Source organism: Rhinoderma darwinii, unplaced genomic scaffold (assembly GCF_050947455.1).
Source record: "Rhinoderma darwinii isolate aRhiDar2 unplaced genomic scaffold, aRhiDar2.hap1 Scaffold_596, whole genome shotgun sequence".
In the NCBI taxonomy this organism is placed as follows: Eukaryota; Metazoa; Chordata; class Amphibia; order Anura; family Rhinodermatidae; genus Rhinoderma; species Rhinoderma darwinii.
Genome location: NW_027464150.1, coordinates 10,005 through 82,093, shown reverse-complemented (window position 1 = coordinate 82,093; position 72,089 = coordinate 10,005). Strand labels below are relative to the sequence as shown.

General features: G+C 45.6%; 1 long non-coding RNA gene across 2 annotated transcripts; it reads right to left on the bottom strand.

Moving 5' to 3' along the window:
* Positions 1–60,688: 60,688 nt before the first annotated feature.
* On the bottom strand, positions 60,689–68,499 carry LOC142725430 (uncharacterized). 2 transcript variants are annotated; one of them, XR_012876522.1, is made up of 4 exons: positions 68,113–68,499; positions 64,771–65,232; positions 63,610–63,704; positions 60,689–61,217 (listed from the first exon to the last, which is right to left on the bottom strand). It is a non-coding gene; the product is annotated as an uncharacterized LOC142725430 (long non-coding RNA). The 2 variants fall into 2 exon arrangements; XR_012876523.1 differs by having other exon boundaries at positions 64,771–65,229.
* Between the last annotated feature and the right edge of the window lie 3,590 nt (positions 68,500–72,089).

Genomic DNA, 72,089 nt, shown 5'->3' with positions numbered 1-72,089 from the left:
GGTTTTAGGCGGAAATACAGTCTGCAACTCTCCCGGAAGGAGATAAACGTCTTACGGTCCCCTGAGAACCGGTCAGGTAACTTGAGGTCAGGTTCTAGAGGTGAGGTGAGGGGTACTACTAAAGCAGCGTCACCCTGGTTGACCCTCTGGGCCAGGGCCTGGACCTGTAGGGAGAGGCCCTGCATCTTCTGGGTCAGGGTCTCAAGGGGGTCCATGATAGCGTCAGCATAGGAGAAATGGTAGACTAGGTAAGGGCTTGTAATTATGTAATGACAGGAAGGAGGTGATGGGAAGGTGAGCCCTAATCTACCCACCGCCCTGTCCCTACCTACTTGCAACGACCCGCCCTAGGCGACGGGGTACAACTGGGCGGCGGTCCCTACGCTGTCTAAGTGCACGGGAGAACAAACAGGGAACACGCAAGGGAAGGGGCAGTAGCCACGGAACGCCACGAGGAAACGGAGCGGTGAATGGCAGTCAGGACCAGGAGGAAGTGAGTATACCAACGTGGGCACGGAGACAGAAGCAAGCCAGGGGCAAAGCAGAGCAGGTTAAGCGGAACTGCAGCAAGGCAGAAGCACGGCAGAAGCAGGCTGGAGCGAGCAGCAGTGAGGCCAGGAATCCAGAAGAATTACAAGCAAAGAGGAAGAGAACAGGGCAGGTAATAAAGGACAGGGGGCGGAGCTAACTCCGACTGACCAGGCCACGATAGGCTCTCCCACTCCTGAGCCTGCCACCCTGGTTGGTGGGAGACGATGTCAGTCGAACAGGTGTGGCCTCAGGTGTGGATTGATTAATCCCAGGAGTATACCTGGACGTAGTACCTGGCAGATCCCTAACAGGACGTGCATTAAAAAAATTATTAGAAACAGGTAATGCATGAAAAAATATAAGTTCCAATACAAGTAATATATAATATAGTGAAATCACTTTTAAGGAACAAACTCATATAAATGAACGTCGGTAAGAAAAAACAACAGAAGGAAAGTGACAGTAAGATGTAAGTAATAACACTTCCTATCAAAAGGACGTAGAGAGTGTCCTAGTTTCTAGTTACAACTTGAAACAGTAATCGTTCAAAGCTTACCCATTATCAGTGGTGTAGTGGTATGACCCAGTAAGTAAGGAGGTGCCCCAACGCGCGTTTCGCGTATCGCTTCTTCAGGGGAAGAGGTAATGTATACCACTACACCACTGATAATGGGTAAGTTTTGAACGATTACTGTTTCAAGTTGTAACTAGAAACTAGGACACTCTCTACGTCCTTTTGATAGGAAGTGTTATTACTTACATCTTACTGTCACTTTCCTTCTGTTGTTTTTTCTTACCGACGTTCATTTATATGAGTTTGTTCCTTAAAAGTGATTTCGCTATATTATATATTACTTGTATTGGAACTTATATTTTTTCATGCATTACCTGTTTCTAATAATTTTTTTAATGTACGTCCATTTATGATCCAGTTAAAACATTGTATTTTAGATTCTCATGTGTTGTTCAAATAAAGATTTTGTACTTTTCTAAATACTTGGATACTTTGGATTCTTTGTTTCTTTAGTTTATATACTCCTCTTTACAATGCCCACTTGGCCATATAGTAAAACACGCCCAGTTGTCCATTGAGAAACTCATTAGCATAAAGCTAATATAGGTCATAACTCCGTCAAAAATGATCATTTTTCTAATTAAAAAACACTGATGTAATCTACAATACAGCGCCGATCTCATTATGTAGAAGATAGGGCACTTATAATGTGGTGACAGAGCCTCTTTAAATACACAGTGGCAGTGTTTTTTCAATGACTTTTTAATGACTTTTGTTGTGTGATATCACGCTTCAGCAAGTTATCCGAGTCAAGATAAAGATGGCTACATCCGTACATACACGCGATCACATTGTTTGCATTTAATGGCATACATTACATGATGCTTAGTAAAATTTTTATAAACGCATCAATATCGTAAGTACTTTTTCAAAAATATTTTTTGGGGGGGAAAGTCAAGTTTTGTTGTTAGCGACACTGTAGAAAAGACTTGTGACAACATGTAACTAATCTCATCCTCTAGGTGACCCAAGGGCTGCCTTTACCCACAATTTGTGTCAGGACTGGATCCGGATTTAACATGGGTTCGTTTTTTCTGAATAATGTTTTCATATTTCTCCAAACTTTTGGCTCTATGCCGTTGAAGAAACTGGTAATTGATCTCTCGTGCTTCAGTATTTATTATTAAACAAGATGGATTCTTGTGTCCTTTGTTTTGATGCCCTTCTTAACATCCATTGTTAATATCCTGTAAGATGTAATCCACGGTCAATATTTATACATTGGTTGTGAAATGTCTTATCATTTGAGCAGGCTACCCTAGTTCTTATAAGGTCCCCTGTAGGTATTGCCTAGATTGTGTGAGCTGGGGGACAGCTCCTAGCATTAAGGATGGTAGTGCCCGAAGAGGGTTCACAAAATGATTCCTTTTCTGTATTACAATTCCATCCATGGATGCCGAGCCTGTAACATTGTAAATTAAATGTATTGGTTTTATTGTATTCCATAAATGGTGGTACAGACGCCACATCACGACCCCTAAACAAAAAAAGATCGTCGATGTAGCGTCCATCCCACACAATCCACTCGTAAAAGGGATTATTGGCTGAACAAATGTTGTTCTCCCACCATGTCATAAACAAATTGTCCATGGAGAGGGAGAATTTTGACCCCATCAGGGCGTCTTCTATCTGCAATAAAATAAAACTATCAAGGCAGAAGTAATTATGTGAGTGCAGATACTCCACTGACATTAAAATAAATTCTTGTAGACATTTGGAATACCTGGTATATTTCCTCAAATGGAATTCCATTGCCTTGATCGCCGGAATATGTGGTATGCAGGCAGGCCCGCCATCAGAAATGTCTGGGTCTCATACAGTCAGTGGAATTCCATTTCAGGAAATACATCTGGGTCCCCCATTATTAGGGGATTTGGAGAGGTGGCAACGGAAAGTCGTGGGATGGGAGCAGGACGCAAAGTGCAATTGACTCTGTGAGCGGGCGGAGGAGTAGGCTAAGAGAACGGAAGGTGGCCGAAGCGGGAGTTGGGCCAGAGTGGATATGACGCTTGACCGGGGTCTGGGGAGGGGAGAGAGGCCGGTGGGGAGGGGAGAGAGGCCGGTGGGAAGGGGAGAGAGACCGGTGGGAAGGTGGGAGAGAAGGGGCAACATAAAAAATAATTCAACTGAATCTACTGCTTTAAAACAGAGTCACTCACCAAGTTGCAGAGCTGGCTGCTGCTTCTGGCCCCTGCATGGGTCCCATTCCTTTCTACAAACCAATTACCGCTGATCATAACCTTGATGAGCGGCGGCTGCCCACTTTATTTTACTTTTGTGGCCAGGCCCCTGACAGTAGTACCAGCGGTACTACCCTGATGGCAGGCCTGTTTGCTGGTGTACTAGCCAACTACGTCACAGATAACCCAAGTTTCAAGACCATGAAACGTTATGGATTTTTGGCATCCCATGGAATATGGGAACAATAGGGAATTCTATCAGTAAGTATTCTGTCTGTTTCTTGGCTAATACTCCTAAGTCAATTCCTTCTTCTAGCAGATTTTTTAAAGATTCTTTACATGCGGTGCTTGGTTTCGCCACAAGTTTGCGATATGTCGATTCATTGTCTAAAATGGTATGAACGTGTCTGGGATATAAACAGGAATCTAGAACAACTCCTGCTCCGTGCACTCCTAAGATTTGGAGGACACAGTTATACGCTGGATATATGGCGAGCACCTCTGTGTTTTCACCTTTAGCCCTTATGTGTATATAGTGAACCTTTTAGATGGTTAATCTTTACCCGCTAAGGTGGAAGGGTTAGTTCCAATGCCTAGTTATGGTGGTGTCTGAGGAAATAAAGGTACTTTTAGACGTCCCGATACTGACCATTAAAACCAGCGCCAATCGACGATACAGCGTGTCACAAGGAGCAATCATCAGTAATGTATGGGGGAAAACAATCGTTACTACACCAGACCCCGCACTGATCTGCCAGTCCAGCTGCCTCCGGGCACTGGACAACACTGCCGGAAGCAGATGGCTCTGACCACTGCATAGCGGCCGTTCGGCAGAACTGCAGCTCTGCCTCTATTCTTTGACCGGAGCCATCTGCTTCCGGCAGTGTTGTCCGGTGCCCGGAGGCAGCTGGAGTGGTGGATTGTTTCGGGGTCCAGGTGTCGGACACGCACCGATCATATACTGATGACCTATCCAGTGGATAGGTCATCAGTTTTCAGAACGTGGAAAACCCCTTTAAAGGGAAGGTGTCACGAAAAAATTTTTGTTTCTAAAGCACTTCTTAAAGGGGATGTGTCGCTAGAATTTTTTTTTATTTTTTTTTAGTTAAACAGTTCGTGTATAAATGATTAAACATTGTTCTAATTTTTTTTATTTTTTCACGAGTCAGGAAATATTATAAATTAGATTCTAATTTATAACATTTCCCAGTGCTGGTCACTAGATGGAGCAATTCCCAAAATTGCAGCATTGGTATGTGGTAAAGCAACCACATTGCTTTATGCTGCAAAATTTGAGAATACACACTCACTCTAGTGAGCTCACAGAATCCCCCCTCCCTTATCCTGGCTAGTAGAGATGAGTGAATCGGGACAACCGAACCCGGTTTTGGTCCGAACATTGTGAAAAGTTCGGTTCGCAGCGAATCCAAACTTCACCGGGTTCGGCTGAACCTGTTTTGACCGAACCCGGCTACATTTTGGCACCTGCCATATGTTAGATGTAAAATGGGGGATTTCAAAATATCACCTGACATCAGGCTACCCCATAATGCCTTGCAAACGGCTCTCCCAGCCAATCGGGAGGCAGCATAGGGGCGGGCTCAAGCCTGCAATAAAAGTCTATGCACGGAGCTCAGCGGCCATTTTAGAGACAGGAGCTGTAGGGATAGCATCTCTGTGCAGTAAGGGAAAGCTTTAGGAATCCAGCAATCGAAGGGGCTCATCCACTACAGCGGGAGTCTACTCTACTCAACAATCAACATCCAAATTGCAATACAAATTCTCCATTTGCCAAGCCAGTGTGTGAATAACCTTTTATAAGGGGCTCATCCCCGTAGCATGGGTTAACATCCAACTTGCAATCCAGGCAGGCAGCTGTAGTACTACAACGCCCAGCATTCCCTGAGTGCACAGTGGCTGATAGAAATTCTCATTCATTGCCATTTGCCAAGCCAGTGTGTGAATAAGCTTTTAGAAGGGGCTCATCCCCGTTGCATGGGTTAACATAACAATCCAACTTGCAATTACAGGCAGCCTTTGTAGTACTACAACGCCCAGCATTCCCTGAGTGCACCGTGGCTGATAGAAATTCTCATTCATTGCCATTTGCCAAGCCAGTGTGTGAATAAGCTTTTAGAAGGGGCTCATCCCCGTTGCATGGGTTAACATAACAATCCAACTTGCAATACAGGTAGCCTATGTAGTACTACAATGCCCAGCATTCCCTGAGTGCACCGTGGCTGATAGAAATTCTCATTCATTGCCATTTGCCAAGCCAGTGTGTGAATAAGCTTTTAGAAGGGGCTCATCCCCATTGCATGGGTTAACATAACAATCCAACTTGCAATACAGGCAGCCTTTGTAGTACTACAACGCCCAGCATTCCCTCCTAGCATTAAGGATGGTAGTGCCCGAAGAGGGTTCACAAAATGATTCCTTTTCTGTATTACAATTCCATCCATGGATGCCGAGCCTGTAACATTGTAAATTAAATGTATTGGTTTTATTGTATTCCATAAATGGTGGTACAGACGCCACATCACGACCCCTAAACAAAAAAAGATCGTCGATGTAGCGTCCATCCCACACAATCCACTCGTAAAAGGGATTATTGGCTGAAAAAATGTTGTTCTCCCACCATGTCATAAACAAATTGTCCATGGAGAGGGAGAATTTTGACCCCATCAGGGCGTCTTCTATCTGCAATAAAATAAAACTATCAAGGCAGAAGTAATTATGTGAGTGCAGATACTCCACTGATATTAAAATAAATTCTTGTAGACATTTGGAATACCTAGTATATTTCCTCAAATGGAATTACATTGCCTTGATCGCCGGAATATGTGGTATGCAGGCAGGCCCGCCATCAGAAATGTCTGGGTCTCATACAGTCAGTGGAATTCCATTTCGGGAAATACATCTGGGTCCCCCATTATTAGGGGATTTGGAGAGGTGGCAACGGAAAATCGTGGGATGGGAGCAGGACGCAAAGTGCAATTGACTCTGTGAGCGGGCGGAGGAGTAGGCTAAGAGAACGGAAGGTGGCCGAAGCGGGAGTTGGGCCAGAGTGGATATGACGCTTGACCGGGGTCTGGGGAGGGGAGAGAGGCCGGTGGGGAGGGGAGAGAGGCCGGTGGGAAGGGGAGAGAGACCGGTGGGAAGGTGGGAGAGAAGGGGCAACATAAAAAATAATTCAACTGAATCTACTGCTTTAAAACAGAGTCACTCACCAAGTTGCAGAGCTGGCTGCTGCTTCTGGCCCCTGCATGGGTCCCATTCCTTTCTACAAACCAATTACCGCTGATCATAACCTTGATGAGCGGCGGCTGCCCACTTTATTTTACTTTTGTGGCCAGGCCCCTGACAGTAGTACCAGCGGTACTACCCTGATGGCAGGCCTGTTTGCTGGGGTACTAGCCAACTACGTCACAGATAACCCAAGTTTCAAGACCATGAAACGTTATGGATTTTTGGCATCCCATGGAATATGGGAACAATAGGGAATTCTATCAGTAAGTATTCTGTCTGTTTCTTGGCTAATACTCCTAAGTCAATTCCTTCTTCTAGCAGATTTTTTAAAGATTCTTTACATGCGGTGCTTGGTTTCGCCACAAGTTTGCGATATGTCGATTCATTGTCTAAAATGGTATGAACGTGTCTGGGATATAAACAGGAATCTAGAACAACTCCTGCTCCGTGCACTCCTAAGATTTGGAGGACACAGTTATACGCTGGATATATGGCGAGCACCTCTGTGTTTTCACCTTTAGCCCTTATGTGTATATAGTGAACCTTTTAGATGGTTAATCTTTACCCGCTAAGGTGGAAGGGTTGGTTCCAATGCCTAGTTATGGTGGTGTCTGAGGAAATAAAGGTACTTTTAGACGTCCCGATACTGACCATTAAAACCAGCGCCAATCGACGATACAGCGTGTCACAAGGAGCAATCATCAGTAATGTATGGGGGAAAACAATCGTTACTACACCAGACCCCGCACTGATCTGCCAGTCCAGCTGCCTCCGGGCACTGGACAACACTGCCGGAAGCAGATGGCTCTGACCACTGCATAGCGGCCGTTCGGCAGAACTGCAGCTCGGCCTTTATTCTTTGACCGGAGCCATCTGCTTCCGGCAGTGTTGTCCGGTGCCCGGAGGCAGCTGGAGTGGTGGATTGTTTCGGGGTCCAGGTGTCGGACACGCACCGATCATATACTGATGACCTGTCCAGTGGATAGGTCATCAGTTTTCAGAACGTGGAAAACCCCTTTAAAGGGAAGGTGTCACGAAAATTTTTTTGTTTCTAAAGCACTTCTTAAAGGGGATGTGTCGCTAGAATTTTTTTTTATTTTTTTTTAGTTAAACAGTTCGTGTATAAATGATTAAACATTGTTCTAATTTTTTTTATTTTTTCACGAGTCAGGAAATATTATAAATTAGATTCTAATTTATAACATTTCCCAGTGCTGGTCACTAGATGGAGCAATTCCCAAAATTGCAGCATTGGTATGTGGTAAAGCAACCACATTGCTTTATGCTGCAAAATTTGAGAATACACACTCACTCTAGTGAGCTCAAAGAATCCCCCCTCCCTTATCCTGGCTAGTAGAGATGAGTGAACCGGGACAACCGAACCCGGTTTTGGTCCGAACATTGTGAAAAGTTCGGTTCGCAGCGAATCCAAACTTCACCGGGTTCGGCTGAACCTGTTTTGACCGAACCCGGCTACATTTTGGCACCTGCCACATGTTAGATGTAAAATGGGGGATTTCAAAATATCACCTGACATCAGGCTACCCCATAATGCCTTGCAAACGGCTCTCCCAGCCAATCGGGAGGCAGCATAGGGGCGGGCTCAAGCCTGCAATAAAAGTCTATGCACGGAGCTCAGCGGCCATTTTAGAGACAGGAGCTGTAGGGATAGCATCTCTGTGCAGTAAGGGAAAGCTTTAGGAATCCAGCAATCGAAGGGGCTCATCCACTACAGCGGGAGTCTACTCTACTCAACAATCAACATCGAAATTGCAATACAAATTCTCCATTTGCCAAGCCAGTGTGTGAATAACCTTTTATAAGGGGCTCATCCCCGTAGCATGGGTTAACATCCAACTTGCAATCCAGGCAGGCAGCTGTAGTACTACAACGCCCAGCATTCCCTGAGTGCACAGTGGCTGATAGAAATTCTCATTCATTGCCATTTGCCAAGCCAGTGTGTGAATAAGCTTTTAGAAGGGGCTCATCCCCGTTGCATGGGTTAACATAACAATCCAACTTGCAATTACAGGCAGCCTTTGTAGTACTACAACGCCCAGCATTCCCTGAGTGCACAGTGGCTGATAGAAATTCTCATTCATTGCCATTTGCCAAGCCAGTGTGTGAATAAGCTTTTAGAAGGGGCTCATCCCCGTTGCATGGGTTAACATAACAATCCAACTTGCAATACAGGTAGCCTATGTAGTACTACAACGCCCAGCATTCCCTGAGTGCACTGTGGCTGATAGAAATTCTCATTCATTGCCATTTGCCAAGCCAGTGTGTGAATAAGCTTTTAGAAGGGGCTCATCCCCGTTGCATGGGTTAACATAACAATCCAACTTGCAATACAGGCAGCCTTTGTAGTACTACAACGCCCAGCATTCCCTCCTAGCATTAAGGATGGTAGTGCCCGAAGAGGGTTCACAAAATGATTCCTTTTCTGTATTACAATTCCATCCATGGATGCCGAGCCTGTAACATTGTAAATTAAATGTATTGGTTTTATTGTATTCCATAAATGGTGGTACAGACGCCACATCACGACCCCTAAACAAAAAAAGATCGTCGATGTAGCGTCCATCCCACACAATCCACTCGTAAAAGGGATTATTGGCTGAAAAAATGTTGTTCTCCCACCATGTCATAAACAAATTGTCCATGGAGAGGGAGAATTTTGACCCCATCAGGGCGTCTTCTATCTGCAATAAAATAAAACTATCAAGGCAGAAGTAATTATGTGAGTGCAGATACTCCACTGACATTAAAATAAATTCTTGTAGACATTTGGAATACCTGGTATATTTCCTCAAATGGAATTCCATTGCCTTGATCGCCGGAATATGTGGTATGCAGGCAGGCCCGCCATCAGAAATGTCTGGGTCTCATACAGTCAGTGGAATTCCATTTCAGGAAATACATCTGGGTCCCCCATTATTAGGGGATTTGGAGAGGTGGCAACGGAAAGTCGTGGGATGGGAGCAGGACGCAAAGTGCAATTGACTCTGTGAGCGGGCGGAGGAGTAGGCTAAGAGAACGGAAGGTGGCCGAAGCGGGAGTTGGGCCAGAGTGGATATGACGCTTGACCGGGGTCTGGGGAGGGGAGAGAGGCCGGTGGGGAGGGGAGAGAGGCCGGTGGGAAGGGGAGAGAGACCGGTGGGAAGGTGGGAGAGAAGGGGCAACATAAAAAATAATTAAACTGAATCTACTGCTTTAAAACAGAGTCACTCACCAAGTTGCAGAGCTGGCTGCTGCTTCTGGCCCCTGCATGGGTCCCATTCCTTTCTACAAACCAATTACCGCTGATCATAACCTTGATGAGCGGCGGCTGCCCACTTTATTTTACTTTTGTGGCCAGGCCCCTGACAGTAGTACCAGCGGTACTACCCTGATGGCAGGCCTGTTTGCTGGGGTACTAGCCAACTACGTCACAGATAACCCAAGTTTCAAGACCATGAAACGTTATGGATTTTTGGCATCCCATGGAATATGGGAACAATAGGGAATTCTATCAGTAAGTATTCTGTCTGTTTCTTGGCTAATACTCCTAATCCAATTCCTTCTTCTAGCAGATTTTTTAAAGATTCTTTACATGCGGTGCTTGGTTTCGCCACAAGTTTGCGATATGTCGATTCATTGTCTAAAATGGTATGAACGTGTCTGGGATATAAACAGGAATCTAGAACAACTCCTGCTCCGTGCACTCCTAAGATTTGGAGGACACAGTTATACGCTGGATATATGGCGAGCACCTCTGTGTTTTCACCTTTAGCCCTTATGTGTATATAGTGAACCTTTTAGATGGTTAATCTTTACCCGCTAAGGTGGAAGGGTTGGTTCCAATGCCTAGTTATGGTGGTGTCTGAGGAAATAAAGGTCCTTTTAGATGTCCCGATACTGACCATTAAAACCAGCGCCAATCGACGATACAGCGTGTCACAAGGAGCAATCATCAGTAATGTATGGGGGAAAACAATCGTTACTACACCAGACCCCGCACTGATCTGCCAGTCCAGCTGCCTCCGGGCACTGGACAACACTGCCGGAAGCAGATGGCTCTGACCACTGCATAGCGGCCGTTCGGCAGAACTGCAGCTCGGCCTCTATTCTTTGACCGGAGCCATCTGCTTCCGGCAGTGTTGTCCGGTGCCCGGAGGCAGCTGGAGTGGTGGATTGGTTCGGGGTCCAGGTGTCGGACACGCACCGATCATATACTGATGACCTATCCAGTGGATAGGTCATCAGTTGTCAGAACGTGGAAAACCCCTTTAAAGGGAAGGTGTCACGAAAATTTTTTTGTTTCTAAAGCACTTCTTAAAGGGGATGTGTCGCTAGAATTTTTTTTTCTTTTTTTTTAGTTAAACAGTTAGTGTATAAATGATTAAACATTGTTCTAATTTTTTTTATTTTTTCACGAGTCAGGAAATATTATAAATTAGATTCTAATTTATAACATTTCCCAGTGCTGGTCACTAGATGGAGCAATTCCCAAAATTGCAGCATTGGTATGTGGTAAAGCAACCACATTGTTTTATGCTGCAAAATTTGAGAATACACACTCACTCTAGTGAGCTCACAGAATCCCCCCTCCCTTATCCTGGCTAGTAGAGATGAGCGAACCGGGACAACCGAACCCGGTTTTGGTCCGAACATTGTGAAAAGTTCGGTTCGCAGCGAATCCGAACTTCACCGGGTTCGGCTGAACCTGTTTTGACCGAACCCGGCTACATTTTGGCACCTGCCACATGTTAGATGTAAAATGGGGGATTTCAAAATATCACCTGACATCAGGCTACCCCATAATGCCTTGCAAACGGCTCTCCCAGCCAATCGGGAGGCAGCATAGGGGCGGGCTCAAGCCTGCAATAAAAGTCTATGCACGGAGCTCAGCGGCCATTTTAGAGACAGGAGCTGTAGGGATAGCATCTCTGTGCAGTAAGGGAAAGCTTTAGGAATCCAGCAATCGAAGGGGCTCATCCACTACAGCGGGAGTCTACTCTACTCAACAATCAACATCCAAATTGCAATACAAATTCTCCATTTGCCAAGCCAGTGTGTGAATAACCTTTTATAAGGGCTCATCCCCGTAGCATGGGTTAACATCCAACTTGCAATCCAGGCAGGCAGCTGTAGTACTACAACGCCCAGCATTCCCTGAGTGCACAGTGGCTGATAGAAATTCTCATTCATTGCCATTTGCCAAGCCAGTGTGTTAATAAGCTTTTAGAAGGGGCTCATCCCCGTTGCATGGGTTAACATAACAATCCAACTTGCAATACAGGCAGCCTTTGTAGTACTACAACGCCCAGCATTCCCTGAGTGCACCGTGGCTGATAGAAATTCTCATTCATTGCCATTTGCCAAGCCAGTGTGTGAATAAGCTTTTAGAAGGGGCTCATCCCCGTTGCATGGGTTAACATAACAATCCAACTTGCAATACAGGTAGCCTATGTAGTACTACAACGCCCAGCATTCCCTGAGTGCACCGTGGCTGATAGAAATTCTCATTCATTGCCATTTGCCAAGCCAGTGTGTGAATAAGCTTTTAGAAGGGGCTCATCCCCGTTGCATGGGTTAACATAACAATCCAACTTGCAATACAGGCAGCCTTTGTAGTACTACAACGCCCAGCATTCCCTGAGTGCACAGTTGCTGAGAGAAATTCTCATTCATTGCCATTTACCAAGCCAATGTGTGAATAAGCTTTTAGAAGGGGCTCATCCCCGTTGCATGGGTTAACATAACAATCCAACTTGCAATACAGGCAGCCTTTGAAGTACTACAACGCCCAGCATTCCCTGAGTGCACCGTGGCTGATAGAAATTCTCATTCATTGCCATTTGCCAAGCCAGTGTGTGAATAAGCTTTTAGAAGGGGCTCATCCCCGTTGCATGGGTTAACATAACAATACAACTTGCAATACAGGCAGCCTTTGTAGTACTACAACGCCCAGCATTCCCTGAGTGCACCGTCCGTGGCTGATAGAAATTCTTATTCATTGCCATTTGCCAAGCCAGTGTGTGAATAAGCTTTTAGAAGGGGCTCTTCCCCATTGCATTGGTTAACATAACAATCCAACTTGCAATACAGGCAGCCTTTGTAGTACTACAACTGCCAGCATTCCCTGAGTGCACAGTGGCTGATAGAAATTCTCATTCATTGCCATTTGCCAAGCCAGTGTGTGAATAAGCTTTTAGAAGGGGCTCATCCCCGTTGCATGGGTTAACATAACAATCCAACTTGCAATACAGGCAGCCTTTGTAGTACTACAACGCCCAGCATTCCCTGAGTGCACCGTCCATGGCTGATAGATATTCTCATTCATTGCCATTTGCCAAGCCAGTGTGTGAATAAGCTTTTAGAAGGGGCTCATCCCCGTTACATGGGTTAACATCCAACTTGCAATACAGGCAGCCTTTGTAGTACTACAATGACCAGCATTCCCTGAGTGCACCGTGGCTGATAGAAATTCTCATTCATTGCCGTTTGCCAAGCCAGTGTGTGAATAAGCTTTTAGAAGGGGCTCATCCCCGTTACATGGGTTAACATCCAACTTGCAATACAGGCAGCCTTTGTAGTACTACAACGCCCAGCATTCCCTGACTGACCGGTACCTTATGAGTAACTGATTTTCCGCCAGTCCGAATAACAATTTAAAAGGGCCTCATTTCTGTCTAAGGGTTTAATTCAACGTGCTAATTAAGTACAGCCGGTGCCTTTGGTGCTATTATACAAGTCACAGCATACACTGACTGCCACCTATTCACAGTCACTCATTTTCAGCCATATTTTATAAGTGCCTCATTCCTCTAGTAGGGGTAGGGGTTTTGATTAAACTTGCTGCACTCCAGCACAGCAGTGAAATGTCTGGTAAAAAAAAAGTTGTGAAAAGACGGAGTCGAGGAAAAAACACCCATGCCATGTCATCTTCCAGTTCAAATGTTGGATCTGTTGGTGCCAGACCCAGTACCAGCATTTGTGGCACAAGGCATGTGCCCAGTTCTACTAGTAGCAGCAGCCATGTGCCTGCTGGTAGTAGTAGCAGTATCAGCAAGCCAGACTTGTCCATCTCCTCCGGTGGGTGGGTTACTTTAGACAATACGGCCATTGTGGACTGGTTGGCTGGCTCACGGTCATCTCAGCAGGAAGACTCTGATGATCTGGCTTCAAGTCAGGTTTAGTTGGATTACAGATGCTCTACAGTTCCTTGGCACAGTGACAGTAGTAATATGGCTATTTCTAGCGTTTCCATTCCATCATCTATGTCTTCATTCCCCCTTCCTAGCGGGAAACCATCTTTCCTGAGAGTCCTAAGAGACATCTCCTCGGGTGCGAAGGAAGATACTGAACAACATAGTGATGATGATTTGTTTTTCGCGAGTCAGCCAACGGAGTGTGTTGCGGCGGTGGTGGAGGTGGAAGCAGTGTCCGAGACGCATAGCTGTGGTAGTGGGGGCGTTGGTGGTAGCCGTGGTGGCAGACGCAGTAATGAGGGGGGGGGGCATGGAGCCCGCCATGATGTCACATCACATTCACAACACAGTGACAGAAGTGGCGGGGATGATGAGGAGGGCTATGATGATGTTGTTTTAGACAGGACGTGGGAACCAGGTGACGAGGTGATGACGGCGTCAGAGGAGGAGGGTAGTAGTGGCGGCACTGGCAGTGATAAACAGCCAAGCCGAGGTAGGGGCAGAAGTCAATCTGCAAAACGTTGCAGCGGTAGGATCAGATCAGGAGCCGGTGACGGCAACACTGATGCTACTGGTGTAGGCTCCCGAAAAAAGCCTGCCAGACAAGGGGCAAGCTCGGGTGGTGGTGGACGTGGTACTACCTCTTTACGGTACTCTGCCGTGTGGCAATTTTTCTGTACCTTCCCGGAGGACGAAAACAGTGCCGTATCTGCAAGCAGAAAATAAGGCGTGGGCAGGGCAGCAATGTAGGAACTACCGCTCTACGTAAACACATGGAGCGGCATCACAAGGCCATGTGGGACAATCGACATGCCCCACCATCATGTACATCTAATGAAGACACCTCTGCCGCTGCTGCTGCTGCTCCGAGTCCCTGTCATCTAAGTAGTAGCCAGGCCTTATCCACCATGTCGTTGTCATCATCATCATCATTGTCATCTAGTGCTCCTCCTACGTCCCGTCAGTTATCCATTACAGAATCGTTGTCCAATAAGCAACAATATATACCCAGTCATCCACTTGTCGTGCGGCTTAATTCACACCTGGCTAAGTTGTTGGTGGTGCAGTCGCTGCCGTACCACCTGGTCGACTCCGCCGGCTTCAAGCAATTGATGGCGTGCGCTCAGCCTAGGTGGCGAATACCTAGCCGCCATTACTTCTCCAAAACAGCTGTCCCTGCCTTGCACAAGCACGTGGAGGAAAAGGTGGGCCAGTCCTTGCAATTATCCGTGTGCAGCAGGGTACATGCCACCGTCGACACGTGGAGCAGCAACTATGGGCAGGGACAGTACATGTCTTTCATGGCCCACTGGGTCAATATTTTGCAGTCCGATGCACCACCGCAGCAATGCCAGGCATTACCACCTCCACGCTTGTATCTTTCTGGTTCAACTCCGGACACCAGGCGCCTACGATCCTCCTCCTCCTACTCCTCCTCCTCCTCCTTGCCTTCCTCAATGGAGGTCTTCCTGTCCCCGTCAGGACACAGCGTATCTTCCACTCCTCCTCCCTCCTCTTTTCATAGGTGCAAGGTGAAGCTCCACAACGCTATCTTACACCTGCTGAGCCTGGGCGAGAAAAGCCACACAGGGCAGGAGCTGCTGCTGTGCATGAAGGAGGAAATCGCATGCTGGCTGTCTCCTCTGAAACTCACACTGGGCAATGTTGTCTCTGATAACGGGAAGAACGTTGTGGCTGCACTGCGTCTAGGTCACCTGACACACGTTCCTTGCATGGCACATGTGATCAATCTGGTCATAACACGCTTCTTAAAGTCATATGTTGGTTTGAAGGGTGTGCTGGCCACGTCCAGGAGGGTTTGCGTTCGCTTTAGACGTTCGTATACATTTAAGCACACCCTCCTGGACTTGCAGCGTCAAAACAATCTCCCAGAACATAGCCTGATTTGCGACGTTCCAACACGCTGGAATTCCACCCTGCACATGTTGGACCGTCTGTACGAACAACGGAAAGCCGTGAATGATTTCCTGATGCAGCAGACGGGCAGCGTTTGGAGCCAGTGTAATTTCGAGCTCAGGCACTGGCAGCTGGTTAGAGACGCATGTCCCGTTTTGAGGCCCTTTGAAGAGGCCACACGATTTGTGAGCCGTGACGCTAGCGGAATGAACGATGTTATGCCGCTGATATTCATTATGGAGCAAACGCTCACAGCGATGATTCAGCAAAGGATGGAGGAAGGATCACATCTGGCTATGGATGTTGAGGAGGAGGAGGATGAGGATGAGGAAACAGGACCTGAAGAGGAGCTGGATTTGGAGATGGAATCACAGGAAGGGATAGGGGACGAGGCAGCCGCACAACATGACAGTGAGGGGAGATTCACACGAACGTTGCGTTTTTGCGCGCGCAAACAACGCAGCGTTTTGCGAGCGCAAAAACCATTTGACAGCTGCGTGTGTCATGCGTGTCTGATGCGCGGCTGCGTGATTTTCGCGCAGCCGGCATCATAGAGATGAGGCTTGTCAACGCCCGTCACTGTCCAAGGTGCTGAAAGAGCTAAATCTTTCAGCACCCTCGACAGTGAATGCCGAACACAACAGCGAAAAACCTGTAAAAAAAAAAGATAAAGTTCCTACTTACCGAGAACTTCCCGGCCGTTGCCTTGGTGACGCGTCCTTGGTGACGCGTCCTTGGTGACGCGCCTCTCTTGACATCGGGCCCCACCTCCCTGGATGACGCAGCAGTCCAAGTGACCGCTGCAGCCTGTGATTGGCTGCAGCCTGTGCTTGGCCTGTGATTGGCTGGAGCTGTCACTTGAACTGAAGTGTCATCCCGGGAGGTCGGACTGCAGGAAGGAGACAGGAGTAATCGGTAAGTTAGAACCTCGTTTTTTTTTTACAGGTTAATGTATTTTGGGATCGCAAGTCACTGTCCATGGTGCTGAAACAGTTTAACTCTTTCAGCACCATGGACAGTGACTATCTCCTGACGTCGCGTACCGATAATTTTTTTGCCGGGATCGGCCAAAACGAGTTTGGCCGAACCCGGTGAAGTTCGGTACGCTTGTCCCGCTTCGCTCATCGCAAAGACACTCCGTTTGGATGTTCGGAAACAGAAAAGCACGTGGTGCTTTTCGGTTTTCATTCATCCTTTTCACTGCTGTTGCGCGAATCACGCTCGTCCCACGGAAGTGCTTCCGTGTGGTGCGCGTGATTTTCACGCACCCATTGACTTCAATGGGTGCGTGATGCGCGAAATACGCAGAGTTTTTGAACCTGTCGCGCTTTTTGCGCAGCAGACAAACGCTGCGCAAAAAGCACGGACTGTCTGTACTGCCCCATAGACTTGTATTGTCCATGCGTGCCGCGTGAAAACCACGCGGCCCGCACGGACCGAATACACGCTCGTGTGAATCCCCCCTGATGGTGATGACGAGTCTGACGACGACCTTGATGATGGACAACAATGGCAGTATGGGGCGGAGATGGAACCAACCGGGCCCTCTGAAATGCTGGCCAGGATGGCAAGCTGTATGCTTCGTTACTTGAGCGCTGACTGTCGTATTGTTAGCATGAAGCAAAAAAAAAGATTAGTACTGGATAGCCACACTTTTAGATCCTCGGTATAAAGCCAGAATGGGGGAGTTTTTTGCGCCTTCTGATAGGGAGGAAAAATTGGCTTATTATCGAAAGAAGCTGTGCAGCCAGCTTGTCACGGCTTTCAAATGGCAAACACCTGCTGCAAGCATGTCTGACCGGGGGGCCACTCTCCGCTCCCCACTTGACCTGCCTAAGTAGAGTCATGTGTTATTGAACCTTCACTTATCCCTTTCTTTCCCCCCACCCCCACCTTTTAGAAAAGACACGTGACACCGAGGTTGGATGTGAAATGGCCACAGCAGCCGTTTATTAACTTCACAGTTTTTGAAAATGCAATTTAAATCCGAAACATTCGGATACTAATTAGGAATCCAACCAGAGAATTCCTCCTAATAATTCACATGACCCAACATGGGTCAGAATCATAAATAACAATTTAACGTTAACATTAATCCGAGCAGGGGAAGTCCTTGAAGACATTTTAGATATTCCTTTTAAACACTCGAGTTAGCCATCTGCAACACCACCAAGACCTTACCTCCAGCCGTAAACCAGCTCGGAGGCACCGCTCACCTCTGCAGATGGCTCCAACCACCAGAAGACCACTTCAAAGGGATAACACCCGATGAAGTCTTCAACCATGTACCTTTTTTGGGGGACGCATACCCCCGATGCGACCCCCCCACCATTTTGTACTGACCAACCTCAAGGACTCCCCCCGCCACAGCGAAACAGGCCTTGACCACCTTAAGCCTGTGAGTTCCGCCACACCACCACCGCCCTTTCAATTCCCTCTGCTATTGCCAGGCTCCACAGATCAATCCCAACCTCGGTCAGATGAACCCCATCACTCCTCCAGTAGTTCCCCACTCCTGACTCCAAATCCCTGTGCCACACACAAATGCCCCCATTCTTGGCTACAAAACGGGACACAGCACGGTTAACCTTTATGCGAGCCTTATTGACTCTTTCCACTGACCTAGCCAGCCGCCAATGCTTCCTCGGAACAATGTCCGACCACACTATAACCAACCCGGGATAAGAAACCCACAAGCACAGCATATCGTGCTTGATATCCCGAACTAACTCACGAAAGGGGTGGACCCCCAAATCATTCCCACCCACGTGCAACACCAAGACTTCAGGAACCCTATCCAGCCGGGCGTATGTCTGGAATTCCGCTAACACCCTGCTCCACAACATACCTCTAAATCCCAGCCAATGCAAAACCGCGTCCTGCCGCGGAGTGCGCAACTGGCGACCGTCCGGGCGGACGTCCGCCCTCAAAGCCCCCCAATGAACGTAAGAGTGGCCCAACAACCACACAAGACACGGAGGCTGATCTGAAACGGAAAAGAAAGTTAGATACCAGCACGCAAACGTTTTTTAACCGCTAACATGACTCATAACAAATGGGGGCGCACATAGGACCTAAATCTGTTGGACTCCCAACGACCGATGCGCCGCACCCCCTCATCATCCAACCCCCAGCGCCCCGCTTCCGTTGCTGCGCCAATCCTGAAGGAATGAGATGAATACGGACCCTCTGCGACACCGACCGCCGCCAAGCATTTCTTAAATACAGCTCCAAATTGAAATCTAAACAAAAATGACCCATCCTCGTGACATAGCAATGGCAACTCGGGAGACCCCCCCCCCCCCCCCCGTGGCTTAAAAACCCGCATGCAAGCGACCGGGCACATCGCCGACCCCGGGAGGGCGAACAAAACAATCAGCTCTCCTTTTCCCAATTGGTCAGTTTTTGACCGGCGCAACCATACCTCGAGCCGATCCGCATACAGGCTCACCTCCCCAGTCTCAACCCCCCTACCCGCTTGGTACTAGGTGACATCAGCTCACCAATTCTAAATGCCCCAAAGAACGCTAAAGAAAATGCTAACCGAAACAACTCCACCTCGGACGAAGAACGACAGACCGATACTAATGATACACCCAAAGAGCTAAGCAGAGAAAACGACACAGGCCTTCTACAATCCGCTTCGACCCTACCTCGGCGCAAACCCTTTAAAGCCTGTCCCACTAAAAATTATTTTGATACATCACGAAAGCCACGTAACTTAAAACCAAAAGCCACCGCAGACATGAAACGATTAACCTTTGCCAACGAAAACCCCACCTCCCAGGCGTCCCCCAACCAGTACAAAAGTGCCACCAACCTGTCTCTATCCATGGTGACGTCACCCAACTCTCTTACCCACTCCTCCCGCTGCCTCCAACAAGCAGAATAAGCACTCCACGTTGTGCGCGCCAAAGACCTTTCCACCAACTGAGACGAGATCCCAGAGATGTTCCGGACAAGCCAAACCGAGGCGGTCCGCTCCCGGTGCCAATTGCCGAAACCGGTCCCACTGTGAGCGAGAAAGAGCATCAGCGATACAATTCCGTACCCCCGGCACATGCACCGCCACCACCCACGCGTTCAACGACAAGCACACCAACACTAAATGTCGCAACAACTGAACCACCGGAGGAGAGGATGCAGTGATGTTATTAATGGCCAGTACCACCCCCATGTTGTCGCAGTAAAAACGAACCTTCTTATCCCTGAGCCTGTCCCCCCAAATGGTCGCCGCAACCACGATAGGGAACAGCTCGAGCAGGGCCAGATTCCGCGTGAGTCCACTGGACACCCAGCTAGGCGGCCATTGACCTGCGCACCACGGCCCTCGACCGTACGCTCCAAAACCGCCCGCCCCAGCCGCATCCGTAAAAAAATTTAAATCACTCGTATCCTGCGCTGGAGCCATCCATAGCGAGCGCCCGTTATACTGCCCCAAGAAGTCATCCCAGACCTGCAGATCAGCTCGATGCTCCTCCTTGAGCCGCACAAAATGATGTGGCGCACGAACCCCCGCCGTTGCAGCCGCCAAACGTCTACTAAACACCCTCCCCATTGGCATAATCCGGCAAGCGAAATTCAACTTCCCCAGCAAAGACTGAAGCTCGCGCAGCGTAATTTTCTTTAACCTACAAGCCCGACGAACCTCCTGACTCAATGCCCCCAACTTATCCGCGGGAAGACGACACTCCATCGCCACCGAATCAATTTCAATTCCCAAAAAGCAAATCGTCGGTACCGGGCCCTCAGTCTTATCTGGCGCCAAGGGGATCCCAAAATCCCTCGCGACTCTCTGCAGTGCATGAAGCAAATTACCGCAAACCGGCGAACCCCCCGGGCCGACGCACAAGAAATCGTCCAAGTAATGTATCAAAGAGTCGACCCCAGCTACTCCCTTCGTCACCCACTCGACGAAGCTACTAAATGCCGCGAAGTATGCGCAAGAAAGGGAACACCCCATCGGAAGACACCTATCCACGTAAAAAGCCCCATTCCAAAAACAACCCAACAGCCGTTGGCTCTCTGGATGAACTGGCAACAACCGGAAAGCCGCCTCGATGTCGGTTTTCGCTAACAGTGCGCCGGGACCCGCAGCACGGACTAACCCCACCGCCTTATCGAATGAGGTATAAACTACAGAGCACAACTCGTGATCAATCCCGTCATTTACCGACGAACCCTTGGGAAACGATAAATGCTGAATCAAGCGAAATTTTTGGGGCTCGCGCTTTGGCACAATACCCAACGGGGACACCACTAAATCTTTTATTGGCGGATCAACAAAAGGCCCCGCCATACGACCCAACGAAACCTCTTTAAACAATTTTTCCGATACGACCTCGGCATGCAAGTAGGCCGACTTAAGATTCCTCCGCGTAAACGGGACCTCATAAGGAGGCGGAGGAATAATAAAACCAACACAAAACCCTTCGAAAATTAACTTGGCCGCCGCCCTATCCGGATACTCATTTAGATAAGGGGCCATCCTTTCCACCCTCACCGGTGACAACCCCTTGACTAGCCGAGGAGGGCTGGTTCCCTGACCTCTTCTTCCACATACATTTCGCAGCCCCGTGGGATGCACCGTTACACTCTGAACACACGTGCTTGAAATTGCACGTGGCCCCGAACTTACACTGGCCATCGTTGAATTGCCAGCAGAATCCCAACTTTGCCCCTGCACCTGGCCCGGCCTGACTGGACTGGCCTCCCTGGCAAGGACTGCCTAACCGGAGCCGTAACCCTTAACCAAAGAGCAATATCCTTCTGGTCCCACCGAATCGCCGGCCGAACCGCTTTTCGCTGATGGAATTGCTCGTCGTATCTTAGCCACGCCTGCCCCCTGTACGCCCTATGGGCCTCCCCAATGGCATCAAAATAGCAAAACAACGCCGAACAATTTTCCGCCGCCTTTTCCCCTATCACACTGGCTAATATGGCAAACGCCTGCGACCAATTGACGAACGTCTGCGGGATAAGCCTATACCGCCGACGTTCCTCCTCATCCTTCTTACTCTCGTCCCGCTTGCTCTTATCCAAATTGAATTTAGCAAGCGGCAGGAGAGAAAAAATCTCAACATATTCGTCCTTCCAGATACGCTCACGCACCTCCTGCTTTAAATGCGTCCCCAACGGACCTTCGAAGCAAACGTACACCTCCCCACGAGCGCGATCATCAATACGCACCCTATTGCCATCTTTTTGGGCCTCAGTCTGTACTGACACCGCGACCGCCTCCTTAGCCGCCATCCCAGAACGCGCCTGTAACGATCCAACTTCCCGGGGACCCTCCCAAACTACCGCCGGGGACACCTCCGTAACTACTGGAGCCGCCGCCCTATCTAGACGTCCGACCAGCTCCCACAAGCAACCCACTAAATCTGCTAGACCCGCACCGTCGCGCCCGACCGCGCCGCTACCGGCAGCCAATGCTACGCTTACCGCCCCACCACCGACACCCGACATAAAAATCACTGGATATGGCAAAGACGGAGTTATACACTCACCGGGCTGCCCAGGCGCTGTGTTCCCGTCAGCCGGACCATCCTGACCTCGCCTATAAACGTCCAGTTCGCCTTCTTCCAGATCCTCTCTCGCAGACGACTGGCCATCCCACCGACATCTCCTACACGGGGACGACGACGCGCTGGCAGATGGGCCGGCAACCTGCCGCCCGACCGCTGGGACCCAGACTTCCGACCGGACCTGTTGTCTCGTCGTCGCTGCAGCTCTAGGCGTCCGTCTTGACGATCTCGATGAAGCCTGCCCCCTGGCCGGAACATCACCAGGTGGGGCGGCCGTAGATAGTCCTCCAACTCTTGCATCCGATGGGGGAGGGGTGACAGGGAGCCCGGCCTGCGACTCCCTGTTTATCGCCGGACCTCGTCGCGGCTGGGGATTCCTGCCAGGACGCAGGGCCTGGGAAGAGGCGGCCCTCCCAGCTGCCTGGCCTGCAGCGTCCTTTGTAGGGCTCCCCCTGCGACGCCGTGTCCGCGGGACCACCTCAGGGCTGAGGCGTTCTGGAGGGCGGGACCGCCAGGAGCGACGGGGAGACCCGGCCTGAGCCACCGTCGCCCCTGGAGACGCTCTCTGCCTCCTCTGAGCAGGAGCGGGTGTTGCCGACTCCCCCCCGCCGCCATATTACTAATAGGGAGGGGGCCGGGGGAGGGGAGCCTGTCCCCATGTGCAACAGACCTCGGGTGCCGGGCCTGACGTGGCGATGCTTCGGCCTCCGGGATCCTGGTAAGTGCCGCCACGGTCTCCTCCAACCAGCCGGGACCGTGGTGAACAGCTGCAGCATGCAGCCGCTCGAGTATGTCGGCATCCGACATTACAGGGCACAGAGCGGAACAACGCAGGGAGCTTAAGAATTTTTGTGTTACTCCTCCCGCTGCTTCCGGCTCAATGCCGAAAGCAGCGGGAAGACCAGTAACGGCCCCTAACTCCTCCCTGCCTCCCATCCACCTCCCCCTACCTCTCCCTCACAGTTAACTCTTTCCCTACTAGGTCCCGTCATGGAGGCTTCCCTCTGAAGCCCTGCAGGCTGCGTACAGCCTCTTCTGTCTCATCGTTCCACCGCCTCTGGCAGAGCTACCTCTGCAATAGGCAGCGGCAGCAGCAGCAGCAGCCAATTCAGTTTGGAAAATATGATGACAACATTTTTACATCCAATACCCCGACCTGACACACATCGTAGTCACCAAAGGGATGTTCACCATCACCAGCACCTAAACAACCAGGTTCACTCATACCTAGACTGTGCCCTTTCTCCGTCAGAAATCCTGATCCCAGACCCCATGGACTTCTGTGTCAGCAGATTGGATCATTGGCAAGAACTGGCCCAGTTTGCCATGGGTGTACTGTCTTGCCCACCCTCCAGTGTAGTGTCAGAGAGGGTATTCAGCGCGGCAGGGGGCTTCGTCACCCCTAAGCGAACAAGATTGTCTGCCAACAGCTTGGAAAATCTCACGTTTCTGAAAATGAATCAAGCGTGGATCGGTGAGGATTTTAAAACTCCTGTGCCTGATGCCACTGATTAGATCTGACACTGCCGCCTGCTACTACGGGATTCTGTCCTGTCCACTCTTTTTTTAATGTGCCGCTGTTGGTGCTGCTACTACTTCTACCACCAATCCACCTCAAGTGCCGTCTGCTACAAGCAGGCCTGCCCCACCACAGGGCTTTGTCCTGTGACTGTCCAGTGTCTTTTAATGTGCTGCTACTACTACCACCACCCTTGCTGTCCGTTGGCTACCTCTACTACCACCAATACACCTCCACTGCCGTTTGCTACAAGCAGGCCTGCCCCACCACAGAAGAAATACAGGAGGAAAAAACGGGATACACGGCGCTGCTTAAGGTAAATGATTTAATAACGATAATTGCTACGCGTTTCGATACCGGACCGCATCTTCATCAGGCATATCAAGGGGATAGTACAAAAAGACACATATATATACACAAATATACAAAATTGAAAGCAAGTTCATTGGGCCAGTTCAGACCAGCCTCCTGGCCAGAAAAACCGCCAAAAACAGCAGGTCAAAGTTCAGCAATGTCAAAAAATAAAAAACATAGTAAACTGTAAAAATGGGGTGAATAAAGTCACAAATGGGTTGCTAACAGATAATAATTGATATTAAAGGCCACATTTAATACAGTTAATAAATAAACATAATGATCCGTTCAGTCAAAGAACCACAGGGAATTGCGGCACTCAATACAATCGTTATGTTGTTCATACAAGTGTTTTATATGTAGTATGTGGAAGGGATAGATGATGTGGAGTTGTCAAGGGGATGGTGAGAAAGTATGTTGTCAAAATAATGTACGAGATCTTAATACAGCGCATAGAAGCGCGTTGTCATGGTAACCTGTAAACACAGACATACCGGAAGAGAAGGGAAACTATGTTGGAACGCATAGTGAAGCGCAAAGCGCGCAGGGGGGAAGTTTTACAAAAAGGCTAATGAGCCAGTCTTCGTTTTTAATCAGTCATAAATGGCAAAATAGAAGCAGCAGGGTATGTGTTTATTATAAGTGTAACAAAACTACTATAAAGACTATGTCAAATAGTAAGGTATTGTAAATAAAGTGGTCATGACGAACACTAACAGCTACAGTGGCCGAACAGGTTCAATGCAGGGAAATATACCATGAGTCAAATGGGAAGCTTGCAGGAGCATATCGCATAATTATATCATAATTAAAGCTATTAGACAAAAATGCAATTGTATATGCAGTATAAATGTATAAAAAATAAAAATTATATAATAAAAATAACACTTAGTTGTGAGGATATATGTATACCCTCAGCATCGGACAGATCTGGAAATATTAGTAAATATAAATAACTAGATGTAGACATTAAAATATAATATATCAATGAAATTGAAATTAGTGCATAAACATTAATACAATTAGATTAGTATAGACATTAAAATGCAACGTATCAATAAAATTAATAAATAAAATTAATACATTATAATAAATGAAATGAAATTAAATGGTTGAAACTGTAATGAGGAGTATTGACATTAGTCCAACGCGGACTCTGCAATGTCATTAAGGCCATTGGGGTATAAGGTCACCAGTTTATATATCCAAAAATTTTCTCTTTGCTTTAATCTAATAAATCTATTAGATATATCAAGGGGTATTTTTTCAATGGGAGTCACAGTGATAGAGTCAAAATTGCACTTATGTTCAGTAGCACAGTGACGGGACACGCTATGTTTTTCAAACACTGTCCTAACATTGAATCTATGTTTGTTAACCCTACATCTAAGGGTTTGGGTGGTACGACCCACATATTGTCGATCGCACGTGCATTGTAACAGGTAGATGACGTAGTCACTACCACAGTTGAGAAAACTTTTTATCGGAAAACTTTCATTCGTAATCATGGAAGTGAAGTGCGTTTTTTTATTTGCAATATTTAGACAACAAAGACATCTAGATTTGCCACAACGATACGACCCATTAATAATTAATGATGTTTTTGGAGGGTCTTGAGTAATTTTATGCAGTTTGCTCGGCGCTATCATATTTCTTAGCGTTTTTGCCCTTCTATATGTGATCTTAGGCCTGATGGGAAGGATACTTTTCATGAATTGGTCATTTTTTAGAATGTGCCAATGCTTCAGAAGTATAGCATTAATTAGTTTACTCCCTTTATTAAAAGTAGTGATAAAATTACAGTTAAAATCGGTCGGTTTCACAGCAGCTCGCGCTTTGGGGTTGATACACTCAGATTGCGTTAACGCCATTGCTCTAGACTCTGCTCCCTTAATCAAACTAGTTGGAAAGTTTTTTTGTTTAAATCTTTTTTTCTAAATATTACATTCAATGGAGAAATCTTTATCGCTTGTACAATTTTTTCTTATTCGTTTGAATTGGCCAAAAGGTACATTCTTAAGCCATGGACGATAATGTGCACTTTTAAAATTTAGATAGCTGTTAACGTCAACTCCTTTAAAATGTGTCTTGGTACTTAAAAAGCGGCCATTTTTTTCAATTGTTAAGTCTAAAAAGTCTATTCGTTCAACGGATGATGTATGCGTGAATGAAATACCAAAATTGTTGTTATTAAGGTGGCTAACCCAATCAAAAATTACAGTTGCATCTCCTTTAATGATGAAAAAAAGGTCATCTATATAGCGTTTGTAAAAAATAATATTATCCTTAAAATTATGGTCACCGTATATATAAAAGTCTTCAAAGGCCCCCATGTACAGGTTAGCGTACGACGGGGCAAATCTTGACACCATCGCACAGCCCTTTACCTGTCTATAAAATTTGCCCTCAAAAGTAAACACATTGCGTTTAAGTATAAAATCAATACAGTCCATCAGAAAATTGATCTGATTATTCGGGAAAAGAGGGTTAGAGGTTAAATAGGTTAAAGACGCTTGCATGCCAAGATCATGTGGGATATTCGTATAAAGCGATGTCACATCTACAGTTAAAAACCATAGATCCGTAAAATCGTGGGCAGTTTGTAATTTGTACAGTTCTCTAATTAGATGGGTAGAATCTACCACCACAGGGCTTTGTCCTGTGACTGTCCAGTCTCTTTTAATGTGCTGCTACTACTACTACCACCACCCTTGCTGTTAGTTGGCTACCTCTACTACCACCAATACACCTCCACTGCCGTCTGCTACAAGCAGGCCTGAGGCCTGCCCCACCACAGGGCTTTGTCCTGTGACTGTCCAGTGTCTTTTAATGTGCTGCTACTACTACCACCACCCTTGCTGTCCGTTGGCTACCTCTACTACCACCAATACACCTCCACTGCCGTCTGCTACAAGCAGGCCTGCCCCACCACAGGGCTTTGTCCTGTGACTGTCCAGTGTCTTTTAATGAGCTGCTACTACTACTACCACCACCCGTGCTGTCCGTTGGCTACCTCTACTACCACCAATACACCTCCACTGCCGTCTGCTACAAGCAGGCCTGAGGCCTGCCCCACCACAGGGCTTTGTCCTGTGACTGTCCAGTGTCTTTTAATGTGCTGCTACTACTACTACTAGCACCACCCGTGCTGTCCGTTGGCTACCTCTACTACCACCAATACACCTCCACTGCCATCTGCTACAAGCAGGCCTGAGGCCTGCCCCACCACAGGGCTTTGTCCTGTGACTGTCCAGTCTCTTTTAATTTGCTGCTGCTACTACTACTACTACTACCACCACCCGTGCTGTCCGTTGGCTACCTCTACTACCACCAATACACCTCCACTGCCGTCTGCTACAAGCAGGCCTGGAGGGCTTGTGAAAAGCCATTGCTTGTTGCTTTTACATCCATGTATGGATGAACCCCGGCAGGCATCTGCCAATAAAAAGGGTAAGTTTTTGGAGGGCTTGTGAAAAGCCATTGCTTGTTGCTTTTACATCCATGTATGGATGAACCCCAGCAGGCATCTGCCACCATAAAGGGTACATTTTTTGAGGGCTTGTCAAAAGCCATTGCTTCTTCTTTTACCACCTTATTTGTATGAACCCTGGCAGGCATCTGCCGCCAAAAATGGTTAATTTTTGTATCTTTTTTAACAATGCATTAAGCATACAACATGCACAAGTGCAGTGGTTTCTGTTAGTTATCACCGTGTCCCATCCGTTTTCCTATAGCCATACATGTTGGCGTAATTTTGACACTAAATTTGCCTTAAAGGCAGCTCAAAAGTACTTGGATACACTCATGGGTGACCTAAGAGTGTTATACAGGGCTTCTAGGGCTTTTAAACAGTGTTATACGCGGTTTTTAGGGGCTTTCTTGAATTACAGGTTCGGTCAGAACTGGTTCGGTCCGAATCGAACTTTTTCATGAAATTCGGCAAACCAGCCGAACCGAACTTTTCATAAGTTCGCTCATCTCTACTGGCTAGTGCCAGGAGAAAGGAAGGGATTGAATGGTCAAACCTCCTACACTGTGTGTCGCCATTTTTTGAGCTAACACACAGTGTAGTAGGTTTACATACGGTAGTAATCACACACTAAAACATGTACATACACAGACCTAACTTACCTGTTCCTGCCGCCGCCGCTCCCTCCGGTCCGTCCGCTCCGTCTGCTCCCTCCGCTCCAAGTGCTTGCTTGAGAACACAAGTCCGGAAGCCGCAACCGGAAGTAGTAATCTTACTGTCCGACCGCGGCTTCCGGTCCACAAGAAAATGGCGCCGGATGTCGCTCGGCCGAAGACCTTCAATTTGGACTGTGTGGGAGTGGCGCATGCGCCGTTCCCACACAGACGGCGTACAGCATAGTGGATGGAACGGGTCCCGTTTGCATTCACTATGGGGCTGTATGTGCCGTATTACATGTCTGTATGTGTCGTTAATCGACACATACAAAGATGGAAAAAAAAATCGCAGCCCCCATAGACAAGAAAAAGTTAAAAAATAAAAAAAAGTAAAACACAAACACACAAATAAATAAAACATTTTTTAATAAAACACTAAAAGCAAATTGATATAAAAACATTTTTTTTTGCGACACTCGTCCTTTAAGGACCAATGATGGGCAGATAAAATAAAGCAGCTGCAGCCTAGCATCACCAGGGTGAGAAGGGCCACGTTTTTTGACCCTTCCCAGCCTCATAATACCAGCCTGCGGCCTAACCGTCGTTTCAGATGGTCAGGCACTGAATTGAACTCGACTCTTTCTGGTATCCCTGGCGGCAGTGGGAATTGGGGTAATAATAGGGGTTAGTGATAGCCTTGTTACTGGCTAATGCGAAGCCCCAGCCTTAGTAATTGAATGCTGTCAATCAGACAGCAGCCATTACTAAAGCCATAATAAAGTATTAAAAAAAACAGCCATAAGAATTTTTTTTTATTGAAATGAAAACTCCCCCATGCAACCCTCTTTCACAATTTTTTTTATTTTTTTTAAAAGTAGATCATTGAAGTAGTCCAATGAATCTACGACGTAGTCCAAACGGTCCAGCGGAACCTACCAAAAAAAAGTTAGCAGTATAACATTTAAAAGAACTTCAATTTGCCACAATTTGCCCTGATCCTCCTTTTGCTGCGTTGTTGATCTATGATACTAAAGTAACACAGTAAGTAGAATTCTTAAAATCTTTTCTATACCTCAAACAGCACTTTAGCAAATAAACAACAAATGTTTTCCTATTTAACCCCTTAATGACCGGGCCATTTTGCACGTTAATGACCAAGGATTATTTTTTGCTTTTTCATGGTTGCATTCCAAGAGTCGTAACTGTTTTTGTATTCCGTCTATATAGCCGTATAAGGGCTTGTTTTTTGCGGGACGAGTTGTATTTTGTAATTGTACCATTTTTAGATGCTTATAATATATCGATTAACTTTTATTAACTTTATTTTAGGAGAGAATTGAAAATAAGCAGCTATTCCAGCATTGATTTTCACGTTACAAATTTACGCCGTTTACTATGCAGCGTAAATAACATGTTCACTTTATTCTATGGGTCGGCACGATTACGGGGATACCAAATATGTAAGGGTTTTATATGTTTTCCTACGTTTACACAATAAAAAGCCTTTTAGAAAAAAATTACTTGTTTTTGCATCGCCGCATTCCAAGAGCCGTAACGTTTTTATTTTTCCGTCAATGTGGCCGTATGATTTTTGCGGGCCAATGTGTAGTTTTCATTAGTACTATTTTGGGGTACATAGGACTTATAGATTAATTTTTATTTATTTTTTTATGGGGGAATGGGAGAAAAGAGAGAATTTTGCCGTTGTTATTTGCGTTTTTTTGGACGCCGTTCATCCGGCGGTTTAATTAATGTGTTCATTTTATTTTTCAAGTCGTTTTGATTGCGGGGATACCATATATGTGTATGTGTGATTTGTTTTGACACTTTTACTAAATAAAACCACTTTTTGTTTTTTTTTTGATTTTCACTGTAATTATTATTATTTTTTTTCACCAACTTTATACTGATTTACATTTTTTTTTTTAGTCCCACCAGGGGACTTCCCTATGCGATCTGCTGATCGCATATATAATGCTTTGGTATACTTAGTACACCAAAGCATTATTGCCTGTCAGTGTAAAACTGACAGGCAATCTGTTAGGTCATGCCTCCGGCATCGCCTAACAGGCAGATGCTGAAGGCAGATCTGGGGGTCTTTGTTAGACCCCCCGCTGCCATGGAAACCCGACGGCGACCCGCGATTTGTTTGCGGGGGCGCCGATGGGATGACAGAGGGAGCTCCCTCCCTCTGTCAAACACATTAGATGCCGCTGTCACTATTGACAGCGGCATTTAATGTGTTAAGCTGCCGGAATCTGAGCGCGCTTCGATTCCGGCAGTTGCAGCAGGAGCCAGGCTGTGTATAACAGCCGTGCTCTTGCCGCTGATCGCGTGTGTACAGTCTCAGTACCCGCGCCATCACAGGACGGATATATCCGTCCTCCTGCGCGAACTAGCAGCTGCAGAGGACGGATATATCCGTCCTTCGGTGTTAAGAGGTTAAAAAAAATTAAATGCTGCGTGTTTGTTGTGTAAACCTAGTAATGAGAAAACTCTGATAAATGGGGGGGGGGGCGTCTTTTTATAGTTCGCCTCAGGCAGCAGAGGGGCTTGGTTCACCCCTGCTCATAGTTCTGGGTGGTCATGCACCAGGCTGATCAATTTCTCCACATCCATCTTGCTGGGAACTTTGGCACGCCCTGCCGTTGCTTGGCAACGGATCCGTCAAAAACTTACCCATAGGCTTCAATGGCCGTCTAAAGAGTTATTCCCAACTGGTGAGGCGCCCATTGGCCACAGATTCCAAATGGAAACTAGCAGACAGGGGGCAACGGCCTCCTGTTCACTAGTTCCAGCCTGGAATCTGCAGCCAGTGGCAGCCCCACTTCAGTGTGTGAACTGCGGCATTAGGAATTTTCTCATTAGAAAGGAAATAAATTTCTTGTTTTCAATAATTTTTATTCAAGCATTGAATTCTCACTTCTGTTCAGAAACAGAACCATTATCAAGTCATTTAAGTTGTATTATAGTCAGTTCCGTCATTAATTCTGGCCTATTAGGCATCACCCGGCAGTAACAGGATCCCAGCATCATTATTCTTCCTTGTTGTTCATACTTAGATGGCCAGTGGAATTATTAGACCTGACATTCCCCAATATAAAGATAAATGATATTAAGGTGTACCTTTTGTACCATTTGTGACCCGCTTAAAAATCTTTTAGGATATGAATCTCAGTGTAAAAAATTCAAGTATCTAGCCTACAATAAAAAACAATGAGTGCTCTATACTTTTTATTAGCTTCAGTCACTTGCAGGCTGCACACCCATTCATTTCAATATAAAACAGAGTAGACTTTTATTTTTTGATGTGTCATTACATCTGTATATTATATGTGGAGTTGTCATTATACACCGTCTCTATGATCTGATGACGGGCATATTCCCCAAACTGCACCACCATGCTGCCCATACACTGACTGTATAGTCTGTCTCGCCAGCTAAGTCCTTGGTCTCCGTCATCTAATGTTGACGGATAACTGGCATCGCTGGACTCCACCGGCCGGTGAGTCCGCGCCTTGTTCACACTCCTCGATGTAGGCCTGAGGCTCGTTCGCAAGTCAGACTGCTAGCTCTGCCCCCTAGATGTTAATATTGATGTTCAGGTCTTGACAGCTGATATTGATGTCCACAACCATTGGATAGTACATGGGGAAGTGATCTACAACCTTGATGTCTCTGTCCTCAGCGGTTCATCCCTGATAAATGCATTTTATTTGTTGGCACTGCCGATGTAAAACCACTTGGTGGCCAGGATGGAGATGGCTCTTTCAGTGGCTTTTCTGATATTACATGAGAAGCCTTCGCAGTGCAGTGTGGCCAGAGCTAGGCTGAAACTATATAAGTCCAGGTCTTACATGACATCATGGTTGATGGCATCTTTAAGAAATTCAACATGTCTGACTACAGCCTCCTTGTCCTCTGAGTTGACCAGATAGCTTGGGATCTGGAGGTGCACGGTCTTCATCAATTTTGGGTGGTTATGAGCCAGACAGCTGTAGATGGATTTCAGGTCATTGATGTTTGGAGAGATTTCCGTCCGGAAAAATCCCTGAATGTTGGCTCCTTTGATGTAGGAGAGGCAGCTCTGCAGAGATGAAGTACTGGCTGCTACTATCTCCTGGTTGTCACTATGTAATTTCAGGAGTAAAGTTGGTATACAGCTCCTGACTTTGTCTGTAAAATATCCAAATAGCAGAAGGCGGCAGCTCTCTGTCAGATCCCTTAACAGGTTTATGGCCGCAATCTGGACTTCTCCATCCGGATAGTCCATATGCTCCCGGGATATTTTAATGAATTGTCTACTGAGGACAGAAAGCTTCAGGCGTCTGATAATGGAGGACAGCGCCCTCAGTGCCGCCATGATGATCTTGATGCTGCTGGTTTTTGATAGTCTAAACTCCATGTGGGCAATGATCTTATTCTTGTAGCTCTCCACCAGTCTTGTAGCTCCGGTGGTGGCATTCCCCAGTGCCTCCATGGCGATGCTGCACAAGATGTTATCGTCCTCTTCTATGATCTTCAGCAGATGTTGGATTGCGCACTCTTGGTATTTCTGCTTTATAAGTCTTTGATGCTTCAAAGCCTCATTGAAGAACATAGCTGCTGTCATTTTGGCCTTTGGGTCCGCATTCTTCAGGGCATTGAGCAGAAACTGAAGGAAATCTTTTGTTATTTTCCTGCCAGATACCAGAGATGTCACAAGCATGTTCATCCCAATACGCTGCTTCTCTGTATCTTCCAGTTCCTTATTCTCCGCAGCAAATTGCTCCCTGTACTTTTCTAGGAGCTCGGCGTGAGGAAGGGTCTGTAACTCGTCATTGACTGGCTCGGTCGGCTGGTTCTCCGATGATTCGGGTACAGTAAAGAATTCCAGGGCAACTTTGGTGGAGTCTTGAAGCTCAGCATGGACATCAGGCAACCAGGTGGAAATGTTGGCCTTCATGTTGCTTATGGCCTTCATAAGTTTCACTTTGCAGCTGCCACCCTTCACAATATATTCTTGGATGCTGCCGCATAAACGTCTTATAGCATAGCACAACGTCTCCTTAGATAGTTGGTCAGGAGCATTTTTGACCACTTGGCCCAGCACTGGCAGCATGTCCAAGATGTGTGGCATGATGACTGTAGCACACAGAGATGTCACTTCTGTCAAAGTGTCGACAATGGCAGCATTGAAATCCTCATAAACGATGTTGTATCTCAGTTCCCCGACCACCGCTTCAAGATGGAGGATGCTCAGCCAGACAATAACCTTCTTAGTCATGGCGTAGGAATAGTATTGTCCCTTCATGTACTCCACCTTCAAGTGCTCACATAGCACATTGATTATATATTCCTTCAGGTAGTGTGCCGCGTCTCTTCTGTACTGAATGACTCTGATGAAGAAGCGGCACATGGCGGCGTTGTATTGAGATGGTAACAGGCTACTCAGAATGGCTTTCTGAAACACATCCGTATAAGTGAGGAGATCTTCAGCCACCTTCTCCTGGATGAAATAAGGGACACAGGCTCCTAAGACGTCTTCTTCCACCAAATCCCAGGTGTCCAAAGCATTTCTGAGCTCTTGATTTGTGTCCACACAGAATGTCTGATGTTTTCTATTCATGATCTTCATATCCACAAATCTGCTGAGGCGAGAAATCATCGTGTGGTTACTTGTTTCTAAATTATCTTCCAAAAAGAAAATAGATTCTAGACTTCTCTGTCCTCAATTATCAGCCCCCTCCCCAATAAACATGTGATAACTGCATGAAGAGCGCCCTCCCAAGGCAGAGACAGGACAGTGCAGCCAGAGGAGACAGCGGCACTCCTCTACACTGCGCCCTCTGGTGGTGTAAGAATTTAAAGGTTTCAGAAAATGAAAGCCACATATAAGGTTATATGTAATATTATATAGGGTATTTTATTTGCGTAAATCAAAGATGGAGGATCATGGGTATAGTTGCGTTTCTTAATGAAATGCGTCTCATCAGTTTGCAAGATTTATATTGTTTACCCTGATTCTCACAATAAATGACCCCGACGTTCACAGGTATCTCTTACAGGTGCTAACCAGTAGTGTGAACCCAGTCTTACCCATGCACAAACTCAGGATGTCATAACTGCTAAAGGTGGTTGATAAGTGGCACCAGTATTCTATATCCGCATGTTACATGAGGGGGGAAGTTCTTTTTATCAGGAAGGTCACACTATTTGTCTCTAAGAGGGGCAGACAAGGGGGCATAAAAGACCCAAGCATGACATGAGGGCAGCCACTTGGGAGGCCACTTGAGGAGGGACATACTGGAAAGGAGACTTCCTGGAGTGTGGGGAGACCATGGATGGTAACTATAACCTGCCATGTAATTATTGATGATAAGGAAAAAGTGTCTCTGTAAAGTTCCTTGTTTATGGCTGTCGCTATGTACAAATCTCCATAGAAGTCTCAGAATAACTAACAGTCATTTCACTCTTTATACAATATACATTTTCATACACTCAATCTTGTATTTCATTTATTGCGCCTGACCTTAGAATCTAACCCAGTAAGAGGGTGAAAGAGAAACATTCTTACAGTGGCAGCACATGGAACTCGCTGCAATACTTCACAAGAAACATTCTACATGTTCTCCTCTTACCTCTGAATCGTGGATCTGAAGCTTCTGGATAAAGCAAGATTTCTAGAAGTCACAGGACTCAAGAAAAAGTCAAGTGAGAGCGACGTACCAAAAAGCAAGAAACTATTGGTCTATAGCGGCTCAACGGAATGTGACTGATCTGCAGCTTTTATAGAGAAGGTGAATTATGACATCACTGATGACCTCACACTTACCTTACATTCTAACACACATCAAATCAACATCACATCAAATCACACATTTCAATATCCAGTGATTATAAATATCATAATGCTCAACAATTTATCTGCACAATTTACATCAGACAACATATATCTCCCCAATCCCATCCCCCTCCCACCCCAAAGATCATTAAATACCATAAAATTATTACCTTTTTATGATAAAATAATAATTATACCTTCCTATAAAACACCAATCAATTCCATATCCCCAATATTTCCTCCCACTTTTTTATACAATTTTTCTTGTCTGCTCTTATTTTCTCATATTCTTTAATTGTCTTAACCAACTTCAACCAATCCATAACAATTGGGGATTTACCAGCCATCCAATTTCTTGCAATTATTACTTTTGTGTAAAAGAGAACATTAACCCCTTTGTGCACTGTGACGTGCTATTACATCCGGGTGCGAGTGGTGATGTTTGGAGTGCGCTCCATATGCTGCGTGTGTCGGCTGTGTTTTACAGTGGACACCCGGGACTAACAGTCGGGAGCAGTGATCGTGCTGTTCCTAGCTGTTTAACCCCTCAAATGCTGGAGTCAATCGCGAGCATCTGAGGCATTGAAAAAAGGGGGGCGGCCCCCTCTGACAGTTCATCACCCCCCCAGTTAGATCAGGGGGTGACAATGATTGTAATGGCAGCTCATGGGCCTAATGATGGCACCCAGAGCTGCCTTCACTTAACTTAAGCCTGTAAAAATTACAATATACTGCAATACGTTAGTATGATCGCTGGTTCAAATCCCCTAGGGAGGCTAATAAAGTGTGTAAAAACAGTGAAAAAAAGTTTTTAGTAGTGAAAAAAATTAAAAACAAATAGTTAAAAAAAACTTTTCCCATTTTCCCCCTAAAGTAATGTAAAAAATAAAAAAGTTAACAAAATTGGTATTGCTGCATGCGTAAAAGTCTGAACTATTACATTATAGCGTTATTTAATGTGCAAGGTGAATACTGTAAAAAATAGAAAATGTAAAACGCCAAAATCGCTGTTTCTTGGTCAACCTAGCTCCAAAAATTTTTTCATGAAAAGTGAGCAAAAATTTCTACGTACCGAAAACTGCTACCAATAAAAACTACAGCTCAACCCGCAAAAATGAATCCCTCACACTGCTCAATCAGTCAAAAAATAAAAAGTTATGGCTCTTAGAATGTGGCGACACAAAACATTTTTATTTTAACTAAACGTTTATTATCAATAAAAGTAGTAAAATATAAAAAAAAAAGTATATAAATTTGGTATCACCGTAATCGTATTGAGTCACAGAATAGAGATAAGTTGTCATTTGTACCGCACGGTGATCTGACATTGCTGCTGCTGCTGCCGCCTGCTACTACGGGATTCTGTCCTGTCCACTCTTTTTTTAATGTGCCGCTGTTGGTGCTGCTACTACTTCTACCACCAATCCACCCCCTGTGCCGTCTGCTACAAGCAGGCCTGCCCCACCACAGGGCTTTGTCCTGTGACTGTCCAGTCTCTTTTAATGTGCTGCTACTACTACTACCACCACCCATGCTGTTAGTTGGCTACCTCTACTACCACCAATACACCTCCACTGCCGTCTGCTACAAGCAGGCCTGAGGCTTGCCCCACCACAGGGCTTTGTCCTGTGACTGTCCAGTCTGTTTTAATGTGCTGCTACTACTACTACTACCACCACCCTTGCTGTCCGTTAGCTACCTCTAGTACCACCAATACACCTCCACTGCCGTCTGCTACAAGCAGGCCTGAGGCCTGCCCCACCACAGGGCTTTGTCCTGTGACTGTCCAGTGTATTTTAATGTGCTGCTACTACTACTACTACTAGCACCACCCGTGCTGTCCGTTGGCTACCTCTACTACCACCAATACACCTCCAATTTTTGGAGGGCTTGTGAAAAGCCATTGCTTGTTGCTTTTACATCCATGTATGGATGAACCCCGGCAGGCATCTGCCAATAAAAAGAGTAAATTTTTGGAGGGCTTGTGAAAAGCCATTGCTTGTTGCTTTTACATCCATGTATGGATGAACCCCGGCAGGCATCTGCCAATAAAAAGGGTACATTTTTGGAGGGCTTGTGAAAAGCCATTGCTTGTTGCTTTTACATCCATGTATGGATGAACCCCGGCAGGCATCTGCCAATAAAAAGGGTAAATTTTTGGAGGGCTTGTCAAAAGCCATTGCTTGTTTCTTTTACATCCATGTATGGATGAACCCCGGCAGGCATCTGCCAATAAAAAGGGTAAATTTTTGGACGGCTTGTGAAAAGCCATTGCTTGTTGCTTTTACATCCATGTATGGATGAACCCCGGCAGGCATCTGCCAATAAAAAGGGTACATTTTTGGAGGGCTTGTCAAAAGCCATTGCTTGTTGCTTTTACATCCATGTATGGATGAACCCCGGCAGGCATCTGCCAATAAAAAGAGTAAATTTTTGGAGGGCTTGTGAAAAGCCATTGCTTGTTGCTTTTACATCCATGTATGGATGAACCCCGGCAGGCATCTGCCAATAAAAAGGGTACATTTTTGGAGGGCTTGTCAAAAGCCATTGCTTGTTGCTTTTACATCCATGTATGGATGAACCCCGGCAGGCATCTGCCAATAAAAAGAGTAAATTTTTGGAGGGCTTGTGAAAAGCCATTGTTTGTTGCTTTTACATCCATGTATGGATGAACCCCGGCAGGCATCTGCCAATAAAAAGGGTAAATTTTTGGAGGGCTTGTCAAAAGCCATTGCTTGTTGCTTTTACATCCATGTATGGATGAACCCCGGCAGGCATCTGCCAATAAAAAGAGTAAATTTTTGGAGGGCTTGTGAAAAGCCATTGCTTGTTGCTTTTACATCCATGTATGGATGAACCCCGGCAGGCATCTGCCAATAAAAAGAGTAAATTTTTGGAGGGCTTGTGAAAAGCCATTGCTTGTTGCTTTTACATCCATGTATGGATGAACCCCGGCAGGCATCTGCCAATAAAAAGAGTAAAATGTTTGGAGGGCTTGTGAAAAGCCATTGCTTGTTGCTTTTACATCCATGTATGGATGAACCCCGGCAGGCATCTGCCAATAAAAAGAGTAAATTTTTGGAGGGCTTGTGAAAAGCCATTGCTTGTTGCTTTTACATCCATGTATGGATGAACCCCGGCAGGCATCTGCCAATAAAAAGAGTACATTTTTGGAGGGCTTGTGAAAAGCCATTGCTTGTTGCTTTTACATCCATGTATGGATGAACCCCGGCAGGCATCTGCCAATAAAAAGAGTACATTTTTGGAGGGCTTGTGAAAAGCCATTGCTTGTTGCTTTTACGTCCATGTATGCATGAACCCCGGCAGGCATCTGCCAATAAAAAGAGTACATTTTTGGAGGGCTTGTGAAAAGCCATTGCTTGTTGCTTTTACATCCATGTATGGATGAACCCCGGCAGGCATCTGCCAATAAAAAGAGTACATTTTTGGAGGGCTTGTGAAAAGCCATTGCTTGTTGCTTTTACATCCATGTATGGATGAACCCCGGTAGGCATCTGCCATAAAAAGAGTACATTTTTGGAGGGCTTGTGAAAAGCCATTGCTTGTTGCTTTTACATCCATGTATGGATGAACCCCGGCAGGCATCTGCCACCATAAAGGGTAAATTTTTTGAGGGCTTGTCAAAAGCCATTGCTTCTTCTTTTACCACCTTATTTGTATGAACCCTGGCAGGCATCTGCCGCCAAAAATGGTTAATTTTTGTATCTTTTTTAACAATGCATTAAGCATATAACATGCACAAGTGCAGTGGTTTCTGTTAGTTATCACCGTGTCCCATCCGTTTTCCTATAGCCATACATGTTGGCGTAACTTTGACACTATCTTTGCCTTAAAGACAGCTCAAAAGTACTTGGTTACACTCATGGGTGACCTAAGAGTGTTATACAGGGCTTCTAGGGCCTTTAAACAGTGTTATACTCGGTTTTTAGGGGCTTTCTTGAATTACAGGTTCGGTCAGAACTAGTTCGGTCCGAATCGAACTTTTTCATGAAATTCGGCGAACCAGCCGAACCGAACTTTTCATAAGTTCGCTCATCTCTACTGGCTAGTGCCAGGAGAAAGGAGGGGATTGAACGGTCAAACCTCCTACTGTAAAGGATCTGCCAGGCACAACTTCTGTGTATACGCCCATAGGTAATCAGTCTGCACCTGAGTCTATGTCTCTGAGACTGACTCCATCTTCCACCACTCAGGATGGCAGGCTTAGGAGTGGGAGAGCCTATCACAGCCTGGCCAGACGGAGCTAGCTAGCTAGTATTTATACCTGCCTTTCCTGTTCCTCCTTTGCTTGTGATTCTTCTCGTGTGGTTTCCTGGCCCAGCTACAGCTTCTACTATTTGATCCTGCTCCATACTGACCCTGGCTTACTGACTACTCTCCTGCTCTGCGTTTGGTACCTCGTTCTCTCCTGGTTTGACTCGGCTCGTTCACCACTCTTGTTGCTCACGGTGTTGCCGTGGGCAACTGCCCCTTTTCCCTTAGCTTTGTGTACCCTTGTCTGTTTGTCTCGTGCACTTACTGAGCGTAGGGACTGCCGCCCAGTCGTCCCCCGTCGCCTAGGGCGGATCGTTGCAAGTAGGCAGGGACAGAGTGGCGGGTAGATTAGGCCAGGGCACACTGCCTACTCACAATTTTTCTGGGACTGCGTCTCCCTACGATTTTTAATGATATTACTTCAATAAAGATGGGAACAACGTTTCCTTTTTAACTCACAACTGGACTCGGCGCTGGATTACTTCCTTTGTTTTTAGATTAGGGCTCACTTGTCCGTTTCCCTACCCCCATCATTACATAATCACAAGCCCATATACCTAGTCTACCCTGGTCCCTGACACTACTATGGACCCCCTTGAGACCCTGACCCAGCAAATTCAGGGTCTCTCCCAACAGGTCCAGGTCCTGGCTCAGAGGGTCAACCAGCCTGACGCTGCCATGGTATTAGCCCTCACCTCACCTCTTGAACCCCACCTCAAGTTGCCTGACCGGTTCTCAGGGGACCGGAGGACTTTTCTCTCCTTTCGGGAGAGTTGTAAGCTCTACTTTCGCTTAAAGCCCCACTCCTCAGGTTCTGAGAGCCAGCGGGTGGGTATAATTATGTCCCGGCTCCAGGAAGGGCCCCAAGAATGGGCCTTCTCCCTGGCTCCTGACGCCCCTGAACTTTCCTCCGTTGACCGTTTCTTTTCTGCTCTCGGACTCATTTATGACGAGACTGACAGGACTGCCTTTGCCGAGAGTCAGCTGGTGACCTTATGTCAGGGTAAGAGACCTGTGGAGGAGAATTGCTCTGACTTTAGGAAGTGGTGCGTAGCTTCTCGGTGGAATGACCCTGCCTTAAGGTGCCAGTTTAGGTTGGGTCTATCGAACGCCATGAAAGACCTGCTAGTTAGCTATCCCTCTTCTGACTCCCTAGATCAGGTTATGGCTTTAGCGGTACGACTTGACCGACGTCTCAGGGAACGACAACTTGAACGGTTTTGTGTTTTCCCCTCTGACTCCCCCATGATGCCTCCCGAGGTCCCGTTGCTTCGCTCTTCCACGGAAGACTCGGAGGTACCTATGCAACTCGGGGCCTCCGTGTCCCCTAGACAACGTAGAGAGTTCCGCAGGAAGAATGGTCTCTGCTTTTATTGTGGGGATCACAAACATCAAGTGAACACCTGTCCTAGGCGTAAGAATAAGCAGCCGGAAAACTTCCGCGCCTAAGTGATCATCGGGGAGGTCACTTGGGCGCACAGGTATTTCCCGTAAATATGAAACGTAATAAAATCTTGCTTCCCTTTCAGGTCTCTTTTGGTGGTAGGTCTGCTACTGGCAGTGCCTTCGTGAATTCAGGGTCTTCTGCTAATATCATGTCTGTGGAATTTGCTATGTCTCTAAGCCATGCCTTTGATTGATTTGCCTAAACCTGTCCCGGTAGTGGGTATCGACTCCACTCCTCTTGCTAATGGTTATTTTACACAGCATACCCCTGTTTTTGAACTCCTTGTTGGCTCCATGCATTTGAAGCAGTGCTCTGTACTGTTGATGCAGGGATTATCGTCTGATTTGGTTTTAGGCCTTCCCTGGTTGAGGTTGCATAATTCCACGTTTGACTGGAATACTGGGGAGCTTACCAAATGGGGTAATGAATGCTTGACGTCATGTTTTTCTGTTAATTCTATTTCTCCCCCTGAGGAGGTGAACACGCTACCTGAGTTTGTTCAGGACTTCGCTGATGTTTTCTCTAAGGAGGCCTCCGAAGTGTTACCTCCTCATAGAGAATACGATTGTGCTATCGAATTGGTACCAGGAGCTAAGCTCCCTAAGGGTAGGATATTTAATCTTTCTTGTCCCGAACGTGAAGCCATGAGAGAGTATATTCAGGAATGCCTGGCCAAGGGTTACATTCGCCCCTCTACTTCTCTGGTGGGTGCTGACTTCTTCTTAGTAGGGAAGAAGGATGGTGGTCTTAGGCCATGCATTGACTACCGTAACTTGAATAAGGTCACTGTAAGGAACCAGTATCCCCTTCCTTTGATTCCTGATCTCTTTAATCAGGTTCAGGGGGCCCAATGGTTCTCTAAGTTTGATCTACGGGGGGCGTATAACCTTATCCGCATCAAAGAGGGGGATGAGTGTAAGACTGCGTTTAACACGCCCGAAGGTCACTTCGAATACCTTGTCATGCCCTTTGGGTTGTGTAATGCTCCTGCGGTCTTCCAGAATTTCATAAATGAGATTTTAGAGAGATTACCTGGGGGTGCCTTCTCCCACATTGAGCATGTCAGGAAGGTGCTCCAGGTCCTTCGGGAAAACAAACTCTTTGCTAAAACCGAAAAATGTGTGTTTGGGGTACAGGAGATACCATTTTTGGGTCAAATCCTCACTCCTCATGAATTCTGCATGGACCCCGCCAAGGTCCAGGCTGTGGCAGAATGGGTCCAACCTGCCTCCCTGAAGGCGTTACAGTGTTTCTTGGGGTTCGCTAATTATTACAGGAGATTTATTGCTAACTTCTCGGTCATCGCTAAGCCTCTTACGGACCTCACTCGCAAAGGTGCTGATCTCCTCCACTGGCCTCCAGAGGCTGTCCAGGCTTTTGAGGTCCTTAAGAAGTGTTTTATCTCGGCCACGGTGCTGGTTCAGCCCAACCAAATGGAGCCATTTATCGTGGAAGTTGACGCATCCGAGGTGGGAGTGGGGGCTGTCTTGTCCCAGGGTACCAGGTCCCTCACCCATCTCCGCCCCTGTGCCTACTTCTCCAGGAAGTTTTCGCCCATTGAGAGTAACTATGATATTGGCAACCGCGAACTCTTAGCCATTAAATGGGCATTTGAAGAGTGCCACCACTTCCTGGAGGGGGCTAGGCACCAGGTAACGGTCCTTACCGACCACAAGAATCTGGTTTTCCTAGAATCTGCCCGGAGGCTAAACCCGAGACAAGCTCGATGGGCGCTATTTTTTACCAGATTCAACTTTTTGGTTACCTATAGGGCTGGGTCTAAAAATATTAAGGCCGATGCACTGTCGCGTAGCTTCATGGGCAGCCCTCCTTCGGAGGAAGATCCTGCTTGTATTTTGCCTCCTGGTATAATCATTTCTTCTATTGATTCTGATTTAGTCTCGGAAATTGCGGCTGATCAAGGTTCAGCTCCCGGGAACCTTCCTGAGGACAAGCTGTTTGTTCCCCTGCAATTCCGGCTAAGGGTACTTAGGGAAAGTCATGACTCCGCACTATCTGGTCATCCAGGCGTCCTGGGTACCAAACACCTCATTGCCAGAAACTATTTGTGGCCTGGGTTGCCTAAAGACGTTAAGGCCTATGTTGCCGCTTGTGAGGTTTGTGCTAGGTCCAAGACTCCCAGGTCCCGACTAGCGGGCTTACTACGTTCTTTGCCCATTCCCCAGAGACCTTGGACCCATATCTCCATGGATTTTATCACCGATTTGCCTCCATCTCAAGGCAAGTCGGTGGTGTGGGTTGTAGTAGACCGCTTCAGTAAGATGTGCCACTTTGTGCCCCTCAAGAAACTACCTAATGCCAAAACGTTAGCTACCTTGTTCGTCAAACACATCTTGCGTCTCCATGGGGTCCCTGTCAATATTGTTTCGGACAGAGGGGTACAATTTGTTTCATTGTTTTGGAGAGCCTTCTGTAAAAAGTTGGAGATTGATCTGTCCTTCTCCCCTGCCTTCCATCCTGAAACTAATGGCCAAACGGAGAGGACTAATCAGTCTCTAGAACAATATTTAAGGTGTTTTATCTCTGACTGTCAATATGATTGGGTCTCATTCATTCCCCTCGCCGAATTTTCCCTTAATAACCGGGTCAGTAATTCGTCAAGGGTCTCTTCCTTTTTCTGTAATTTTGGGTTTAATCCAGGGTTCTCCTCCGCTTCACCTGATAGTTCCAACAATCCCGAGGTAGAGGTCGTTCATCGGGAACTGTGCACAGTCTGGGCCCAGGTTCAGAAGAACCTAGAGGCGTCCCAGAGCGTACAAAAAACTCAGGCTGATAGAAGACTTTCTGCTAACCCCTTGTTTATGGTCGGGGATCTGGTGTGGTTATCATCTAGGAACTTGCGCCTTAAGGTCCCGTCCAAGAAGTTTGCTCCCCGGTTTATTGTGCCGTATAAGGTCATTGAAGTCCTCAATCCTGTCTCCTTCCGACTGGAGTTGCCCCCATCGTTTCGGATACACGACGTGTTTCATGCCTCCCTCCTTAAACGCTGCTCCCCGTCCTTGGCTCCCTCGAGGAAACCTCCTGTTCCCGTTCTCACCCCTGAGGGGATGGAATTCGAGGTGGCCAAGATTGTGGACAGCAAGATGATCCAAGGCTCCCTCCAGTACCTGGTCCATTGGAGAGGATACGGGCCTGAGGAGAGGACTTGGGTACCCGCCCGGGATGTTCACGCTGGGGTATTGGCCAGGAGGTTCCACCTTCGTTTCCCCAATAAACCAGGTCCACTTAGAAAGGGTCCGGTGGCCCCTCATAAAGGGGGGGTACTGTAAAGGATCTGCCAGGCACAACTTCTGTGTATACGCCCATAGGTAATCAGTCTGCACCTGAGTCTATGTCTCTGAGACTGACTCCAGCTCCCACCACTCAGGATGGCAGGCTTAGGAGTGGGAGAGCCTATCGCAGCCTGGCCAGACGGAGCTAGCTCCCGCCCTCTGTCTATTTATACCTGCCTTTCCTGTTCCTCCTTTGCTTGTGATTCTGCTCGTGTGGTTTCCTGGCCCAGCTACAGCTTCTACTATTTGATCCTGCTCCATACTGACCCTGGCCTACTGACTACTCTCCTGCTCTGCGTTTGGTACCTCGTTCTCTCCTGGTTTGACTCGGCTCGTTCACCACTCTTGTTGCTCACGGTGTTGCCGTGGGCAACTGCCCCTTTTCCCTTAGCTTTGTGTACCCTTGTCTGTTTGTCTCGTGCACTTACTGAGCGTAGGGACCGCCGCCCAGTCGTACCCCGTCGCCTAGGGCGGGTCGTTGCAAGTAGGCAGGGACAGAGTGGTGGGCAGATTAGGGCTCACTTGTCCGTTTCCCTACCCCCATCATTACACCTACACTGTGTGTCGCCATTTTTTGAGCTAACACACAGTGTAGTAGGTTTACATACAGTAGTAATCACACACTAAAACACGTACATACACAGACCTAACTTACCTGTTCCTGCCGCCGCCGCACCCTCAGGTCCGTCCGCTCCGTCTGCTCCCTCCGCTCCAAGTGCTTGCTTCAGAACACAAGTCCGGAAGCCGCGACCGGAAGTAGTAATCTTACTGTCCGACCGCGGCTTCCGGTCCACAAGAAAATGGCGCCGGACGTCGCTCGGCCGAAGACCTTCAATTTGGACTGTGTGGGAGTGGCGCATGCGCCGTTCCCACACAGACGGCGTACAGCATAATGGATGGAACGGGTCCCGTTCGCATTCACTATGGGGCTGTATGTGCCGTATTCCATGTCTGTATGTGTCGTTAATCGACACATACAGAGATGGAAAAAAAAATGGCAGCCCCCATAGACAAGAAAAAGTAAAAAAAAAAAAAAAAGTAAAACACAAACACACAAATAAATAAACATTTTTTTTAATAAAACACTAAAAGCAAATTGATATTAAAATTTTTTTTTTGCGAAACTCGTCCTTTGAGGACCAATGATGGGCAGATAAAATAAAGCAGCTGCAGCCTAGCATCACCAGGGTGGGAAGGGCCACGATTTTTGTCCCTTCCCAGCCTCATAATAACAGCCTGCGGCCTAACCGTCATTTCAGATGGTCAGGCACTGAATCGTACTCGACTCTTTCTGGTATCCCTGGCGGCAGTGGGAATTGGGGTAATAATAGGGGTTAGTGATAGCCTTGTTACTGGCTAATGCGAAGCCCCAGCCTTAGTAATTGAATGCTGTCAATCAGACAGCAGCCATTACTAAGGCCATAATAAAGTATTAAAAAAAACAGCCATAAGAATTTTTTTTTATTGAAATAAAAACTCCCCCATGCAACCCTCTTTCACAATTATTTTTTTTTTTTTTAAAAGTAGATCATTGAAGTAGTCCAATGAATCTACGACGTAGTCCAAACGGTCCAGTGGAACCTACCAAAAAAAAGTTAGCAGTATAACATTTAAAAGAACTTACATTTGCCACAATTTGCCCTGATCCTCCTTTTGCTGCGTTGTTGATCTATGATACTAAAGTAACACAGTAAGTAGAATTCTTAAAATCTTTTCTATACCTCAAACAGCACTTTAGCAAATAAACAACAAATGTTTTCCTTTTTAACCCCTTAATGACCGGGCCATTTTGCACGTTAATGACCAAGGATTATTTTTTGCTTTTTCATGGTTGCATTCCAAGAGTCGTAACTGTTTTTGTATTCCGTCTATATAGCCGTATAAGGGCTTGTTTTTTGCGGGACGAGTTGTATTTTGTAATTGTACAATTTTTAGATGCTTATAATATATCGATTAACTTTTATTAACTTTATTTTAGGAGAGAATTGAAAGTAAGCAGCTATTCCAGCATTGATTTTCACGTTACAAATTTACGCCGTTTACTATGCAGCGTAAATAACATGTTCACTTTATTCTATGGGTCGGCACGATTACGGGGATATCAAATATGTAAGGGTTTTATATGTTTTCCTACGTTTGCAAAATAAAAAGCATTTTAGAAAAAAATTACTTGTTTTTGCATCGCCGCATTCCAAGAGCCGTAACGTTTTTATTTCTCCGTCAATGTGGCCGTATGATTTTTGCGGGCCAATGTGTAGTTTTCATTAGTACTATTTTGGGGTACATAGGACTTATAGATTAATTTTTATTTAATTTTTTATGGGGGGAATGGGAGAAAAGAGAGAATTTTGCCGTTGTTTTTTGCGTTTTTTTTGGACGCCGTTCATCCGGCGGTTTAATTAATGTGTTCATTTTATTGTTCAAGTCGTTACGATCGCGGGGATACCATATATGTGTATGTGTGATTTGTTTTGACACTTTTACTAAATAAAACCACTTTTTATTTGAGTCGTTTTATTTGATTTTCACTGTAATTATTATTTATTTTTTTTCACCAACTTTATTTAACTGATTGACATTTTTTTTTTTAGTCCCACCAGGGGACTTCCCTATGCGATCTGCTAATCGCATATATAATGCTTTGGTATACTTAGTATACCAAAGCATTATTGCCTGTCAGTGTAAAACTGACAGGCAACCTATTAGGTCATGCCTCCGGCATCGCCTAACAGGCAGATGCTGAAGGCAGATCTGGGGGTCTTTGTTAGACCCCCCGCTGCCAAGGAAACCTGACAGCGACCCGCGATTTGTTTGCGGGGGCGCCGATGGGATGACAGAGGGAGCTCCCTCCCTCTGTCAAACACATTAGATGCCGCTGTCACTATTGACAGCGGCATTTAATGGGTTAAACTGCCGGAATCGGAGCGCGCTTTGATTCCGGCAGTTGCAGCAGGAGCCAGGCTGTGTATAACAGCCGTGCTCCTGCCGCTGATCGCTTGGCTACAGTGTCAGTACCCGCGCCATCACAGGACGGATATATCCGTCCTCTTGCGCGAACTAGCAGCTGCAGAGGACGGATATATCCATCCTTCGGCGTTAAGAGGTTAAAAAAATGTAAATGCTGCGTGTTTGTTGTGTAAAGCTAGTAATGAGAAAACTCTGATAAATGGGGGGACATCTTTTTATAGTTCGCCTCAGGCAGCAGAGGGGCTTGGTTCACCCCTGCTCATAGTTCTGGGTGGTCATGCACCAGGCTGATCAATTTCTTCACATCCATCTTGTCTCTTGAATGCTGGGAACTTTGGCACGCCCTGCCGTTGCTTGGCAACGGATCCGTCAAAAACGTACCCATAGGCTTCAATGGCCGTCTAAAGAGTTATTCCCAACTGGTGAGGTGCCCATTGGCCACAGATTCCAGATGGAAACTAGTAGACAGGGGGCAACGGCCCCCTGTTCACTAGTTCCAGCCTGGAATCTGCAGCCAGTGGCAGCCCCACTTCAGTGTGTGAACTACGGCATTAGGAATTTTCTCATTAGAAAGGAAAATAATTTCTTGTTTTGAATCATTTTCATTCAAGCATTGACTTCTCACTTCTGTTCAGAAACAGAACCATTATCAAGTCATTTCAGTTGTATTATAGTCAGTTCTGTCATTAATTCTGGCCTATTAGGCATCACCCGGCAGTAACAGGATCCCAGCATCATTATTCTTCATTGTTGTTCATACTTAGATGGCCAGTGGAATTATTAGACCTGACATTCCCCAATATAAAGATAAATGATATTAAGGTGTACCTTTTGTACCATTTGTGACCCGCTTAAAAACCTTTTAGGATATGAGTGTAAAAAATTCAAGTATCTAGCCTACAATAAAAAACAATGAGTGCTCTATACTTTTTATTAGCTTCAGTCACTTGCAGGCTGCACACCCATTCATTTCAATATAAAACAGAGTAGACTTTTATTTTTTTGATGTGTCATTACATCTGTATATTATATGTGGAGTTGTCATTATACACCGTCTCTATGATCTGATGAAGGGCATATTCCCCAAACTGCACCACCATGCTGCCCATACACTGACTGTATAGTCTGTCTCGCCAGCTAAGTCCTTGGTCTCCGTCATCTAATGTTGATGGATAACTGGCATCGCTGGACTCCACCGGCCAGTGAGTCCGCGCCTTGTTCACACTCCTCGATGTAGGCCTGAGGCTCGTTCGCAAGTCAGACTGCTAGCTCTGCCCCCTAGATGTTAATATTGATGTTCAGGTCTTGACAGCTGATATTGATGTCCACAACCATTGGATAGTACATGGGGAAGTGATCTACAACCTTGATGTCTCTGTCCTCAGCGGTTCATCCCTGATAAATGCATTTTATTTGTTGGCACTGCCGATGTAAAACCACTTGGTGGCCAGGATGGAGACGACCCTTTCAGTGGCTTTTCTGATATTACATGAGAAGCCTTCGCATTGCAGTGTGGCCAGAGCTAGGCTGAGACTATATAAGTCCAGGTCTTACATGATCATGGTTGATGGCATCTTTAAGAAATTCAACATGTCTGACTACAGCCTCCTTGTCCTCTGAGTTGACCAGATAGCTTGGGATCTGGAGGTGCACGGTCTTCATCAATTTTGGGTGGTTATGAGCCAGACAGCTGTAGATGGATTTCAGGTCATTGATGTTTGGAGAGATTTCCGTCCGGAAAAATCCCCGAATGTTGGCTCCTTTGATGTAGGAGAGGCAGCTCTGCAGAGATGAAGTACTGGCTGCTACTATCTCCTGGTTGTCACTATGTAATTTCAGGAGTAAAGTTGGTATACAGCTCCTGACTTTGTCTGTAAAATATCCAAATAGCGGAAGGCGGCAGCTCTCTGTCAGATCCCTTAACAGGTTTATGGCCGCAATCTGGACTTCTCCATCCGGATAGTCTATATGCTCCCGGGATATTTTAATGAATTGTCTACTGAGGACAGAAAGCTTCAGGCGTCTGATAATGGAGGACAGCGCCCTCAGTGCCGCCATGATGATCTTGATGCTGCTGGTTTTTGATAGTCTAAACTCCATGTGGGCAATGATCTTATTCTTGTAGCTCCGGTGGTGGCATTCCCCAGTGCCTCCATGGCGATGCTGCACAAGATGTTATCGTCCTCTTCTATGATCTTCAGCAGATGTTGGATTGCGCACTCTTGGTATTTCTGCTTTATAAGTCTTGGATGCTTCAAAGCCTCATTGAAGAACATAGCTGCTGTCATTTTGGCCTTTGGGTCCGCATTCTTCAGGGCATTGAGCAGAAACTGAAGGAAATCTTTTGTTATTTTCCTGCCAGATACCAGAGATGTCACAAGCATGTTCATCCCAATACGCTGCTTCTCTGTATCTTCCAGTTCCTTATTCTCCGCAGCAAATTGCTCCCTGTACTTTTCTAGGAGCTCGGCGTGAGGAAGGGTCTGTAACTCGTCATTGACTGGCTCGGTCGGCTGGTTCTCCGATGATTCGGGTACAGTAAAGAATTCCAGGGCAACTTTGGTGGAGTCTTGAAGCTCAGCATGGACATCAGGCAACCAGGTGGAAATGTTGGCCTTCATGTTGCTTATGGCCTTCATAAGTTTCACTTTGCAGCTGCCACCCTTCACAATATATTCTTGGATGCTGCCGCATAAACGTCTTATAGCATAGCACAACGTCTCCTTAGATAGTTGGTCAGGAGCATTTTTGACCACTTGGCCCAGCACTGGCAGCATGTCCAAGATGTGTGGCATGATGACTGTAGCACACAGAGATGTCACTTCTGTCAAAGTGTCGACAATGGCAGCATTGAAATCCTCATAAACGATGTTGTATCTCAGTTCCCCGACCACCGCTTCAAGATGGAGGATGCTCAGCCAGACAATAACCTTCTTAGTCATGGCGTAGGAATAGTATTGTCCCTTCATGTACTCCACCTTCAAGTGCTCACATAGCACATTGATTATATATTCCTTCAGGTAGTGTGCCGCGTCTCTTCTGTACTGAATGACTCTGATGAAGAAGCGGCACATGGCGGCGTTGTATTGAGATGGTAACAGGCTACTCAGAATGGCTTTCTGAAACACATCCGTATAAGTGAAGAGATCTTCAGCCACCTTCTCCTGGATGAAATAAGGGACACAGGCTCCTAAGACGTCTTCTTCCACCAAATTCCAGGTGTCCAAAGCATTTCTGAGCTCTTGATTTGTGTCCACACAGAATGTCTGATGTTTTCTATTCATGATCTTCATATCCACAAATCTGCTGAGGCGAGAAATCATCGTGTGGTTACTTGTTTCTAAATCATCTTCCAAAAAGAAAATAGATTCTAGACTTCTCTGTCCTCAATTATCAGCCCCCTCCCCAATAAACATGTGATAACTGCATGAAGAGCGCCCTCCCAAGGCAGAGACAGGACAGTGCAGCCAGAGGAGACAGCGGCACTCCTCTACACTGCGCCCTCTGGTGGTGTAAGAATTTAAAGGTTTCAGAAAATGAAAGCCACATATAAGGTTATATGTAATATTATATAGGGTATTTTATTTGGGTAAATCAAAGATGGAGGATCATGGGTATAGTTGCGTTTCTTAATGAAATGTGTCTCATCAGTTTGCAAGATTCCTATTGTTTACCCTGATTCTCACAATAAATGACCCCGACGTTCACAGGTATCTCTTACAGGTGCTAACCAGTAGTGTGAACCCAGTCTTACCCATGCACAAATTCAGGATGTCATAACTGCTAAAGGTGGTTGATAAGTGGCACCAGTATTCTATATCCGCATGTTACATGAGGGGGGAAGTTCTTTTTATCAGGAAGGTCACACTATTTGTCTCTAAGAGGGGCAGACAAGGGGGCATAAAAGACCCAAGCATGACATGAGGGCAGCCACTTGGGAGGCCACTTGAGGAGGGACATACTGGAAAGGAGACTTCCTGGAGTGTGGGGAGACCATGGATGGTAACTATAACCTGTCATGTAATTGTTGATGATAAGGAAGAAGTGTCTCTGTAAAGTTCATTGTTTATGGCTGTCGCTATGTACAAATCTCCATAGAAGTCTCAGAATAACTGACAGTCATTTCACTCTTTATACAATATACATTTTCATACACTCAATCTTGTATTTCATTTATTGCGCCTGACCTTAGAATCTAACCCAGTAAGAGGGTGAAAGAGAAACATTCTTACAGTGGCAGCACATGGAACTCGCTGCAATACTTCACAAGAAACATTCTACATGTTCTCCTCTTACCTCTGAATCGGGATCTGAAGCTTCTGGATAAAGCAAGATTTCTAGAAGTCACAGGACTCAAGAAAAAGTCAAGTGAGAGCGACGTACCAAAAAGCAAGAAACTATTGGTCTATAGCGGCTCAACGGAATGTGACTGATCTGCAGCTTTTATAGAGAAGGTGAATTATGACATCACTGATGACCTCACACTTACCTTACATTCTAACACACATCAAATCAACATCACATCAAATCACACATTTCAATATCCAGTGATTATAAATATCATAATGCTCAACAATTTATCTGCACAATTTACATCAGACAACATATATCTCCCCAATCCCATCCCCCTCCCACCCCAAAGATCATTAAGTACCATAAAATTATAACCTTCTTATGATAAAATAATAATTATACCTTCCTATAGAACACCAATCAATTCCATATCCCCAATATTTCCTCCCACTTTTTTATACAATTTTTCTTGTCTGCTCTTATTTTCTCATATTCTTTAATTGTCTTAACCAACTTCAACCAATCCATAACAATTGGGGATTTACCAGCCATCCAATTTCTTGCAATTATTACTTTTGTGTAAAAGAGAACATTAACCCCTTTGTGCACCGTGACGTGCTATTACATCCGGGTGCGAGTGGTGATGTTTGGAGTGCGCTCCATATGCTGCGTGTGTCGGCTGTGTTTTACAGTGGACACCCGGGACTAACAGTCGGGAGCAGTGATCGTGCTGTTCCTAGCTGTTTAACCCCTCAAATGCTGCAGTCAATCGCGAGCATCTGAGGCATTGAAAAAAGGGGGGCGGCCCCCTCTGACAGTTCATCACCCCCCCAGTTAGATCAGGGGGTGACAATGATTGTAATGGCAGCTCATGGTCCTAATGATGGCACCCAGAGCTGCCTTCACTTAACTTAAGCCTGTAAAAATGACAATATACTGCAATACGTTAGTATGATCGCTGGTTCAAATCCCCTAGGGAGGCTAATAAAGTGTGTAAAAAAAGTGAAAAAAAGTTTTTAGTAGTGAAAAAAATAAAAGACAAATAGTTAAAAAAAAACTTTTCCCATTTTCCCCCTAAAGTAATGTAAAAAATAAAAGAAGTAAACAAAATTGGTATTGCTGCATGCGTAAAAGTCTGAACTATTACAATATAGCGTTATTTAATGTGCAAGGTGAATACTGTAAAAAATGTAAAACGCCAAAATCGCTGTTTCTTGGTCAACTTAGCTCTAAAAAATTTTGAATGAAAAGTGATCAGAAATTTCTACGTACCAAAAACTGCTACCAATAAAAACTACAGGTCATCCCGCAAAAAATAATCCCTCACACTGCTCAATCAGTCAAAAAAGAAAAAGTTATGACTCTTAGAATGTGGCGACACAAAACATTTTTATTTGAACTAAACGCTTATTATCAATAAAAGTAGTAAAATATTTAAAAAAACGTATATAAAATTGGTATCACCGTAATCGTATTGAGTCACAGAATAGAGATAAGTTGTCGTTTGTACTGCACGGTGAAAGCCGTAAAAACGAAACCCAAAAAACAATTGTGGAAAAAGTTTGTTTTTTATGTCATTTGGCTGCTCTGAATTTTTTACCTCAGATTGTGTTGGTCATCAAGGCTTTTCTTAGAAGGATGGGTTTTGCTGTCGCATTACCACTGTCATGTTGTTATCTCCACACGTTTGATGGCTTCTGCTTTCGGATTATTAAGTATGGTACTGTGCTTTTCCTCAATTAACGTCAGAGGACTTAAAAGCCCCTTTAAAAGAAGCTTGCTCTGGCGTGAGGCCAAGGCTTTAAAATGTGACGTTCTATTGGTGTAGGAAACACATTTTCATGTGGAGAAAACTCCTAAATTCTCGAATAAATTTTTCCCACATATTTTCACCTCTTCGTGCCCGGCTAAACGTAAGGGGGTTATGATCGCTATTAAAAACTCGGTAGTTTTCACTTTTAAATCTCTTATTAAAGATCCCCAAGGAAGATTCTTGGGATTTTTGTGTGAAATCAATAACATACTGTATACTATCTTTAATGTGTATTTCCCCAATAAACGGCAACATCATTACTTGAATTCCCTACTCCCGAAAATCAAGGCGTTAACACAAGGTATGCTAGTTGTAGGTGGAGACTTTAATATGACTATTGACCCAGATATAGACTCCACTGCTAGAACTAGACAGTCTTCTCCTTTTGCATCGTCTTTGTTAGAGGGAGGCCTGTATGACGTGTGGAGATGCCAACAGGGGGGTGAGAGGGATTATACTTTCTTTCATGTTTCTGGGATCGGTTTGTTTCTGGGTAATAATAGGGCACTCCTACAGTCACAATCTTCTGTAATTGGACAGATAACCTGGTCTGATCACGCTCCAATCTCACTTTCCATAAATGAGAAAATGTCGTCTTCTCTTCCTTCACAATGGCGTTTGAATGATTACATACTCCATCACTCTGATCATGCCCCAACCTTGCTAAAAGAATTGAAGCATTATTTTTCAGACAATGTGGGTTCTGTTTCATGTCCTTACATTTTGTGGAATGCGCATAAAGCATTTATGAGAGGGTTATTGATTAAAGCTTGTTCTCAGGCTAAGGCCGGGTTTACACGAGCACACAAAAAAAGTGCAGTTTTGCGTGCGCAAAAGGCACTTAACAGCTCCGTGTGGCATCAGAATATGATGCACGGCTGCGTTAATTTCGCGCAGCCGCCATCATTATGACACTCCGTTTGGATGTTTGTAAACGTGCTTTTCTGTTTTCATTCATCCTTTTCAGTGCTGTTGCGCGAATCACGCTTGTCCCATGGAAGTGCTTCCATGTGACATGCGTGGTTTTCACGCACCCATTGACTTCAATGGGTGCGTGATGCGCGAACAGCGCACAAATATAGAACAGGTCGTGAGTTTTTCACAGCGGACTCACGCTGCGTAAAAATCACGCACCTATCTGCACGGCACCATAGACTATTATAGGTCTGTGCGACGTGCGTGAAAATCACGAGCGCTGCACGGACGCATAACACGCTCGTGTAAATGAGCCCTTAGAGAAAGAGGGAAAAGGAGATTTTTAATATCACTAATCAAATAGCAGTTATAGATTTAAAAAATAAAGCTACGCCCACACCTGCTTACCCTTCAGAATTGAGGACCTTGCGTTTGACATTCCAGTCATTGCTTGCGTCTCAGTACGACATTTATCTCAAACGCATGCAAATGACTACCTATGCACATAATAATAGAGCCGGTGCTTTTTTGGCTAAAAAAATAAAAAACAGTCCTCGCCACGCTCCCGCATTGTGTATCTCTTGGATAAAAAGGGTAATAAAGTTATAGATCCTAGGCCGACAGCCGAACAGTTCCAATCTTATTATAGTGCCCTTTACAATACGGTAGTCACCCCTCCTAAACCAGATAAGGATCCCACGTCCCCAGCTAATTTTCGTCCTATTTCTCTGTTAAACTCAGCTATTAAAATATATGCAAAAATCCTCTCGACTAGGTTGTATCATATTATTCCTCAACTGGTTAAATCAGATCAAGTTGGGTTTGTGGCGGGACGTCAGGCCCCTGATGGAACTCGGCAGTTTATGGACTTGGTTCAGTGTGCAGAGACCTCTCGGACGCCTTCTCTGCTTCTTGCTTTGGACGCAGAGAAGGCGTTCGATAGAGTACATTGGGGCTATCTGTCTCAGCTTCTTGAATATTTTGGATTTAAGGGTCGTATAAAATCCTCCATTCTTGCATTATACCCATTTCCCTCTGCTAGAGTTCTCTCTTCGGGGTTTTTGTCTGACCCTTTTATAATAAAGAACGGTACGCGTCAGGGTTGCCCACTCTCTCCCATTGTGTTTGCCTTAGCGATGGAACCCCTCGCAGAACGAATACGATTTAATCCAAAAGTTCAGGGCATTAAAGTACGATCTAAGGCTCATAAAATTGGTCTTTAGGCTGATGATGTGCTCCTGGCAGTCTGTGACCCCTTTAATTCTCTATCCGCCATCCAAGATAACCTTTCTCATAGTTACATAGTTACATAGTTAGTACGGCTAAAAAAAGACACATGTCCATCAAGTTCAACCAAGGGAAGGGAAAAGGGTCAGAAAAAAATGTCAACACATAGGAGCTAATACTTTTTTGTTCTAGAAAATTATCTAACCCTTTTTTAAAGCCATCTACTGTCCCTGCTGTGAACAGCTCCTGCGGTAGGCTATTCCATAGATTCACAGTTCTCACGGTAAAGAAGGCTTGTCGTCTCTGCAGGTTTAACCTTTTTTTCTCCAGACGGAGGGAGTGCCCCCTTGTTTTTGAGGGGGTTTTACATGGAACAGGATTTCACCATATTTTTTGTATGTGCCATTAATATATTTATATAAGTTAATCATGTCCCCCCTTAGTCGTCTTTTTTCAAGGCTAAATAGGTTTAATTATTTTAATCTTTCCTCATAACTTAGATTCTCCATGCCCCTTATTAGCTTCGTTGCTCTTCTTTGTATTTTTTCCAACTCCAGGGCATCCTTTCTATGAACTGGAGCCCAGAACTGAACTGCATATTCTAGATGAGGCCTCACTAATGCTTTGTAAAGTGGCAATATTACATCCCTGTCCCGCGAGTCTATGCCTCTTTTAATACATGACAATATCCTGCTGGCCTTTGAAGCAGCTGATTGACACTGCATGCTGTTATTTAGTTTATGATTTACAAGTACACCCAGATCCTTCTCAACAAGTGAATCCGCCAGTGTAGCTCCCCCTAGGACATATGATGCATGCAGGTTGTTGGTACCCAGATGCATAACTTTACATTTATGTACATTAAACTTCATCTGCCAACTGGATGCCCAAACACTTAGTTTGTTTTAAATCCGCTTGCAATTCACGAACATCTTCCATAGACTGAACTATATTACATAGCTTGGTGTCATCTGCAAAAATAGAAATAGTGCTATTAATCCCATCCTCTATATCATTAATAAATAAGTTGAATAATAGTGGTCCCAGCACTGAACCCTGGGGTACACCACTTATTACCGGGGACCATTCAGAGTAGGAATCATTGACCACAACTCTCTGGATACGGTCCTTGAGCCAATTATCAATCCAATTACAAACTATATTTTCTAAACCTATAGTCCTTAATTTACCCATTAGGCGTCTATGGGGGACAGTGTCAAATGCCTTTGCAAAGTCCAAAAACACTAAATCCACAGCGGCACCTCTGTCTAGGCTTCTGCTCACCTCATAAAAACAGATTAGGTTAGTTTGACAACTTCTGTCCTTAGTAAAACTGTGCTGGCTGTCACTTATAATACTATTTTTTTCACATAATCCTCTATATAGTCCCTCAATAGCCCCTCAAACATTATGCCCACGATAGATGTTAAGCTTACTGGTCTATAATTACCCGGGGAAGACCTAGAGCCCTTTTTGAAAACAGGCACCACATTTGCCCTGCGCCAGTCCCTTGGCACTATTCCAGTCACTAGAGATTCTCTGAATATTATGAAAAGGGGGACAGAAATAACTGAACTAAGCTCCTTAAGAACTCTAGGGTGTATTTCATCTGGTCCCGGGGCCTTGTGCACATTTATTTTGTTTAATTTAGCTTGGACCATATCTACATTCATCCAATTCAGTATATCAACTGATATATTAACAGCACTGGCACCGGCTACATCAGCTGCTCTTTCTTCTGTTGTATATACAGAGCTAAAGAACCCATTTAGTAACTCTGCCTTCTCTTGATCCCCTGTGACCAACTCCCCATTACCATTATCTAGGGGTCCTACATGTTCAGACCTTGGCTTTTTAGCATTTATATACTTGAAGAATTTTTTACTATGTTTTACTATCCTTGGCCACCTGCCTTTCATTTTGAATTTTTGCTAATTTTATTACATTTTTACAGATTTTATTAAGCTCTTTATATTTTACAAAGGCTGCAGATGTACCCTCAGATTTGTATTTTTTAAATGCCCTTTTTTTGTCATGTATTGCCCCTTACACAGAAGGTGTAAGCCATGTGGGATTTAGTTTTAGTCGTTTATACTTGTTACCTATAGGAATACATTTTGCACTATAATTACCCAAAGTAGATTTGAAAATCTCCCATTTATCATTTGTCCCATTATTTGACATTAGTTCTTCCCAGTCTATATCCTGAATTGCAGCCCTCATCCTGGGGAAATTGGCTTTCTTAAAAGTAAATGTTTTTGCCCTCCCAGCCTGCGTTTGTTTTTTACAGTATAGGTAAAATGTAACTATATTGTGATCACTGTTACCGAGGTTTTCACGAACATTGACATTCCCAACAAGATCTGCATTATTAGAAATGACCAGATCCAACAGAGCTTCACCTCTAGTCGGGTCTTCCACAAACTGGCCCATAAAATTTTCCTGCAACAGGTTGAGGAAATGTCTCCCCTTTGCAGTTGAAGCCGAACCATGACACCAATTAATATCCCGGAAATTAAAATCTCCCATTATCACTACAGTACCCGCCTGTGCAGCCCGCTCCATCTGTTTATATAGTTGACCTTCCATCTCCTCAGTTATATTGGGGGGTCTATAGATTACACCAAAAGTAATTTTTTCAGTGTTTACCTCCCTTTCTAGTTCCACCCACAAGGTTTCAACCTCCTCACAGTATTCACCCACTATTGTCTCTTTCACGCTCGCCTTCATATCACTTCTCACATACAGACATACACCACCGCCTTTCCTATTTATCCTGTCTTTGCGAAAAAGTGCAAAACCCTGTAGATTTACAGCCCAGTCATGTGAAGAGTCCAGCCATGTTTCAGCAACACCAACTATATCTATATTTTCTTCCAGTACCAAGGCCTCCAGCTCCCACAGAGAAAAAAAATAAAATGTCTAACCAACCTGAGTCCATATTTGGACCATCCACTCCAGTTATCAGTTATTTTATTAACCTCTAATATATTAAAGTTGCCAATTAATGTTGTGAAACTCAATGCTCCATTTAAATGAAACATTTTTCTTAATTTAACCCCAATTTCATGCATCATATATATTGTTGGATACTCCTTACAATTTCTCAATTGCCCGGACTCCATTACCTCAAGTATATTCTGAAGATGGCCCCTACTAGACTTAGTAATATTTTGTATAAATGGAGATTGTTTCCCACTCAAAATATTTCTCCACTGTCCTGACAAAAAATATATTCTCAAGTCAGGTACTGCCAGTCCACCCTCTTCTCCTCTATCCATCAAGTATTTTAACTTTACCCTGGGTTTCCTTCCTCTCCAAATTAGCTCCCTCATTAAAATTTCTATGTCTTTTCTCTTATCCACATGGGACTGTTAATCAGTGGATACAACAACTGGGGTAATACTATCATTTTAATTACGGCTATTCGATCTGCCATAGAAGGGGGTAACCTATTCCATATCTTAATTTTTGGGTGAGAATTTTGTAGCGGGTGTCGATCCACGTAGGGTAGTCTCCTCAATCAACCCATCGGGTTGACCACCAGATCATGGGCGCAGGGGATTTAACAGGAGAGTAATGGCTGTTTTTACATTTCAAAACATTCCATGCAACTAGTTTCATTTCTCGGACAATCCTTTTAAGGAAATATTTATCGGGGCACAATGCACCATTTCTGGGCGCTGTATCCAATGTTTATCTGGACAGTCGTCTGGTTATTTTTCTGGACTTTGTATGCACTATTTACCTGGATGCTGGGTAATAATTATGTGAGTTAGAAACAGGAGGACCTGCAATCTCATCAACATTGTCCTTTCCTCATAAAATGTTCTTCTTGAGACATCTGATGGATTACTCTGAAAATATGTTGTAGATGCCAATCAAGGTCCAAAGGTTGACATACTCAATGGCCTCCAGGATCTGAATTATACCTTTTTCTTTCACTAACCCATTTCTCTAGGAGTCATATATAAAGGTTGGGTCTATGGAGCCCAGATGAGCTACATTAGCAACTTTGAAAGAGCAGCCTCAGAGACATTCAGCTCCAGGATGGTCTGTGTCAGATAAGTAGTGGTTCAGAACGCACTGGACGATGTAGGTGCACGAATAGGGTCCCAACCCAATCGTAGTCAAAATAAGAATTCGGCACACAAAGCTGAGGTTTAAAGAATAAATCTTGATTTTATTTCAAGTGGTTGTAGATGCCAGAGGCTAAGGCTGGGTTCACACGAGCATGTTACGTCCGTAATAGACGGAAAGTATTTCGGCCGCAAGTCCCGGACCGAACACACTGCAGAGAGCCGGGCTCCTGGCATCATAGTTATGTACGATGCTAGGAGTCCCTGCCTCGCTGCAGGACAACTGTCCCGTACTGTAATCATGTTTTCAGTACGGGACAGTAGTTCCACGGAGAGGCAGGGACTCCTAGCATCATACATAACTATGATACTAGGAGCCCGGTTCCCTACAGAGTGTTCGGTCTGGGACTTGCGGCCGAAATACGTTCCGTCCATTACGGACGTAACATGCTCGTGTGAACCCAGCCTTAGTGCGACGCTTCGGTCATTACATGACCTTCATCAGGCACTGTGCCGTTCTGGTTGCTGGTACATCCAGTAGTTGGCGCTTCGTTACGAATGGCGGCTGACCACTGTAGTTGGCGCACTTGAGATTTCTTAAAACTTTAGCTTTGAGTGCCGAATACTTATTTTGGTCTGTGTCAGATGTTAGGGATGAAGTCTACAACTGGCCAGACCACCTATCTTTCCTTCGCTCTGGAAATATAGGACAGTCCACGAGGCAGCACATCATGTCTGGTCAATTCCCCTACTACTCTGTACACTAACATCTTCAAAAGAGAAGAGGAAGGTGCAGATGTGACGTTCAGGTTAGGTATTTGTAGCATTGAAGTTGTATTGTGCTCCCCTTGGAGCACTATGCAAAGGCAAAACTCCTTTATTGGCATGATATGTAGATGGTTGGTACTCTATTTGGGTGCGCAGGCTTACTTTGTTGTGTGCTCACTTGGCTAGGTCGGCATTAATGAGTGAAATGTATACAGTACCTTAGGAAAATACAGTGTGAGAAAAAGATGTTAACTGGAGCGCTCCCTAGGGTAATACCTTGAAAAAAAATGTCAACTAGTCTTCTCACCTTGTGAACCTCTTGGTTGATAAGAACATCGACTGGATGCAGTTGTCTCTCTTTTTGTAGATTCTTGTTCTTCTGACACGGAGTACAGTATGTCTCAGGCTGGGGGATCTCTTTGCTGGACTTTGTTGTATGGTGGTGTACGTTCGTCCTGATTATGACCTGTTTTTGTAGCAGGAAGATGTCTTTCTTGTTTAGATGTTACTCCACGGGTTACCCAGCCTACTCATTCTTCAATGAATCAGTGACCATGTCCACAATTGATTACACAGGTATAATATAGATTTCATGATAGTTCTTTGGAATTAAAACAAATTCTTTTTATGTATTTGTCTATCCATTTTTATTAGAAATACAATAAATACATTGAGGTATGTTTTTATTGACATGTGTTGCTATCAGCCAGACAGGAAAAAAAATATAGAAGGCCTTGGGAATCTGTAGAGGCAGCTGTTCTACAGGAAAGGGAGTGCAGAGACCCTACCAAACAGGACGAGGGGAGGAAGTCCATTGCCGGGCATCTGAAGAGACTTGCCATTAAACACCCAAAACCATTGTACTTCACCGCAGCCCTGCGAATCATGGACAAGGCTTCATTTTCAAAGACTTCTGGACAGTTGTCTTTTAATTGGATGGATCTTAAAAACCCCTTCTGGGCAGTGGGGGATGGGAAGGAGGAGGTGTGGACGGATGACGTTTCGGCATTCTTAGATGGACATTAGTGGTTCATATCTGCTGCCTCTTTAGCTTTCAGGCCTTGATCTGGCACATCCCTTTCCATGGCTGACGTTCTCGACACCAGGGCTTCCTCCTGCTGATGTTGTACGGTACATTCCCTTCAGTTCTGAAACAAGAATAAATAAAATGTCCTAGTGAAGAGTTGCTCTCTTGAAGATATTCCCCGTGACCCACACCAAGACCCTTTGTCTGCCAGGTAGGTAGATAGTGCGTTCTATGTTCAACTAAGTTAAATAAATTCACAAGTAAATCTGCTCAACTTTAAGATGCGGTTAACAGAAATGTTTAAAAACGGAGACAGATAGGGCGCCAAGCAATGGTAGAATTTTATTTAAATACAAGTTTCTGGCACGACTGGTCCCTTTATCTGGTGTTAAACTGACGAAGGGATCAGTCAAGTTTAGTCCCGGACCAGTCCAGTCCAGAAACACAGTCAAAATAAAATGGGCTTTACTTTACTGTCCCCGTGTGAAGTATTTGTGTTACCCGCCGCTTATCTATTTTTGAAGGGGAACTCCAAGAAAAATTTGTCATGCAATCAAAGGCGCAGTGCCCACCCAAACTACATCGCAACATTTAATTAAAAAAATTAGCTTTTATCTATTGGATTACTCCAATATGTAAAGGCCAATATCACTAACAGCTCCTGGCTCAGCCAGCAGAGGTGGGGTCCGGAGCCGAATGGGACCCAGAGCTGCTGAAGGAGCGGGAAGTACATAAAGGGGATTTGTCCGGGGGTCTGAATACATTTTAGGGTTTGTTATTAAAGGGGTTTTCCAGGCTTTATAAAAATTGTAATTCAAACTGAAAATTGCACCATTTAGCAAATACCCACCTTCTAATTCTCTGCGGCTCCAGTGCCGGCGGTTCACAATCCCCTGCCGGCCTGTTTACATAGGCTGGACCAGTGATGTCCCATATCGGCACATGATCGAACTAGTCAATCACTGGCCACAGTGGTCACGTGCCATACTTACTTAGATCACTTCTGCAGGCGATACCCTCCCTCTATACTGTCCTTACTGCAAGGTTTTTATAGTGAGGACAGAATACAGGGAATATCTGGTACACAAAGTGTATTCTCACTAACCCTGCCCCATGACAAGCCATGCCCAATGAACCACGTTCTGTCAAAGGTAGGCCCTGTCAAGTCCTGTCTCAATCCATCTGAAACTAAAGTGTCCCTAGAAAGAAATTCCAAATATTGTCAACTATGCTCTATTAGGGTATAGTATGAAGAATCAGTGCAGTAGGGTCTATATACTACTATATACACAAAGCTGCCATGTGCTGAACATTGCAAAACACCCTTTTCATAAAAGAGCGTTAATTCCAGTCCTGCAGTCACCCTGATGACCTTATACTGTGCCAGTACTTGAGGTAAGTGTGCCCCTTTATATATTACTTGCAGCCAGAATTGGCACCGGGATTATCAGCTCATTGACGAATTCTTGAGGTCACATTTGTGTCTTGATGTCACCAGTATGAACCAATCCTACACCACTTGCTCTTTATAGAATTTTCAGAAAAAAAATACCCCTAGCAATAAATACTGCATGTAAATAATATTCTCATTACAGTACAACAACAAATAAATGGAAAAAGCGCCATATCCCTATTAGGTCCCGCGGACATCATAGAGGTGGTCCTTGACTTCCAGTCCTGCAGTCACCATGAAGACTTTGTGCTGTCAGTGCAGGCAGAATAAAGCTGACATGGTGACAATGTAATGTTTTATATGTACTACTACTCCCTGTACTGACTGATAGTAGAGAGAATGGACTAAGCTGAAGGATTCCCGACTCTTATCAATTCTTTAAATAGGGAATGCCCTGAATACTAACCCCAAATTTATATTACATTTATAGTAGGGCAGATTTACTATTCAAATTGAGCCAGAATTATGGCGTACACGTTGTGCGCCATATTTATTAATTGTTTTAGCCACATTTTGCGGCGTGCTTGACAAGGGGCGTGGCCTAGAATAAAGGGGCGTGTCTTAAACTAAGTCAACCAAGAGGTGGTATAAGGAAGAGAAAAGTGTCTAACATGTCTAGTAAAATCTATCATACATCGTGCACCACTGTGATAAATTTGGCGCAATTTCTGACTTCCTTGTATCAGTTTACACTGTGTAAAACTCTGATAGTTTTAGGCCCCATGCACACGAACGTATTTTTGCAGCCGCAATTCACCCACAAATCTGCAGGTGAATTGCGGCCCCATTCATTTCAATGGGCCCATGCACACGACCGTGGTTTCCACGGTCCGTGCATTGCCCAGGAACCTGGACCGCAAAAACAACGGACATGTCTTATTACGGTCGTGTTTTGCGGTACAGGCTCATAGAAAATAATGCACGCGGTCATATGCACGGCCCGCGATTTGAGGGTGGCCGTGGGTGACACTCCGCGGACGTACGAGCCGTAAGTCACGGTCAATGCACCTCACTACGGTCGTGTGCATGAGGCCTTAGTAAATCTGCCCCATGGTAATACCAGTGACAGCCCGCTCTTTCCCGGTGGGGTACAGTCCTCCGCACATCTTCATCCACGTCTCATCTTGTATGTGCCGGTTACTTTTCTCCTTATACCTGAGAAGTAACAAAAATAACATCAGAAACTAAAAAAACACAATTCCAAGTATTTCTCCCCATTTCTAAAAATAACATTTCCTGCAGGTGAATAATGGAAAATATAAAGATATAAATATATTCAGGCCTATGTGTCTGTCCAGGGGGTCAGTGAGGGTCCTGCCTGTTATGTGTGGGGAGGTCGTGCTGCACAATAACGGAGGGGAAAATGTCTGTACATCAATATATATTTGTCTCTAGGAGCCCCTACAAAGTCTCAGTGAGGGCCCTGTCTGTTATACGGGGGGAGCTTGTATACAGTGTTAGTAACAGGCATGTCACTCCAGTATAGATATTTTGGGTGCGGGTTATTCGACCTCACTGTCCATAGTTTAATTAAACACCTTAAGAAAATGGATCATCACCAAGAAGTTTTATTTAAAGGGGTACTCCCATCTTACTATTTCTCTGGGACTCACACCTATGTGGAAAACGGAGGTCTCTCCCTGACCCTCTCCTGCTTTGTTCCCAGATCCCTGTCCCGTCTAATGGCTGCTGATTCCAGGTGGAGAATGACTTGGGAAAGGCCTCGCACGTCCCTCTCTCTATTCTGTTCTATGGAAGTTTCGGAAACAGCTGAGCGCTGTTGAACTATTTGTGTAACTCCCATAGTACAGAACGGAGAGAGCTGCGTGCATGAGCATAGGTGGATATCACATAAACGTCTGAGATGGAGAAAACCCTCTAAAGAGATTATTTCATTAAAGGGGTTGTACATAATTAGAAAAATAGAGCTGATATCTTCCAAAAACAGAGCCACACCTGTCCACAGGTGATGTGCGGTGTGTGGACAGCTTAGCCCTATACATTTCAATACAGAAAAGCTGCAATACCACACACAGCCTCTGGACAGAGGTGGCGCAGAGCTTCCATTTGGGTCTTAGAGAGGGTCTCCAGCGTGATACCCCCCTCTATGATATCTAAATACCCTCATAGGGCATTTCAGGTGTAACCAGAAGTTAAGGTGATACAAAAAAATATTCCATACATGAGATTTCCTTAATGGAGATATTGTAACAATAATTACTGAAAATATGTAATTGACTTTTTCCTCCATTGTAGGAATAGAACCCGAGAAGTGACGTTTTGGACTACGGAACAGTCGATCCTCCGGATGAAATGCTGTGTGGTTGGAGCGCAGTCCCAGGAGCGCTGGTGTTGTTGTGCTGATCCATGTTCTTCTTATCTGGAGCTTGTATACAGAACACGCGATCCTTCTGGTCCGACCTACTAACATATATAAGCACAGCCTAAACACACACGTAATGATATATAATAACATAACATTACATAACATTACTATGTATCAGCCCTGATACGTCAGTGTCATCATATTTCTGGGGTCCCCGCACACAGGATATACGTTACCTCCTGTGATGATGTCACTTCCCTGTATTTCCTGTATGACATGGCTGCTCTTCCTCTTCCCGTTTCCCTTTCTGATGTATTTCCTCTTCCTGTGTGATAAGACGTGTGCTGTTGCCTTCTGCTGTGTATAACACGAGATGTAACATGTCTTATAAAACATGTAAATAATAATCGCAGAAAGCGAAAAACATTTTGTTCATTTCCAATCACATCAATGGTTATTTGTTTGCAGCCGTTTTTCTGAGCCGTACTTGTCTGTTTTTAGAATCAACTACAGGGAGATTTGAGATGTGGTTTGAGAATTTCTTTCCTATGTAAACCCCACCGATAAGGACAGCTAAGAAGCCTCAGTTATCAGCGAGCGACCCCATCATTAGACTAAGCAGAGTGCCCCCATACAGTGCCAGCAGAGTATTGTCCCTTAAACAGTGCCAGTATACTGCCCCCTCATAAACAACACTACCAGCAGAGACCCCCTCAATAAACCATATTGCCAGCAAAGTGCCTCCAATAATTAGTGCCAGCAGACTGCCCCCAATAACCACTACAAGCAGAGTTCCCCCTCACAAATAGTCCCAGCAGAGTGCCTTCCTTTATGCAGCTACATCATGTAAGATCTTCCCTAGTTTGGAAGTCTCCAGGACAATCTGGGAGAGAAGACAAGTGTGATGTAACCTGGTTGCAGTGTGTAAATGTAGCCTGAAACATCACGTGTAGCCCCTAAGTCTATGTTCACATGTTACATATTTATTGCAGATTTCCATGGTCAAATTGACACAAAGTATGAATGTGAATAGGGTTCTAGAAAACTGCATAAACTTAGGCCTAGTTCACACAGAGTTTTTTTGGAGCGTTTTTTTAAGTGGAAAACGCATCGAAAACCGCACCAAAAAACGTCCGAAAACTAATCTTAATGATTTCAATGGGATGCAGAGGCGTTTTTCCCACGAGAAAAAAACACTCACAGGAAAAAGCAGCGTCAAGCCCTTTCTTCAAGCGTTTCCGTCTCTGACCTCCCATTGCCATCAATGGGAGGCAAAGAAAATGGTTTTCGCAGCATTTTTGCGTGCGGTGCTCAATGGCCGTGGTCGAAAAATGCGTAAAAAAAGCGGCAGAAGGAATTTTGAGGCAGATTTTTCCACCTGCAAAAAACTTGGTGTGTAAACAGGGACTTCGTGTCCACATGTGACCTACTCTATCCAATCACAGCTGTAATTCCAGCCAAGGCTGCCTAAGATTATGTTCACACCCCCCACTTCTCCTGCGGTTTGGCCGCTGCAGCCCGATGAGGAGGGATTATAACTAGAAATTGTGGATATAAAGAACATGCAGAGGTTTCTGTGTGACAGTCTAAGGGCATGACCAGACGTGGCGGAGTTCTGCATACACTGTCCGCATCAATGCCGCACATAATCTGCGTTGCAGATTCTGTTGCGGCTTTGCCTAAAATGGGCATTAAATTGATGCGGACTGGCCGTTGCGTATTGAGGGGGAAAGGGCTTCCCTTCTCTCTATCAGTGCAGGATACAGAGAAGGGACAGCCCTTTCCCTAGTAAAAGAAAAAGAAATTCATACTTACCCGGCCGTTGTCTTGGTGACGCGTCCCTCTTTCGACATCCAGCCCGACCTCCCTGTATGACGCGGCAGTTCATGTGACCGCTGCAGCCTGTGATTGGCCTGTGATTGGCTGCAGCCGTCACTTGGACTGAAACGTAATCCCGGGAGGCCGGACTGGAGGAAGAAGCAGGGAGTTATGGGTAAGTATGAACTTCTATTTTTTTTACAGGCTGATGTATATTGTGATCGGATGTCACTGTCCAGGGTGCTGAAACAGTTACTGCCAATCGTTTAACTCTTTCAGCACCCTGGACAGTGACTATTTACTGACATCGCCTATTAACGCTCCTGTAATTACGGGTGCACACACGTAATCACCCGTAATTACGGGAGCCCCATTGACTTCCTCAGTCTGGCTGTAGATCTAGAGATACATAGGTTTAGCCAGAATGAAGAACTATCATGTTAGTAAAACCTTTACGCTCCGCAGCACACATAACATCTGCGGACTTCATTGCGGAATTTTCACTCTCCATTGAAGTCAATGGAGAAATTCCGCAATGAGTCCGCAACAAGTCCGCTACATGTCCGCAACAGCCAGTGTATGCTGCGGACACCAAATTCCGCACCACAGCCTATGCTCCGCAGAATTGTCCGCAACGTGTAAACGAACCCAACTAAAAAGCTGTGGAAAGCAATGGAGAAACGTGTACGCTGCGGATTTCCGCTGCGGACTATCCGCAGCGGAATTGCAGAGCAATTCCGCCACGTCTGGTCATGCCCTAAGGCTCTGTTCACATCTGCATTGGGGTCCCGTTCTGACGTTCCCGTCAGAGGTTTCCGTCAGAACAGGACCCTGAGCAGACACAAACTGACACCGACGGAAACCAGGGGTTTCCGTTTCCATCACCATTGATTTCAGTAGTCGACTAAGCTATTGCTTCCGGCAAAACGAAGGGTCCGGAGCACAAAAGAGACAAACGGAAACCACGGGCACCGGCTCCGTCACCATTGAAATCAATGGTGATGGAAACGGAAACCCCTGGTTTTCGTCGGTGTCTGCTCAGGGTCCCGTTCTAACGGAAACCTCCGACGGAACGTCAGAACGGGACCCCAACGCAGATGTGAACAGAGCCTAATATGGATGAGAAAGGGGAGGTGGGACTACTCATTTATTATGCCCTGATACTGAACTGGTATTACTAGTATTATACCCTGTTCTATGAACTCTACCCGCTGGAGTACCCCAAAGATGCTTGTACCACTGATCGAGGTGCTATGTGTTTTGTAGTAAAATTAAATTGGTATTTGATTATTTTTTTTACAGTTAATATTTATTAAAAATTCTGTTTTAAAGTTTTTTGCCTGGCAGTGATAGTTTGATATTTGTCCAAAACCTATTTATTTCCATATTTCATGGATATTATGAGGTGGGACTACTCACCTAACCAGTATGTTCCTGACGGGAGCTGCATGCGTCCATCTCATCAAGTCCCCGATCTCCTGGCAGCTCCACTTTGTACAGATCCTACAATGAAAATCTATGCAAAAAGTTTACACCAAAAAAACAGAAAATTCTACTGCGGAACCAGGATTGTTGTTGTGTGGCAGGGCTGCCCCTCGCCCTTCTGCTGCCGGAGGTAAACAGTGAAATAGCGCCACCACCTGCATCACCATAGAGTGGCCATGTGGGGTACAGAAAAGATAGCAAAGAAAATATAGAAAACCTTTATGTTTACATGTAGTAGAAATCTATTTAATACAAGAGAATAATATTTATAAAAATCGTAATCACATGCTGCGTTAGGCCTCATTCCCACGACAGGGTTTCCCGGCCGGGTGCCGGCCGTTCATAAATCGGCCGGCACCCGGCTGCATTAGGAATAATAGACCCCTAATGGGGCTATTCACACGACGGATTTTTTGATGGCCGGGGAAACCGGCCGTCAAAAAATAGGACATGCTCTATCTTCAGCCGGGTACCCGGCCGCCCGGCTCCCATAGAAGTCTATGGGGCCGGGTAATACCCGGCCATCACCGGGATGTGTCCCGAGTGATGGCCGGGTTTTCTGGCGCTTGCGCTCTATCTCCTCCTCCTCACAGCGCAGAGTGCATGTGAGGAGGAGGAGTTGATGCCATTCTGACGAATGGCATCGCTGTACACTGTGTTGCAGGGCCGGGGTGTACAGCAGGTGGAAGGGAGCGCTGCGCTGGCTCCCTTCCCCTGCTTGTTTTAAAAGCACCCTGGCCCGGCGACACCTTCGATGGCGCCGCTAGCAGCTGCTGCGGCTGCTACTACTGCAGCAACGCCACTATCGCAGAGCAGGGAGGTATCTCCCCGCTCTGCTATGTGCTAGCCGCACTTTAGCTCCTTGAAGGAGCGGAATCCCCGTGTTTTCGGGGATTCCGCTCCTGGACAGAGCGCTTGATGTCTCTGTCCATATCTGGGCAGTGACATCAGGGGAAACTCCTGAAGCGGAATCCCCGAACACATGGGGATTCCCCTTCAGGAGTTGCCGCTGATGTCACTGTCCAGATCTGCCCGGCCCGGATGCAAAACTTTATGCAAACCGGCCGGGCAGAATGGCCGATTTTACCGGCCGGCACTCGGGCTCGGGCGCGACCCGGTCGTGTGAATCCCGCCTTAGGCCTCATTCACACGACAGGGTCCGAGTGTCGGCCGGGAAAATCGGCCGTTTTTGGCCGATTTTCCCGGCCGGTTTGCATCCGTTCCGATTCTGTTCCGGGCCGTGTTGCTGTTTTTACCGGCCGATTTGGACCCGATTTGCATCCGGTTTTTTCCCTGACCGTTTTTTAATCTGATTAATTTTTTGCACTTTACTTATTTTTTTATTATTATGTTCTGTCCCTCAAAGGTCAAAAAATACCTTTTTGGAACTTTTAATATTTTTTTTCTTTCTTTTACACCATGTTTTTCCCTGTAACTGGAGCTGCACAGCAGCCCCAGTTACAGGGGAAATCAGCCCTCTCACAGTGACGATTGTCACTAATAGGATTGTGCTAGGTCTAGTAAGACCCAGCAGCAGTCTGTCACTAACGGCACCCGGCGATCATGTGACCAGTCACATGATCACCGGGAGGAATAGAGAAGGCACCGCTGCTGTCTCTATTTCTATACACAGCGTTCATTGAGCGTTGTGTAAAAAGACATCGTAGAAGACAGAAGCAGTGAAAGCTGCTTCTATCCTCTCCTCAGAGTCCCCGGCAGTCACTGACAGCCGGAGACCCGACATTCAGCTGCCCGATCGCGCGGGCAGCAAGTTAAAACCCGAGCCGTAAAAAGTCTATGGCTCAGGATTTAAGGACCCTGACCGCTGGCCGTAAAAACACAGCCAGCGGTCGGGAACCGTAACAAGCAGTGGAAGGGAGCCAGCGCAGCGCTCCCTTCCACCTGCTGTACACCCCGACCCTGCCACACAGTATCACCAGTGTAGCCATTCGTCCGAATGGCATCAACTCCTCCTCCTCACATGCACTCTGCACTGTGAGGAGGAGAGAGTGCGCGAGTGACGGTTGACCCGGCCATCACTCGGGACACATTCCGGTGATGGCCGTGTATTACCCGGCCCCATAGACTTCTATGGGAGCCGGGCGGCCGGGTACCCGGCCGAATATAGGGCATGTCCCATTTTTTGACGGCCGGTTTTCCTGGCCCGTCAAAAAATCGGTCGTGTGAATAGCCCCATTAGGGGTCTATTATTCCTAATGCAGCCGGGTGCCGGCCGATTTATGAACGGCCGGCACACGGCCGGGAAACCCTGTCGTGTGAATCCCACCTTAATTCTGCAGTGTATTACTGACATACCTACCTACCTGCACTCATTATATTACACTCATCCATTATATACCTACCTGCACTCACTATATTACACTCATCCATTATATACCTACCTGCACTCACTACATTACACTCATACATTATATATCTACCTGCACTCATTATATTACACTCATACATTATATACCTACCTTCACTCATTATATTACACTCATCCATTATATACCTACCTGCACTCATTATATTACACTCATCCATTATATACCTACCTGCACTCACTATATTACACTCATCCATTATATACCTACCTGCACTCATTAAATTACACTCATCCATTATATACCTACCTGCACTCATTATATTACACTCATATATTATATACCTACCTGCACTCATTATATTACACTCATCCATTATATACCTACCTGCACTCACTATATTACACTCATCCATTATATACCTACCTGCACTCTTTATATTACACTCATCCATTATATACATACCTGCACTCACTATATTACACTCATCCATTATATACCTACCTGAATTCACTATATTACACTCATCCATTATATACTTACATGCTGGCCCTTTAAGAAACGGCCTGGGCCAGCGCGCACTTGGGATCCGGCTGCCGTGAGCAGGAGACATCAGTGGACGTTAGCGACCTCGTGGTGGAGGAGGCTGTCAAGCAAGGTACAGGATCCAGCGACGGAGACCACTGGCAGGAGAGGGACCTGCCGCCAGCGTTACAATAACTTTACCCCAGTCCTCTGCAGTCCAATCAATATACTTAAAACAGGATGTCAGTCTGTCCTTGATGTTTTTCTTGGAGAGAAGTCGCTTCTTTGCAGCTCTTCTTGACACCAGTCCAGCCTCCAAAAGCCTTCACCTCACTGTGCGTGCAGATGCACTGACAGATGTCTGAGGAAGCTCTGCACTGCTGTTGAACCGATCCCATAGCTGAATCCTCTTTAGGAGAAGGTCCTGGTACTTGCTGGAATTTCATGGACACCCTGAAGCCTTCTTCATAGCAAATGAACCTCTCTCCTTGAAGTACTGGATGATCCGATAAATGGTTCATTTTGGGGTAATCTTACAAGCAGCAATGTCTTTGCCTGTAAGGCTCTTTAATGCAAAGCAATGATAAGCAAGTTAACGACATCCACCGGGATCCGTTATATGTCAATGTGGTGATGTATCTAGACGACATCAAGATTTTCTCACCCGCTTTGACTACACATTGGAAACGTGTTCGACAGGTCTTTCAACGGTTGCTGGAGAATAAGCTCTGTGCAAAGTTGGAGAAGTGGGTCTTCCAGAAATCCTCCCTTCCCTTTCTAGATTATATAGTCTCTGACCAGGGATTGAAGATGGACACCAACAAAACATCTGCTGTGTTGAACTGGCTTTGTTCTCAGGGTCTCCGTGCAATTCAACGCTTTCTGGGATTTGCACATTTCTACCGGCAGTTTATTCCCCACTACTCTTCATTACTGGCGCCTATTTCAGCTCTTACAAAGAAAGGAGTGAATGCCAAAAATGAGACCCAAGAGACCAAATTGGCATTTCTTCAACTCAGTCTGTCTCTGCCGCCCCTATATTGCAGCATCCGGACATCT